Raw genomic sequence first — 72,089 nt, 5'->3', positions numbered from 1 at the left:
TTTATATCGTAAACGATTTCTGGGTCGAGTTTAATTGAAACCGAACTTTGAGCCAAGGATCGAATTGGGTAGAATCTAATCCAAACCTTTTAACCCAACCCATTTACCCTCTTTTACGGTGATAACATAATTTACCCTAGTAAAACCCTAAACAAAACAACCGCTCCTTTCTCTCCCTCACGTTTTACACCAAAGGTTTCGCATCATCAGTCGATCAATAACGACGGCGAATTAGAGTGAGGGGCGAGTGAGGTCGAGGAGGAGGCAGTGCGTACGGCATATCTAGGTGGCTGTAGAGGGTGTTCGTTGGCGGCGCAAGGCGTTTCAGGCGAACTTTAGGGTGGTTGTCAGAAGAGGTAACCGATTTTTCCCCTTTTGTTTTCGTTTAATCGAACCCGGGTTCAGTGCCTTATACGGGTCGAGTCAGCGTCTTTTGGTAAGGGTTATGGGAAGTCGGGTAAGAGACGAGTCTTGTGGTGGTGGTGGCTTGTGTGTCGGGTTTGTGTGTGGTGGCAGAACGCGGCAAAACAGGGGTCTGCTCAGGGAAGGAAGGCGGTGAAGGTCTGCGTCAGGCCGGTTTGGGGGCTGTGGTTCGACTCACCGTGAGTCGACCACGGTGGTGGTGGATCGGTGGTGACCAGGCCAGACCTGGTGTCATGGCCTGGTGGCTGCCGGCGCTAGGTGGCGGTGGTGCGCGTTGTTCAAAGGCGGCGTAGGGTTGTTTGTTGCGTGTTTTGTACGGTTTTAATTAGTTTATCGTTTTGGGTTCGATCGGGTTTCGTTAGTCGGGTTTAGTTTATATTTTTATTATTTTCGTCTTCAAAAACGTTGTTTAACAAGTTGAGTAGCAAGACGTTGTGTCGGGTTTTGTTTCGAGAAACTTTCTAATTTGGGTAGGTTTCCATTTTGGGAAACTTTCTATTTCGGGGAAGTTTCCATATTTAGTAATTTTCGTCTGGAAGCGGGTTTTGGGTACGAATAATTGATTGGCTGTACTTACATGTTTAGGTAACAAGTTTCGAGTAAAGTGCTGTGAGTTGCTGTTTTTGCTGCTGCTACGAGGTAGGGAAATACACTTGACTTATTATCGTTGTTGTTGAATGGTGTTGACTTGTTGTGTTTCATATGACCAAGTTGTGAACGTTGACTTATTTCGTGGTTGTTGCTTTATGCTATGACTCATATACTGGATTGTGATTGACCGAATTGATCGTATTGAGTATGCTATCACAATATTTTGTAGCTGGCATGATTTTATAATTGATCAGTTCAATGATATACATATTGCATTGCATTGTTACTGTTAAGCATTTCATATGCATTGGAGTTGGAGGATAGTGTGGTGGTGACGAGGTTGTGATACGTTGTGATGTTGTGATAAGGCCCAGGCGAGTTCTACAGGACCTGCCCTGGATAACCTCAGCTGCGAGCTGGTATATCGAGGACGGTCGATTGATAGTCTGCCGGGGATCAGTATGGCTGGGCGTTCCGGGTTATGAAATATGAGTTGAGATGGAGATGAAGGTGACGGAGGAGCATGCATATCATATTTTGTTGTTTCATTGTATTCCCTACTCAACCTCGTGGTTGACCCTGTGTATTCGTGAACACCTGTGATGATCCAAATATTGGTGAGCAGTCTTGACAGGTTTATGAGATAGGATGGGAGCTTGATGGGAGTGAGACACTGGATCAGAAGACTTAGTAGCTAGATCATTATTTAGAAGACTTTCACTTTTATTTATGTTAGTTCTTTGTAATTTGATGTAAAAGAGGTTTTGTAATAATTAAGTTAAAGTAATTATATAATTTGCCTTGGAGTTTAATTTGTTATTCACTACCTCGGGAAACCGAGGTAGTCTTGCTAAAGGCTCCTTCATAAATCGGGGTGTTATAAAGTGGTATCAGAGCGTAAAACGATCCTCAGGCCTAAACCAATGAACCCAATGAACATAGGATGTGTCTAAATAAAATGAACCGTGGGTAGGAATTGTTAGGAGCTCACAGTGCGGTTAAGAAGGCGCCCTTAATACGTGCTCTTTTGCCCTCTCAGTTTTGAACCAGGTAACCCGAGAGAAATTGAGTGAATGGGGTAGTTAGGAGGAAAACCTTGGATATAATCGAGTGGATGTACACCTTGAGACCTATATATTCTAATCATGCTGCAGGACAACGTTACGGTAAATATTTTGTATGAATGACGGCATGATCATATGATGTTGTGGAGATGAGAAATAAAATTTTCGTGTTCAGGTTGATAATCAATGAAGTGTTGGATTGTGATAATCGCGAGCGTGAAAATAATTGCGAATTGATGATATTTATCTGGATGGATGTTGAATGATGTGTTGATAGTACTATTATGTCTAGTGATATGCGGTTATGTGATCCCGAAGCCATGCTAGTATAGTATTGTGATAGTAATGAGAAACACTATTGAATTGCATGTTTCTAGTCATAGCAATCGTGATTTAGATGTGAGGAGTAGATCGAGATGCGAAGGGATTCTATGGGGTAGATGTTACGAAGGTACACAGTGTGAGATTTAAGTTAGGACGGGTTAGTATCGATAGTGTGGTTGTAAGAGCTTGGAACATAGTAAATGAATGACCTAGTGCTGAAACACGTTTGTTTGATTTTACTCTCTAATTGATCTTACTGCCATTCGTTTTCTGTTTATCGCCTATGGATGAAAATTTTATGGGAGGTAGCCTGGTGAGTTAGCTTTCATTTGGCATTGGTTTCATGTTCATAGGATATACTGTTAGGAGTAATAAACATTTTAGTGGTCTATGGTCAGAAAGTTCTTGTACAATTATGTTTCGACCAACAATTTTGTAAAATTTCTCATTTAATTTGTACTCATGATTATTTCATAATTCCAATTGGAGTGATTAGAATACTCGCACGTGTTTTCATATTGTTAAACCACGAAAATTCTTGATACTTCAATATTAAAAGGTAAGTTTTGCAAACTGACCCAAGTTTCGGACCAATTGTTGTTACATGCTGTTTGGACCAACGGAGTTTTAAAATGCTTTAAAAATTGAATTCTTGAGCTTTGTACCTCATTCTTTTTCTCACGTATTATTAACTCTCTGTATGTTATAAAAAGTAATATAACTCAAGTTTTCGTTGAACGGTTATTTTTTCTTGATTTTTGGAAGTTACAACGTGAATCATAACTTTTAGAATGTGAATTCTATGTTGAGTTTTCATACAGTTGTTGGATTATTTCATGAGCCTTATTAATGTGAATTTATAATGTTCTTATATGATGATAGTAGCACGCATATTCATTGGTTATGTATCTTAACAAGTGATAAAAAAAAAATAAAAATTTATTAAAGTCTTGTTTATAACATTGTTGGCATGATAGTATGTGTGAAATTGAATAGCTGAATATGATTCTTAATCAAAGGTGACATGTTTTATACGAGTTCAGTTGTTTGCGTACCTTAGATGTTGTCATGTCGTAATGTCTCTTGTTGTTCCTAATCTCTGTAATGGCCGGAATATAAACATAAATACCTATGTTGTCTTATCTTATTAAAGTTAGTGGCAGGTAAGCATTAAATCCAGATATTCTAATATATGTTCTTGATTGTTACCATCGTTATTTTCTCTTGCATAGATAATATATGCTACGGATGTTGGTGGAAAGCTGGAATCGCACCTGATAGTTGGATGTTGCCAATTTATTGTTGTTTCCGCATGAATGTTTTATGATAATATTAATCATGTTTAAATGTTTACACGCGTATGGTAGTAATGATTTATGTTAAACTGTCCACACATGTAGTATGCCATCTGAGTTCTAATGTCTTTCATGTGAGTTTGTGTGCCAATAGTTATATTTATTACCTTCATCGCATTAAATTATTTCAGTTGAACCTAAACCTATGACATGATAATAAACAGTGTTGTTATTCCTTATTGGATATGCTCGTTATTATATTGTCATAAAATGCTAAAGTGATTCTTGCAATTGTATGGGCGTGATATAAAGGAAACTGTTTGATGTAGCACGACATTTGACATATCTATATTCTCGAGTCGTTGCTATCAATTATATTCTAATGAAGATTGCTTATGATAACTATGTTGGCAATTATAATGGGATAACCTTTTGATGATTCACATGATATGCGTTGGTTTAAATGATAGTCGTTATAGTTACATTTAATTGAGCCTACGAGTTGCCTAATTATTCAAATCGTGCAAATCAGAGAAGTTGTTCAAGTTGCTAATCTTTTATCATAGATAATGTTCTACAAAGTATATGATGGCAAATGTATATGTTTAAGCTATTTATGCGATATCTTTTGTTTTTTCTTTGAAAATGAGTTATACTAAGTTCTTTGGACACAATTGAACGATATGGTTGCTAAAATGTTAAACACATGTGTGATATGGAAGTAATGTTGTTGTTGTCATGGATCATATGTTGTTACTTTTATTGGGAAATATGTTTTCCGAATTTATATCATGCAAACTGACTAATTCATGTTGCATATCTGATGAGTCAAATGGTTTTGATTACATGTTATGTTTTTTGTGGTTTCAAAGTGTTTAAGTAGTGCATATGCACAACATGTTTTAATACTCCTGGTGATTGTTAGTAGTAGGGCGGAATGAATGCGCATATGGATCAATTGTTCGGAATTAGTAATAATTTTGGCTTGGGAGAGGAATTTGGTGGGGTCAATGTTAAATTATATGCTGGTATAAGTATATTCTTATGGTTGATCTTTCTAAGGTTGTTGTTCTCTAGTAGATAATGCGGGTGTTCTGTGTTGTGTGAAGGATCATAACTCCTTGTTAATATATCTTGTTGATCAAGTCGTCCGGCAGGGTATGGTTAATATCTTTTGCTCACATGTCCACACGTATGATGTTCCTCTTGTGTGTTAAACAACTGGTGGCATAAGATGTTATGTGTTATTTATGTCCTTGATGGGTGATTTCTTGCCTTAGTTAAGTGAAGTGCGTTTATCAGTTACAAACCAAGTATATATATATTGCATGGTTAAGTGTTTCCATATATGTGCACAAGATAGTTAATGAACCCCTATATGTACCTGAAACCGAATACCTTGGCTGATGGTTCCTTTAGATGTAACGTGGGGGTAGGATGAGGTGAGAGTACGAAATGAAGGGATGGATGAACTAATTCAAGAGAGACAATAGTAGGCGAACTGTGATAATCTCGAGTTGACCAAAACCTTGGTACTACAACAGCTACTCTGAAAACTTGTTATATGACTTTCGCACACTTAAACCTCGTGAATGAATCCTTTATCTTAACACCCTTCTACGGTATCACCCCTGTGTCCTAATTTGTTTAGCTTTCAACTCTGTAGGACGGATCCCTACAATGTACCACCCGCGGGACTGCTACATGTCACTTGATGCTGACTTCAATAAACATTGTGAGAAACTTTGTGCTGCCATGGACAAGTATGGCCATAATTGACACCCTGAGTACTTAACTAATACTCAGTTGAAAGCGTATACCCTTATTGATACTATCCCTGACTCTGGCATACTAAAGGACAGCAAACACTTCTATATGAGAGCGTTGTCCATCCATTGCATGAGGTTATGCCGTGACCCCAATTACTGCGACGGGGCCAGTTACCCGCCCGAGCATACCTTTGACTTTATATCAGGCGACCTGAGGTACGAATTTTATGCTAATGTACCTGATGCCGAAAGTACGACTGAACCACCCAAACCAGACATTGGGGAGGAGGTGAACCAAGAAGGGAATGACATAGAAGTCACAGGGGATGGAATGCGGACTGGCGAGCTTGACGATGATAACGAGCGCATCTATAGTAAATACTTTCCTAGAAAGGGTCCAAGAGTTATAGCCGGGATAGATGGGAGAAGAAAGGAACGCCTGAAACTAAGTCACCAGAGTCAGATTAAGCGCGACCTAAGGACTGTTATGTTAGAGCTAGTAACACCATGATCGGTCTGTTATGAAACCGTGTAAAGCTTTGGCTCTTTTCTTGTTGTTTTTTTTTAGTTAGATGTTGTGTTTTTAAGTTAAGAATGAGCTAAGTAATAAGTGTTATTTGCTGACAATCAGTTAATTCCATAATAAAACCTTGTTTTCGACTTTAATGTTAATGCGCAATTTCTTACCATGTGTTCTTTTCTGTTACATGTTGTTGACAGTGATGTTGTTGTATATGTATATGAAAGTTGAAAAGAAGTTACGAGGACGTAACCATGTTTTTAGTTGGGTAGGATTGTGAAATCTTAATGTTTATGTTGCACTTGGTTGTAGATTGTGGTTTTGATTAAGTTGATGTTTCGTTGTGTGGTACCTATGCAAATGAGTTCTCTATGTTTTGTTTTTACTTCTGTTAGTTGGTTGAGGTGAATGGCGGTAGTAGAATGATGGAATGATTTTCGTGGTGATATGTTGACAGAGTATTCTCATGGTTTCAAGTTATGCTGCGTTGAGTATGCTGTCGTAGAGGCTCTTGGTGGTATTTTGGAGCGAACTTCGGGACGAAGTTCATTTTAAGGGGGAAGACTGTAATACCCGTATTTTATTAGCGATTACGTGTAATGTTTTATGTTAATTCGAGTCGTAAATTATCGAGTTTATATCGTAAACGATTTCTGGGTCGAGTTTAATTGAAACCGAACTTTGAGCCAAGGATCGAATTGGGTAGAATCTAATCCAAACCTTTTAACCCAACCCATTTACCCTCTTTTACGGTGATAACATAATTTACCCTAGTAAAACCCTAAACAAAACAACCGCTCCTTTCTCTCCCTCACGTTTTACACAAAAGGTTTCGCATCATCAGTCGAACAATAACGACGGCGAATTAGAGTGAGGGCGAGTGAGGTCGAGGGAGGAGGCAGCGTGCGTCGCGATCTAGGTGGCTGTAGAGGGTGTTCGTTGGCGGCGCAAGGCGTTTCAGGCGAACTTTAGGGTGGTTGTCAGAAGAGGTAACCGGTTTTTCCCCTTTTGTTTTCATTTAATCGAACCCGGGTTCAGTGTCTTATACGGGTCGATTCAGCGTCTTTTGGTAAGGGTAATGGGAAGTCGGGTAAGAGACGAGTCTTGTGGTAGTGGTGGCTTGTGTGTCGGGTGTGTGTGTGGTGGCAGAACGCCGCAAAACAGGGGTCTGCTCAGGGAAGGAAGGCGGTGAAGGTCTGCGTCAGGCCGGTTTGGGGGCTGTGGTTCGACTCACCGGCGTGAGTCGACCACGGTGGTGGTGACCGGTTGTGACCAGGCCAGACCTGATGTCATGGCCTGGTGGCTGCCGGCGCTAGGTGGCGGTGGTGCGCGTTGTTCAAAGGTGGCGTAGGGTTGTTTGTTGCGTGTTTTGTACGGTTTTAATTAGTTTATCGTTTTGGGTTCGATCGGATTTCGTTAGTCGGGTTTCGTTTATATTTTTATTATTTTTGTCTTCAAAAACGTTGTTTAACAAGTTGAGTAGCAAGACGTTGTGTCGGGTTTTGTTTCGAGAAACTTTCTAATTTGGGTAGGTTTCCATTTTGGGAAACTTTCTATTTCGGGGAAGTTTCCATATTTAGTAATTTTCGTCTGGAAGCGGGTTTTGGATACGAATAATTGATTGGCTGTACTTACATGTTTAGGTAACAAGTTTCGAGTAAAGTGCTGTGAGTTGCGGTTTTTGCTGCTGCTATGAGGTAGGGAAATACACTTGACTTATTATCGTTGTTGTTGAATGGTGTTGACTTGTTGTGTTTCATATGACCAAGTTGTGAACGTTGACTTATTTCGTGGTTGTTGCTTTATGCAATGACTCATATACTGGATTGTGATTGACCGAATTGATCGTATTGAGTATGCTATCACAACATTTTGTAGCTAGCATGATTTTATAATTGATCAGCTCAATGATATACATATTGCATTGCATTGTTACTGTTAAGCATTTCATATGCATTGGAGTTGGAGGATAGTGTGGTGGTGACGAGGTTGTGATACGTTGTGATAAGGCCCAGGCGGGTTCTCGGGACACCGCCGGATAACCTCACCGCAGCCGGTATATCGACGACGGTCGATTGATAGTCTGCCGGGGATCGGTATGGCTTGGCGTTCCGGGTTATGAAATATGAGTTAAGATGGAGATGGAGGTGACGGAGGAGCATGCATATCATATTTTGTTGTTTCATTGTATTCCCTACTCAACCTCGTGGTTAACCCTGTGTATTCGTGAACACATGTGATGATCCAAATATTGGTGAGCAGTCTTGACAGATTTATGAGATAGGATGGGAGCTTGATGGGAGTGAGACACTGGATCAGAAGACTTAGTAGCTAGATCATTATTTAGAAGACTTTCACTTTTATTTATGTTAGTTCTTTGTAATTTGATGTAAAAGAGGTTTTGTAATAATTAAGTTAAAGTAATTATATAATTTGCCTTGGAGTTTAATTTGTTATTCACTACCTCGGGAAACCGAGATGGTAACGGTCCGGTTTATTAGGGAATGTCTTGCTAAAGGCTCCTTCATAAATCGGGGTGTTATACTAGGTGGTGGAACCCTAATCCTCTCAATGGGGAGGAGGTAGCTCGGCATAGGTGCAAGGTAACTCGACCTAGGTGTGATAGGAGGAAGGTCCCAATAAGGAAGGGTGAATGTAGTGCTTCCCTTGGTGTACCAATCAATACCTCCCAAATCATTATATTTGCACCATTTGTGATGCCTAAAGATGACCCTCTCATTAAGTAAAGTATCTCCAGGTAGAGCCTCATACCTCCCATCATCATTAAACCCCAGACGTAAAGCATCGGCCATCCTAGTCACAAGACCACCCATCACAATTCCCTTTGATTTTGTCGCACTCCTTGATAGGTTTCGAAATCAAACAAGTAATTCAAGAGCGGGATTAAAGTTGTACTTTGGCAAACCTTGGACATTCAAATATGACTCAAGAAAAGTCATGTCAAGTTGACCCACACATCCCATGTCACTTCTACCATGAATAGTCCCCGCTATAAATTGATGCCACATCCTAATAACCGGGTGATGAATGCAAAAGGCATGACACCTCTTAAAACCCTCTAATTCCAACCCGGTGATTGCTCTCCACAAATGTGTCTCCGTGAACCCCACGGGCTTTTCAAGGTCGGTCTCGGGTATCGCAAGCCCAAAGATTTCACCAAAGGTACCCAAATGCATTTGATGGGTCTCATTACACAACCTAAATTCCAAAGACACCCCATATGTCTCTCCTTCAAATACCTTGAGACTAGACAAGAATTCCAAGGTGAGGCTAAGATATGTTTCCTCATGCATATTAAATAAAGTCTCAAGACCCATTTCTCTAAATAAGGACTCGGTTCGTCCTTCAATACCAAGTTTATCCAAAGTTTGACGACAAATGAAACGAGTGGGTTCGAACTCCTTACCAAGTAGATTCAAAAATCACCTCCTATGCTCATTTTTGATGAATACTACCTCTGGGAAATTATCAAGTTGCTCAATCTCCGGTACTAGCTCCTCTTCTTGCATTTGGAACTCCGGTGGAGCATTAGAATTGCTTCCTTTCCTTCTTTTTGATCCCTTAGAAGTAGTAGCCTTACACTTGCCCCAAAAATTCATTGTTGTAGTCTTGAAATCCACCAAGTATCACTACCCAAGAATGCTTCAAATTTCCACAAATAAGAGCAAAACAACCTTTTTTGAAATGATGAAAATGGGTGATTTTGAGCAAATAGAAGGTTGGAAAGTTGGTTTTTATTGTGTAGAAATGGATTAGAATGATTTTTAGAGTAATTAGATGGTGATTTGGTTGGATTTTATGGTTATTTGGGTGAGTTTTGTGAGTTGAGGTTGAGTTTGAAGGTTGAAGATGAAGATGGTAGGTGAGCTTTGAGTGTAGAGTGAATTTTATAGCTGAAAAACAAGGCATTCACGGGTTAAAGGCTGAACACGGGTGGGGTAGTATTATTCTACCCGTGATTCTGGGAAAATTCAGCATTCAGAGGGTGGACCCGCTCGGGACAGATCTGGCCCGCTCGGGTTAGCTGAGAACCCGCTCCAGATAATTTCAACCCGCTCGGGTTGGCAGCAAAGACGAGCGTCTTTCATAAAATCCGCTCGGATTCTTGGTCAGAGAACTTTTGCTTCTTTTCTTGTTCTTCAACCCGCTCGGATTTATCTCGGGATGTGCATCTTTTTTGAAATTTTGGCCCAACACCTTTCTCTTGATAACACACTTACTCATAAGCCCAAATTTTCCATTTTCTTCAGTTCTTTACATTTTTCATCTTCTCATTTTCATTAATTTCCTTCAAAAACTCAATTAAAATATGAGATCCCTCCCTTTCATCTCTCATGCAATTAAATAAATGCAAAACTACACTAAATGCATATATACAAATTAATGGTTATAAGGAACTCCATCAAACCAAAGATTATCAATAAACAATTTCATGGAAGATCATCACTAGCACTCAAAGCACGTAGAAGTCGGTCAAATTCTTGGGAGTGTGATATAAATAGGCATGCATAGCAACACAAGATTATGCAATTGAAAAATGCCCAAGTAAAAGACCGAACAAGCATATCAAGAGCATCATGAAAAAAATCATAAGATAAATGATGTATGGTAGGAACATGAAATGGGTAGTTGGTTGGCAATTCACTCAACTCATCCTCCAAATAGTCAAAATCACCACATTCAATGCAAGTACTCTCATTATCATCTAAGGTGATTTCAAGAGTGTCTATTTGAGGTTCCCAAATGTCCTCATCATATTCCTCATCCCAACAAGGTCCATTATCAAAGGAGTTGTCATAGCAAGGCTCACCAAGCTCAACACAATTGTCTCCCACAAATATGTCATCCTCAAAGGGTGAGTTTTCACTCAAGCTCACATCCATATCATTCTCACTTTGCCCATTAACATCAAATTCTATGGAGGTTGATTTCATTGAAACACAAGAAGAGTAGGATGACGGCATCCAAGCATTAGTTTCACAATCAAAAATGTACTCCTCCTCATCATCACTCTCCTCATGTAGCACTCCATCTTCTCATTTTCATCATAGTTTTCCTCAATAAATTTTTGAAATGTGGCTTTTATTGCTTCCATACCTTCCTTGGCACTCTCAAATATATCATGTATAGTTTGCTTAAGACAATGGATGGTCATGAACTCAACAAATTCCGAAAATTCCTCACAACTCATCTCACATATCCTACCACCACTCAAGTGAAATGCCAAGTTGCGGGTTTCAAGGTTCATGCCATTATTAACAACACAACATGCTTCATAATTTGAAAGAGTAAAACCATGATGCCAAGTATGAGTCATATAATCTTCAAATCTTGCAACATATTTATCAAATGATTCATTTTCATATTGCCAAAAAGTGAATGTAGACATGTTGAGCATGTGAAATAGAACAAGTACAATAAAACTCAAGAAAAAGAAGCACAACTAAAACTAGACAAAAGAACAATTCAAATAAACAACACCGTCCCCGGCAACGGCGCCATTTTGATGGGTGGTGTCGTCGGGTCACATCCAATCAAATGTCACATTTATAATACTCAACAAACAACTAGTTAGCGGTAAGTCGAGGTCGATCCATGGGACGGTGGTTACTCAAACTATTCAATCTAATTATGGTTGTGCTAGGGGTTGTCACAATTATAATGGGTTGATGATTCTAATCTAATAAAAGCAATAAACAAGCAACAAAAGGAAAGATGTAAACAATTGATTAAAAATGATAGGATATCATGGGTTCATAAGGGATTCATGGAAGTTGATAATACAAACATGTTTCCTACTAGATGCAAGCAATTATTGTTGTGATGGATCGAGTTGGTTTATATCTTACAATCCTAGGAAGGTTTGGGTCCCGGAGCCGAATCGATTAGATTGTACAACACCTCCTCCCTATCCAACTATATGCATGGTCTAATGAGACTCGAGTTGGTTTATGTCTTACAAGTTTCATTGAAAAGATAAGTGATGGTTGTAAATGCAAGGATTCATAGGCTTAGCATTTCATCAAACATAACATGTGCATTAGTTGAAATCACAACAAGCAAGCAAATTAATTATGGAAGCATATTAGATTAAGCATGAATCATTCCCCATGTTTATTTCTCCTAATTACCCGTTAATCCTAGCTAAGTAACTACTCACTCGTGATCAAGTTTAACATGTTAATAAGGTTGTCAATCATACTAACAAAGCCAAACATGATGAACAAGTAAGAAAGATTAACAATAATTAAAACAAGGATTAAGAGAATTATACCTATGGAGATTCCAAAATAATAATGCAAAGAATAATAGAAGAACTTGATGATTGATGGAAGGTTGTCAATCTCCCAATAAACCCAATAATCTCCTAATTACCCAATAATAAACTTGAATTACTCAATAATAAACTTGAACAATAATTAAGGAAAGATTAATGTGTAATTTGTGGAAAGATTAAATGATAATCTATTCTAATCTACTCCTAATCTAATCTAAGGAAGGATTGATTTAACCTAATGAAAACTTGATGGTTTGATTATTACAAATGGGGTATATATAGTAGAGCATCATTAGGTTAAACAAGGGTAAAATAGTAATTTAACAATGCTAATTGTTGGTAGGGAATCGCCGGTCACAAAAGAGAGACTCCGGTCTCTTTTTGCTAGTCTCTCAAGAAATATGCGCGGATTATGGTTCACGTAGCAAGGGAAGACTTTCTGTCCAGGAATACGCTCGTCCCGAGCTAAAAACGAGCGTCCAGAGCTTCAACCCGAGCGGGTTAAAATTGACCCGAGCGGGTTCATCAGTATCCTGCTCCAGATAGGCTTGACCCGCGCGGGTAGAGCTGATATTCCCTTTCTTTTTGCTTTTAAGCCTAAGATGCCTCCATATACTCTTTATTTCTTCTTAATTGGTCATCATTCTTGCCTCCTCTTCATACTTAGTCCATCAAATATCGTCAATAAGCTTCCAAATATGCGTGAAAGACGGGAATTTCCGCCTTATTATCTCCTTCCTACAAAACATGTAAAATGCACTAGGAAAGCAAAATAGAAAGCATTTGACGGATAAAATGGTCACGAAATGTTATAAAAGTATGCAAAATAGGTTCAATTACGGGAATAATAATAATAATAATAATAATAATAATAATAATAACAATAATAATAATAATAATAATAATAATAATAATAATAAAAGAATTATAATATTATATAATATATATATATATATATATATATATATATATATATATATATATATATATATATATATATATATATATATATATATATATATATATATATATGAGATATTTAAAGGTAGGGTGTAAGAGGGTAGATGAGTGTGCGTATGTGTTGTAGGCATAGGATAGGTCGAGAATAGATTAGTCTCACATGTGAAAATGTGACGGTCTACGTTAGACGGAAATTAAGACGATAATTATTATTATTTGTCGTTATTAAAGTTATCTGACTAAAATACGTATTTTCATACAAATTAAGCCATAAAATATTATTTTTATAGAAATCTTGTTTAAAAATAAATGTAATTAAATTATATAATTCAAAAATATAAAATAAAGTAATCAGACGGTTTAATAAATTTTAAATGTCAAAATGGGAAATTGACGGGTATTACAATCACCCCATCTTTTAAAAAGTTTCGTCCTCGAAACTTGAAAGTAGAAATGAAAGGTTATAAAAATAAAATTGGACCTTTTGAAATCGGCAACCAAAACGTTAAAAGGTTACTTCTCGTAAGTATTAAAATTCTTTCAAAAGTTTCAAATAAAATTTTCCGACAGAACCAGGTCGAAAGGCAAATCATTTGTATAAATCAAAATCAAACACTTTCAAAAACATTAACGGAGAGTTTTCAAAAGTGTAAGTCTCATTCATGGAACGAAATTGCTCTTGTCGTGCACAGAAGAACGCTAACCTTCCAAGTCAAAGACAAATTTAAAACAAAAATCACTCGCCGACAAGAGTAGAAAAAGTTATTAAACGTCTCTAATAACGAGTTCTAACATCCGATCAACGTTAAAATTAAGGAAAAAGGTTATCCACTGAAAATTTCTTTTGTAAAAGCCAAAATAGAAAGAAAAGTTTCACTTTTAAACTCAAAAAGGAGTCAAGTTCTTGAAAATGTTACATCAAACTTTTACAAATAAAACATAAATAGATCAAAGTTAGTTAGAATTTGAGCAAAAATTAAAAAGCAACTCGGGTATAGCAATCAAAATCATGATAAAGAAGTCTATACTCAAGGAACAAATAGGAAACTAAATCAAAATTTTATTTTCAAACCCTTAAATTAGGCAAAGTTTTGTAGAAGTAACATAAATGTTTACCAACGAACCAAAAATGGTTGTTTGAATTGTTTAGAAATTGCACAAAAGAAAAGTAACTTAGACAATATGATTACAAAGCACGCTAAGAGAATTCTTGATTAACCAATAAAAGAACTATGATGAACTTCTTAGAGGTAAGAGTCGAAGCCAGGTCAACAAGGATGTCAAAGATAGAGTTTCACAGGTTACGAGTAACAAACTTAAAGGAGGAGCAAGATGAAGCGATGAAGAGAGGTATGAACGATAACGCTTATGGCCAAAGAAGAAGGGGAGTTAGACAACAAGTAAATGCCAGGTACTCAAACCTCAAACAACAACATCATTCTAAGCGGTTCCGAAAACTTCCTAACAACAAAACTTATAATCGCAACACTCCCAAAGATTTCCACAAAACACTCATGTTACTTCATCCTAATCTATTCCATGAAACAGGGTACTCCACTATAAGTGTAATCTCATCACTCTAAATCCTCAAATATCCACAAACAACTTCCACAAGATCAAGGTCAAGGTTTCCAATTAAGGTTGTACTCATATCAAACCAGTGTCAACCATGGGCTTCTCAAAATGGTAAAATCCTCAATCAAGGGTCCTAATTCCAATCTCTAAATTCCTATAAAGGGTTCATCAATTATTCCACAAAGTTCTCATTTTAAAACAAGGTAGTAACATGCCAACCCAAAGTCTGAAAAATCAATAGGATCTCGAGTCCATCTATCGTTTTACTTATTACGGATTCCCAAAAGCAGAACTACACTCATCTACAACATCATCCCATCATCTCAAGTACTTAATACAACCTCAAGGTTTATAAAACTATAGGGTTAACAAATTCTTCTCAATATTAATTCTCTCTCAACTGAAGAACTCTCACGAGCCAACTAATACCAATCGCATCACCAATCCCTTACGGTCATCAACATCCCAAGGTATACTCTTTCCAATCCAATGTCCTAGAGCTTTACTCACTATCGAGTTCCCCAAGAAACAAGATCTCAGTTGTAACAACACTTTACCACCCCATATATTCTCATCCTAACACCATAAATTGAAACTATGTCCTTTAACTTAACATTTTGCGTCAACCATACCATTATCCTTTCTAGTTACTAAAACAAGCGCTAAGACTTCCAATAATGTAAGTCTCACACTCATACCATACCTCAAATCCACCATTCAAATTCATCCATTTTAAGTCAAGAACTATGCACTAGCATCCCAAGACACGTCTCACTACACTTCCCAAGGCTTTCAAATCCCAAACATAAACAACAAGGCCAAGCTCTATAACCTTAGTAACAAATGCAGCTCACACTTGACAACACAATTAATTCTATTGTACAACCATACTCACTTATCAAGGGACTAGGTATAAGAACCATCAAGTATGTCTTATCACACTACCTAAGACTTTTCAACATCACAACCTCTCAAAACCAGGGTTATGGGTTAACCACAGACAAACTCCACAAAAGTCAAATTTTCCAATCAAGATCAACATTCCCCAAAAGAAAGAGTACTAACAAAAAGGCGTTAAGGGAGGATAAGCACCAAGAGATAAAGAATAAGGCAAGGTACACAAAGAATGAGAAATATCTTCGAGGAAGTAGAAGCACTATTCAAAGGTTGAACAAATCTTCAATCCTCAGCAATAGGCACCAAATCTTGATCACCACATTGGTAAGTTTACGGTTGTTGATCCACGGGCACAACAATTATTAAATGATAGTCAACAAACATGTTAGAACCTAACAAGGAGCAAACACACTATAGACTACCACCTTAGGTCCTTAAGTATACCCATCTCTCATTCATTATTCAAGGTCAAGTTCAGGTTAAATTTGGGGTACACGTGTGTGCGTCGGGAGCAACATAGGCTTTGATACCAACTGTGACACCCCGCAATAACGCGGAAAATATAACTAATAGATTAAAGCGGGAATTTAGGAAATTTTTGAAACTTTTAAAATTTAAAGCGCGGTTTCATTAAAATCCAAAAACATAAGTAAAGAATGCGGAAATAAAGATTAAATTATAAAAACGTGATAGTCAAAGGTGAGGGAAAATATATCCCTCGAATGACACTACAATAAAACGTAAGTCTAAACAATCCTAATAAACCGACTCCTAGGCCAAAGTGCTCGCTAGCTCACACATGTCTTCACCCCATAGATGCACCAACTAATACTTGTCATTCATATAAACATGAATGCCACAGTCAGTGGGGAGTAACTCAAGGTTCTCCCAGCCACAAATTGTCGAAAAGAACATAACAAAGAACTAAAACAGGTAAACCACGTAAGATACTTACAAAAGATGTGAATATCAAGTTTACATGTAAACAAGGCAATCAGATGAGATGGAACAAGATAGATCAAACATTAGCATGATCACGATTAAACTATTCATGTCAGACAATTAAATAATATGAAAGACAAGAATACGGTAATCTATACCAAAGCACGCATTTCTAGGGAATACAACATAGATATGAGATTAGAATCTGAATCATGTGAAACATTTAAGTAAGGGATCAACCAATGCAAATTACTAAAATAGAAACCGTAGCTATTATTTAAAAAACCACTTAGCAAACATTGCACGGGACGTGGCTACTAATGTCACATTCATACTTATGGCTTGCATCTCACCATAAGAACGGATGGGAACATCAATCCCGACGATCATATCGCAACTAGAGGGCTTATAGCTCACCCCAAATATCCGATAGGACCAAGACAAACAACACAAGGCAAAACTCTTACCTTGAGAGACAAATACCAATATCTATAACCAAGCAAGACCTTTACTACTCATATAAAAATATATAATTCCCCTGGTAGGACGACAATGGTACCCCCAAGACTCAGTCCTAGTCTAAATCTGGCCAGACTCTCGGGGCAGAACGGTCCCCGATTCGACATGCGGCAGAACAGTCCGCATCCAAGACTCGATCGACAGAAGGAAGTCGAGAACCCACAATCGGCAGAACAGTCCGAAAGAGGCGGAAAATATGAGCTAAACCCACAATCGGCAGGACATTCCGAAAGGGGCGTAAAGACAAGTCAAGAAAAATGTAAAGCATAAAGGCATTATCACCAGAATACGATATGAGCTAACCCACAATCGACAGAACAGTCCGAAAGGGGCGGGAAAAACATGAATCAACCAACCCCCGACAGAACGGCACGAGAGCGGCGTAAACAAATACTTGGCAGAACGGCACAAGTAAGGCGTAAAGATATGTCGAGTAATACGTTATAGCATATATGACAGTATAATGGCATTTCTACAAGAATACGACTCTTACAAGTAATTATTTATAATAATCTTTTCGTACTTGTAACCCAAAAATAAATATTTCATTTCATATTTAAACATGTCGGTTAAATAAAATATAACAAGCGGTAATGAGTAATTTACGTCATGAGAAGATTTACGAAAGGCACACAAAATTTCAATACAAGAGGTAAGATGGGTCCAACCATTAAATTGTGGTAAGCCAACCAATTTAATGGTGGTGAGCCCAAACACACCAACCAAATGAGTCTAAAAGAAGTAAGTAAGTGAATCCAATAAGAATTAGAAATTGAGCCCAACAATTTAATCACTAAAATGAACCACTAAAGCATAAAATGAGAAAAGAGGGAAGCACGTAGGAAAGCATGCGACATCACTCAAGCAAAAACAGTCCAAACCCGAGTTTTCCAGGAGGCGAAAATTGCATATACCGGTGACGGTTTTTACACGATAACACAAGCAAGAAAACAAACTCGAGGGACTATTTAATCCGTCCCGAAACAGTCCATCCCAAAACTGTCCCGAAGTACCTGCAAAGACTACCTCAAAACAGTCCCGAGAACTATATGAAAACCGTCTCAAAAAACAGGGTGCAACACGTCCTAAATTACTACATACTTGCGCACAAAGCGGTCCAAAATTGAGCCAATTATTATATTACTTCATTCTAATTTTCTATACTTTCAGTTGTGACCCAAGTTTAAATCCCGAAAGCTATATGCAATAATATACCTAGAAACAACTACTAAAATGTACATTAAAAATATAATACAAGTTAAAAGGATAAACAAAACTGCGATGTGCAAGTGATTAAAATGACACTGCATATTTATTTACATGGTGATTATGACGTGCCGAGCCTAAGAGCTTCAAAAAGAGTAAAACCAAACCATCAGTAGATGGGATTTTGCAGTACAATTAGCCTTTTGTTTTATCTATATGTTTTATTTTTCATTTTAACATACTAAAACTGTAATACTCCGTATTTATATGTCTTGGGGTACTCTATCGAGTAGCCCTTACTCTGTCGAGTATGGGCTAGTTGCGAAGTAAAATAGTTTCTGACCTGTTGGGTACTCGATCGAGTAGCTGGGGCACTCGATCGAGTAAGGGGGTACTCGATCGAGTGCCTTGGGTACTCGATCGAGTGTCCGGTTTTACGGGGGAGTTTTCTCGGGTTTTGTTAATTACGCGATTAAGGTATTTAAACATATTCGTCATTGTTTTAAATCACTTTTTACAAAACCTAAAACCTGTTTAAGAGAGAAAGCAACTAGTTCTTCTTCCTAATCGCGTTCTTGACAATTCCGGAGTTCGACGGTCGGTTCGTATCGTAGTTCGTGTCGTTGGATTCCTTGCGTCGAGGGTAAGCTTTTAATATAATTTCTATAATGTTTTGTTAAGATTGGTGAAACCCTAATTTAGGAATTGGGGTTTTGGTGTGTAGTTTGTGATGTGTAGTCTTTATGTGTTTGTATGATAGGAGGAGAATTCGTAGAGGAGCCGTTTTGATACACAAATTGTAGATACCGTCTGCGTGTTGTGCTTTCCAGGTAGGATTTCCTACTCGGTATTAGTCCCATAATGGGATATTGGTGATGTCTTTGTAGTTAGTTGTTTGATATGATGATTGTGATTGTGATTGTGATTGTGATTGGTTGTCTATGGCTCTCGAGATGCGTTCTCGGTGAGTGGGGTCACTTGCGGGAGTGACTTCACGCCCTAGTTTCGCCCTTCGTGGAACCCGCCACGGAAGGGGATGTGCACATTAATGGGACGGGGTTATCGCTCGTACGATGAGCGGGGCTTAGGTGGGAACGGCTGCGGTCCCCCATCGCGGTGGTCCAAAGGACGATCGATATTGAGATGATGGGAGTTGGTGGTGTGTGTGTGACATTCAAATTGTCTGTTTGCATTATTATTGTTATCTATATTGATTGTGTGATTAGTACGACCCGGTGTTGTTTTGTAAACTGCGGTGATCCATTCGGGGATGGTGAGCAGATATTGAACAGGTATAGAGATGAGTACTGGGATAGCCGGGATGGCCACGACATGACGATAGAGTCTTCCGCCGTAGTTTAGCATTTATTTACATTTCAATTGAGAAACATTAGTTTGGAATAATGTATCGTACTTTGGTTTGGTTTTGAGGATTGTATTTATTCATTAAACTATTTATAATAAACGTTGTTTCTGTTTTGTCTATTTGATTATCATACCTCGGGCGGCCGAGATGGTGATGTCTTCATACCCGAGTGGTCCTGGTAAGGCACTTGGAGTATGGGGGTGTTACAAATGGTATCGGAGCGACGATCCTGAAACCTGTAACCAATGAACTTAATGAACATAGGGAGTCAATTAAAATGAACCCGGGTAAAAGTTGTAGGAGCTAGTGCAAAGGCTTGGGAGACGTCCTAAAGTCGCGGGGTCGCCCTACAACTTTGAACCGGTCACATGGGGAAAGTGTTTGTCGAGTCATCTGTGTGTTTGATTAACTTGTGCAACAAAGTGATGAAGTGTGTTGATTGGTTGGTGTTGAAGTAGGAAGTTGAGAATGTGAAAGAAAAGTAATAAATGTGTGGACTTGATGTTGGAATAGCATGTTGGATGTTTACAATGTGGCTTTAATAGCATGATGAATTGATCTTGTTGATAGTAGAATAGATGCGTAGCATATTTATTATGATATCATGTGATTTTATAAGGTTAGCATGTTAGCATATGACGTAATATGCGGGTAACTCTTACGTACTGGTGATACTCGATCGAGTGGGACTGACTCGATCGGGTGGGTTTTTGGCGATTTTGATTCCAGAATCGCGTTTTGGGGCACTCGATCGAGTAACTAGGGATACTCGATCGAGTAGAAATCACTCGATCGAGTAGCCTAGATACTCGATCGAGTGGGTTAGAGATCGAAAAGTCTGTTTGGTTCTGGAGTTTGGGTACTCGATCGAGTACATGGGGGCACTCGATCGAGTAGCCCGTCACTCGATCGAGTGGGTTTGGATACTCGATCGAGTAGGTTCTGGGCAGCGTGTTTTCGTGTTTTGAAGTTTAGTACGTATGTTCATATCTACCCTTTCTTATATATGTATAGTTTCAAGATGCCGCCAAAGAGAAATGCTTTGTACGCGAGAGCAGAGCTTATGACCATGGATGACATCGTAAAGATGTTAGAACACCAAGATGCTCTTACTGAGACCTTAAAGAAAGTGAATGAGGACAAGAATAAGGATAAGGAGAAGGAGGTTGACCATGCTAAAGGCAGCCTCTATATTGCGAGGTTTAACCCGAAGGAGTACAAGGGAGTTGAGGAGCCTAACCTTCTTGATAGTTGGTGAGGAGATGGAGAACATACTAGATTTAGTTCACCGTCCCGATGAGATGAGAGTGGATCAGGCTGCATTCTATCGAGGGAGGCAGGTGGCAAGTGGTGGGATTCGGTGAAAGTGAGTGCCAAGGAGATATATACCAACCAAGGGTTACCTGCTATACCTTGGGAGGAGTTTCGTAGGGGTGTGAGGAAGGAGTTCGTACCAAAACATGTGAGGAGTAAGTTGAGAGAGGAGTTCGACAAGTTTAAGATGACTCGAGATGTCGTGGCTGAGTACTACAGAGCGATTCAATGAGAAATCTAGATATCTTTGAGGATATGGGTTTGAGTGAGGAGAATCTGGCTTTGAGGTTTGAGAGAGGGCTAACCACGAAAATTATGGATAAGTTACCCGTGGGAGTCCTTACTGATGTAAAGGAAGCGTATGAGAGGGCTGGGAGAGCTGAGAGACTAGTGGAGATGGCTCAGGAGAGGTCAGGTGGAGAGAAGAGGAAGTCTGAGAGCGAGGGTGGTGGCCAATCTAATTTCAAGAAAGGCAACCACAATCAATCTAAGGGATTTCCTTCTGGGTCTGGGTTTAGTGCTGGGACTTCCTTTGGGCGAGGCCGGGGGAGTGTGAGTAATAGTTGGGGAGTGACCTGCTTTGGTTGTGGTGGTGTAGGCCACAAGAGACATGAGTGCACGAGTGCACCGGGATCTGTTCAGAGACCTGCACAGAGCTTTGCGAGCAACAGACCAGCTGGATCATGGCCAAACCGGGGAGGTCAGAGCTACCAGAGTGGAGGCAACCGCAACGGCGGTAATTCTTATCAGAAGACACCGATAAAAAACAACAACAACAATCAAGGGTCGGGTGCTAAGCCGACCGCATCAGCCAGTACTGTCCAGGGAGGTGGGCAGAAGACCAGTGGCAAGTTTTTCATGATGGACAAGAAGGCAGCTGAGGAAGATGCGCATGTTATCACCGGTACATTCCTTGTTAATGGTATTCCTACGTTTGTTTTGTTTGATTCGGGGGCTTCTCAGTCTTTTGTGTCTTCGAGTCATGTAAAGCAGTTGGGTTTGAGAGTATATGAGTCTGTTAGTGAGCGAGTTTTCATACCTTCTGGTGAGTCTGTATCGTGTGGGAGGTTGTTTAGAGAGGTATCTTTGATAGTTGGGCAAGTCGATTTCCCTGTAGACTTGCTAGAGTTCCCTTTTAATGGTTTTGAGATGATAGTTGGGATGGATTGGTTAGGAAAGTATAAAGCTAAGATAGACTGTCATCAAAAGAAGGTGTCCTTAAGTGGTCCAAAAGGTGTAAGTGTGTCTTATCGTGGGTTTCTAGTCAAACCCAAAGTTAAGTTGATTGTAGCTGTTACTTTGAAGTCGTATCTGAGGAAGGGATGTCCTTTGATCTTATGCCATGTGAGAGATGACCGGATAGAAAGTCCAGCAGTTGATGAGATACCAGTGGTGGGAGAGTTTGCAGATGTTTTCCCGGAGGAGATTCCGGGGTTGCCACCGAAGAGGGAGATAGATTTCACCGTTGAGTTGAAGCCAGGGACGGGGCCAATCTCTAAGGCACCGTACCGTATGGGTCCTAAGGAGATGGAGGAGCTTAGGAAGCAGTTGGATGATTTGATAGAGAAGGGATACATTAGACCAAGTGTATCGCCTTGGGGAGCACCAGTTCTGTTCGTGAAGAAGAAAGATCGGAGCTTGAGGCTATGCATAGATTACAGGGAGCTGAACCGTGTGACGATAAAGAACAAGTATCCTTTGCCAAGGATAGATGACCTGTTTGATCAGTTGAGCGGTGCAATAGTCTTTTCTAAGATTGATTTGAGGTCGGGGTATCATCAGGTGAAGATTAGAGAGGTGGACATACCAAAGACAGCTTTCACGTCAAGGTATGGCCATTATGAGTATGTGGTGATGCCGTTTGGGTTGTCTAATGCGGCGGCAGTGTTTATGGATTTGATGAATAGGATCTTCAGGCAGTTCTTGGACCAGTTTGTAGTGGTGTTTATCGATGATATCTTGGTCTACTCTAAGACTAAGGAGGAGCATGAGGAGCATCTGAGGATCGTGTTGCAGACTTTGAGGGATCACGAGTTGTATGCTAAGCTGTCCAAGTGTGAGTTCTGGTTAGAGAAAGTTGCTTTTCTGGGGCATGTAATCTCTAAAGATGGGGTGGCTGTGGATCCGGCAAAGATTGAGGCTGTGACAAAGTGGGAAGCACCGAAGAATGTTGGTGAGGTTAGGAGTTTCTTGGGTTTAGCTGGATACTACAGACGGTTCGTGAAAGATTTCTCCAAGATAGCTAGACCGATGACGGCGTTGATGAGGAAAGAGAACAGGTTTCGTTGGGATGAGAGTTGTGAGACGGCGTTCCAAACCTTAAAAGAGCGTTTGACCACAGCTCCTGTCCTAGCATTGCCTGAAGGGAGCGAGAATTTCGAGGTTTATACAGATGCCTCGAAGAATGGGTTGGGATGTGTGTTGATGCAGAATGGTAAAGTGATCGCCTATGCTTCTAGACAGTGAAGCCTTATGAGGAGAACTACCCTACACATGATCCGGAGTTGGGTGCAGTGGTGTTTGCTCTCAAGATTTGGAGACATTACCTTTATGGAGCAATCTTTAAGGTATTTTCTGATCACAAGAGTCTCAAGTACATCTTCACGCAGAAGGAGTTGAACATGAGACAGAGGAGGTGGATGGAGCTGATTGGTGATTACGACATGGAAATCATCTACCATGAAGGGAAGGCCAATGTTGTTGCTGATGCTTTGAGTAGAAAGAGTGTACATTCCTTGTGTACAGCTCTATCTTTGATGAGGCTGAGGGATGAGGTAGCGAGCTTTGGGATTCATATGATGCAGAAAGGAGATGCTATGGGTGATATGACAGTACATATGGAGTTTTATGATGATATTCGAGATAAGCAGGCTTTGGATCCTAAGATAGTGGAGTGGAGAGCTGGAGTAGAGAAAGGGACAGTGTCCCGGTTTTCCATTCATACAGATGGTAGCTTGAGGTTTGATGGTAGGTGGTGTGTTCCTAACGATGAGGAGTTGAAAAAGACGATCATGACAGAAGCGCATTGCACACCATATTCGATTCATCCAGTGGAGACAAGATATACAAAGATTTGAAGAAAACGTTAAGTGGCCTGGGATGAAGAAGGAGACAATTTGAGTTTGTGTCCCGTTGTTTGACATGCCAGAGAGTTAAAGGGGAACAACGACGACCACAAGGTAAGATTCAGTCATTAGAGGTGCCTGAGTGGAAGTGGGAATCCATTTCCATGGATTTCATTGTGGGTCTGCCTAAGAGTCAACAAGGTAACAACATGATTTGGGTGATAGTGGATCGTCTGACCAAGTCAGCTCACTTTGTTCCAATGAAAGATACATGGACTAAGGCACAACTGGCTATGACCTATCGAAAGAACGTCTTTGAAGTTGCATGGAGTCCCTAAGGACATAGTGTCTGACAGAGATGCGAGATTTATATCGAGGTTTTGGAAGGAGTTGCGGAATCGTTGGGAACAGACTTTGAAGATGAGTACGACATTTCATCCCGCATGCAACAGATGGGCAGACTGAGAGAACAATCAAGACTCTTGAGGATATGTTGCGAGCTTGTGTGATGGATTTTGGTGGTAGCTGGGAGCAGAGGTTGGACTTGATAGAGTTTTCTTACAACAACAGCTATCACACCAGTATTGGTATGGCACCGTTTGAGGCTTTGTATGGGAGGAGATGCAGGAGTCCAATCTGTTGGGACGATAGTGCCGAGGCAGTGGTTTTAGGACCAGAGATGGTGCATGAGATGGTGGAACAGATTAAGATGATCAGGGAACGGATGAGAGCGGCCCGGATCGACGAGAAGAGTTATGCAGATCTACATCGTCGGGACATAGAGTTTCGGGTTGGGGACAAGGTTCTTCCAAAGTGTCTCCGAATGCGTGGAGTTATGAGATTTGGGAAGAAAGGCAAGCTAAGTCAGAAGTTTATAGGGCCTTATGAGATCTTAGAGCGAGTTGGGGAAGTTGCTTATCGTTTGGCTTTACCAGCTGCGTTGGAGAGAGTGCATAATGTGTTTCATGTATCGCAGCTGCGGAAGTATGTGAGTGACCCGTCACATGTGTTGGAGGCAGAGAACTTAGAGCTTGATGAGTCTTTATCATACCTTGAGGTGCCTAAGCAGATCCTAGACCGAAAGGTTAGAAAGACTAGGAGTGGTGAGACAGTTTTGCTTAAGATCCTTTGGTCTAACCACGAGACTGAGGAAGCTACATGGGAGGCAGAGGATATCATGAAAGAGCGTTACCCTTTCCTTTTTGATCGGGTATGTATGGTTACGGGGACGTAACCTTGTTTCTTTTAGGGGGGTAGGAGATGATCGCGAGAGTTTTTAAGAGTTTTATACACCTTTTATATGTTGTGTCGGTATGTTTGTCGGGATAAGTTGGGTTAGTATCATGCTTTACGTTGTGTTTTGTTTGACCTTTGAGTCGGGAGGCTTATGGGAGTACCTTTGTTTAGTAGTGGTTTGAACTTCGGGGGCGAAGTTCCTTTTAAGGAGGGAAGACTGTAATACTCCGTATTTATATGTCGTGGGGTACTCTATCGAGTAGCCCTTACTCTGTCAGTATGGGCTAGTTGCGAAGTAAAATAGTTTCGACTGTTGGGTACTCGATCGAGTAGGTGGGGTACTCGATCGAGTAACTGGGGTACTCGATCGAGTGCCTTGGGTACTCGATCGAGTGTCCGGTTTTACGGGGAGTTTTCTCGGGTTTTGTTAATTACGCGATTAAGGTATTTAAACATATTCGTCATTGTTTTAAATCACTTTTTACAAAACCTAAAACCTGTTTAAGAGAGAAAGCAACTAGTTCTTCTTCCTAATCGCGTTCTTGACAATTCCGGAGTTCGGACGGTCGGTTCGTATCGTAGTTCGTGTCGTTGGATTCCTTGCGTCGAGGGTAAGCTTTTAATATAATTTCTATAATGTTTTGTTAAGATTGGTGAAACCCTAATTTAGGAATTCGGGGTTTTGGTGTGTAGTTTGTGATGTGTAGTCTTTATGTGTTTGTATGATAGGAGGAGAATTCGTAGAGGAGCCGTTTTGATACAACTGTAGATACCGTCTGCGTGTTGTGCTTTCCAGGTAGGATTTCCTACTCGGTATTAGTCCCATAATGGGATATTGGTGATGTCTGTAGTTAGTTGTTTGATATGATGCTTGTGATTGTGATTGTGATTGTGATTGGTTGTCTATGGCTCTCGAGATGCGTTCTCGGCTGAGTGGGGTCACTTGCGGGAGTGACTTCACGCCCTAGTTTCGCCCTTCGTGGAACCCGCCACGGAAGGGGATGTGCACATTAATGGGACAGGGTTATCGCTCGTACGATGAGCGGGGCTTAGGTGGGAACGGCTGCGGTCCCCCACTGGCAGGGCTGGTCTAGTGGACAGTCAGTATTGAGATGATGGGAGTTGGTGGTGTGTGTGTGTGACAGTTCAGCTGTCTGTTTGCCTTATTATTGTTATCTATATTAATTGTGTGATTAGTACTGACCCCGGTGTTGTTTTGTAAACCTGCGGTGATCCATTCGGGGATGGTGAGCGGATATTGAACAGTATAGAGATGAGTCTTTGGATAGCTGGGATGGCCACGACATGACGATAGAGTCTTCCGCTTTGTAGTTTAGCATTTATTTACATTTCGATTGAGAACGATTAGTTTGGAATAATGTATCGTACTTTGGTTTGGTTTTGAGGATTGTATTTATTCATTAAACTATTTATAATAAACGTTGTTTCTGTTTTGTCTATTTGATTATCATACCTCGGGCGACCGAGATGGTGATGTCTTCATACCTGAGTGGTCCTGGTAAGGCACTTGGAGTATGGGGGTGTTACAAAAACAACTTCCGTAGTTCAATGTCTCCTGATCACAGTCAATGTTCATACAAACTCAAGACAAAGTGATAGAGAAGCGGGAGCATACAAATGAGGAAAAGTATAAAAAGCTGAACTTTAACAAACAAGGGCATGAAAACGACATAAAAGACGAAAATTTCGACGTTTTTGTCGAGTAACCTATCATTGTTACCTTAAACGCACTTTATTCTTCGAATAAACGGTCCTCAAAGCTTGCGTCTTCCACCGGGTCTTCGAAACCTTCATCAAGGAGCAAGAAAACGAAAGGATTGATGCAGAAACCGGAACTATTATGAGGCGGGTCAAACTGAAATCACCACAAAATCATAGCTTTCTTACCTAGAAAGATGGATGAAGTAAGGAGGAGAATGGTGGAAGAATTAAGGAAAAAGTTGAGAAATGGGGTCGAGATCTGAGGTTGGAGCTCGTCAGAAATGGAGTCTTGGCTCTATTTGTTTATATTGTTATTGTTGCAGCAGGTTTTATCAAAAAAAAAAAAAAAAGAAGAAAAGGATGGGGTAAGGTGGAGTGAGTACGGGAGGGGTGGTATATAATAATAACAATAATATTAATAATAATAATAATAATAATAATAATAATAATAATAATAATAAAAGAATTATAATATTATATAATAATAATATATATATATATATATATATATATATATATATATATATATATATATATAAGAGATATTTAAAGGTAGGGTGTAAGAGGGTAGGTGAGTGTGCGTATGTGTTGTCGGCATAGGATAGGTCGAGAATAGATTAGTCTCACATGTGAAAATGTGACGGTCTACGTTAGACGGAAATTAAGACGGTAATTATTATTATTTGTCGTTATTAAAGTTATGTGACTAAAATACGTATTTTCATAGAAATTAAGCCTTAAAATATTATTTTTATATAAATCTTGTTTAAAAATAAATTTATTTAAATTATATAATTCAAAAATATAAAATAAAATAATCAGACGGTTTAATAAATTTTAAATGTCAAAATGGGAAATTGACGGGTGTTACATTAGATGCTATACATTTGAATATAATTGTCTTGCCTTGCGTTTGACCCTTCTACAATATGATGGTATTACATTGGGGGGAACTTTATTTAGACACAAATCGTAGTAGACCTGTCATCATGAAAAAAGGGGAATTTGTTGGACCATATAGTTGAATGTCCGGCCTATTAAGTTTTGATAATGACAAAGTATGTTGTGTCTATATATATTTGGTACTTATAATGGTTTGCTACATGTTACAAGAACGTTGAACAAAGCTTGTCGATTATATCAAGACAAAGACTAATACAAGTTATGCTGATTGATTCATGTTTTGAAGCTCAAAATGAAGAGCTTATATTCAAGATACAAGATGATCGACTACTGAAGATCTCGAGGAAGATTAGATAGTATAGGTCGTCGTTTAGTAATGGTATCTTTAGATGTGATTTTCGTGAAGTAAAGTTGTTGTTTTATCTATAGCTTTACTAAGCATGATCTAAAGTTATAGCTCTTTACACTATAACTTTGGATGACTTATGAAAAACTTTGTTTTTAAAGCTTAATGTATTTCAAAATAGTTCTATAATTTTAAAAGTATTTGTTTTGACTATATCTTATTACTTATGGGTGAATAATTAGTTATTGTTCTATTGATAATAATACAGCTTATGAGTTATAATGCTATCTAGGATTTATACTATTATTCATGATAAACCTTAAAAAGAGTCCACCTAGGGTTTCGTGCCGCCTAGGATTGGGTGGAAAGGGATGGCTATCTTAGCCATGACTCACTTCTCGTTTTCCTTATTGTGCAAGTTAGGGTTTACCTTATCTTATTTGATGATAATATATTAAAGATTCCATATTTCTTTAATCATCTAATGAGATATGTTTTCCATAAAAATGTAGAATATATCTTGATATAATTACTAAAGAAAGTTTTCATATCTTCGTTATTATTTACGAAGATATTATTCAATAAAAGATAAGATAAAATCTTAAGAAGAATTGTTTTCTTCTTTTACACAAGACACACGGCTCTAAGGTTTCGAAATTCTAAACCCTAGTTTTCGTCTTCTATAAATACTACTTGCATTCTTTTAATCAAGCTAAGACTTTTTACGCAAAATTACATTTGAGCTTATCACGAAAATAAAGTAAAATTCTTTTAATTGCAAACGGCTTTAAAACTCCTTACTTTATTTATTATTTTGAAAAGTCATGTTCTTCATTTGTCAATTACGTCTATTGATATCGTTATTGGATAATAGTGCTTAGAATTGTTTGTTATTCGTTCAATTGTGTGAACATCGAAAGAACATTCAAACACTTTCTTATTAACGTAAGATAGATAGATCGAGTATCTAATGGTACTCATTTGAGTTACAACTACAGTTAGTTATACGAGTGGGTTAGTAATTTTGTAATCCGTAGAAAGTTACTAAAATTATTAATCGAGAATAGTGGACGTACGTTTCGACTTGTGAAACTGAACCACTTCAAAAATCCGTGTGTCCTTGCATCTCTTACATATTTCGTTTTACTCTTCATTCCGCATACAATCAAGTTAGTTAAATTTAATGAATAATTCATACTAATTGATATTTACACGCTTCATACGGACAAGATCGAAAAAGTGGGCTTATTTATTTATACTCAATTCACCCCCCCCCCCCCCCGCCTCCTCCTCTTGAGTATTTCGGATCGATAGACTCTTCACACATGCTAGGAATAATCCATGGATGTTGCATTGCATGTATACAATTGAAAACATATCGATTATAAATAACTTCCCCAATCATTAGTAGAGGCCGCTATCGAGGCGGGCGGCATTAGATGTTCAAATAAATGAGCTACCTAATACGTACCCTCACCCCTTACTTAAGATCACCATGAACATCCGTGATCATTGGCATCACGAGAGTCATTCTAGACATAGAATGCTAAGGTTAACAAATTTCTAAGGTGTTCATGTCACTACTTTGGTGTCTTGACAAGACGCGAAGTATTCAAATGGTTCCAATTTTCCATAAAAATTGGTGGCGACTCCACAAATGCAGGCTTGTCAAACCTTTCACCGGTTTCAATGCCTTTCAAATCTGTAACGGCCCATGACGTGCTTTGGCTCGCGCCGGAGTTCTGTGGGAGAAGTGTCGCCGCCTCGAAACCAACACGCGGGTGGCTGTGTCCACAGTTTGACGACTCCAATGGGGATAATACACTTAGAATAAGTCTACTATTACCTAGGGTGATACTTGAACAAGGTTAGGGAATAGTTTATATGAGACAGTGGTCAATTTTCATTACTTGACCTTCTTAGGTCGTTTTAGCAAGCCTTCCTAGGCTTAACCCAACCAATTCTACCAATTGTCCCGTCTGGACGGTGCAAGTTCCTATATGTGCCCAAAGATGGATAACGATTAATGTCAACCATACCACGTTACTTACTCATATTTGTATAAAGAGCTTTTACTACTCGAGCGAATGGACTAGGAGCTGACACGACTCATGTTAGGCACGGACCGCTCCAAGACCATGGTTTGATAGCTTCGTGTGGCAACCCACCCTTTTAAGCTAAAACCTTGTAAATGCACTCAGCATACCATTACACTACCCCAAATAATAGATGCAAAAACGGTTAGATAAGGTGATATACCGTTGTAATACAAAACACATAACCGTTATTACATCGACCGTTTGTTATTTTGTGACCACGGTTGTTAAAAAGGCGGAGCCGTTATGAAATCTAAATAATGGGTTCAAATAACTGTAATACAATATTAAGAATAGTTCAAAAACCATTGTCTATAATATTGAAACCGTGGTAGTATTAGTTGGAATGCTCTACGGAAACCTATGACAACGGTTTTAATGAAACACAACCGTTGTAAAATAGTAAATATGACAACGGTTTATGGTTATTAAACCGTTTCAAATGTCATGAATTCGACAACGGTTTATGCTTATTAAACAGTTATATTATGGATGAATATGTCAACGGGTTTCTATTTAAATGCGATCGTTTTCAATAGATTTATTGACCACGGTTTTAGTTTTAACCGTAATCGAATTTATAAATATTTTTTTTTAAAAATAGATTTAGTAGGTTCCAGCAGCTGCTGAAATGCTAATTTTTGCAGTAGCAGGTTCCGCTGAAATGGTACTGCAAAATAGCATTTCAGCAGCTGCTCATTGCAAAATTTCAATCCTTCAACATCAGAATATTACACAGATTTATCTATTCAAGCCAGCATCAAAATATTATAAACAAGGTGACCAAAACAAATTACACATGGCTCTATATACACACATACATAATGAGCAGACTATTGACCATCCGCTAATGAAATAAAATAAGTGGCCCACTTATTTCTCATGTCGGCGATGTCTTCCATCGAATAGGTTGGGTCTTTGTTGTTGATTAAAGGTGGTAACTGCAAATCAAAATATACTTAATCAAAATAGACAGAATAAGTGGAATATTACACAGAATTAAACACAAGTTACGTTTGAAATAATTATTAAAACACAATAACCGGTGACTCTATGTTGATATACTTTCGGGTGATAATCTCTCACATCGACCGACAACAGAAAAAGGCGCATTCTTTGCTGTCTGGTTGTTGTAGAGGAGACTATTATATAAATCACATACAAATAAGCTAAATTAGATCAACCTCTTGCATAAACATAAATTAAATGATAGGAGTAATTATTAAGAATATACTTACTTTTATTGTGACAAAAGTTGGACTTGATGCTCCAATTGCTTGAAAAACACTAATTCATAAATATATACACGAAATTATAATTAGCATTTGGCTCAGTAATACTGATGGGACATTAAAAGGACCCTAGTCTTCAAAGGTCATACAATAACAATTGACATTCTAATGTAAGGTTGAAAACTTACTCAATTATCATCTTTATATATTTCTCACTGAGACTATGTCCGCAAGAGTCAATCCAGTACACTATGCTTTTTGTCACATTGATTGCCGTTAGCAACCAATGCTTGCTATGAAATATTGAAAATTGAACTGTTAGTTCATATACATGCATGTAAGCGTGTTAATAAATGAATTGAATCGTGATTCATTATAATAAAGTAGTATATATACTGATTCTCATTGTATGAGGCAAACCATAGGCTTTTGGCCATCCTCAATCGTTTAGCAATTTTATCGATGTGGTCTCTGTATTTGTATCCAATCACCTTTTGAGAGAACAATTCAGGTGACATGAATCCGTAGTTATGAGAAACATAGTTCTCCTTAGCGATGTGTGTACACTGGTACCTATTACGTCAAATGGAACGAAGAATGTTATTTTCATTGATGATTTAAATAAACATCACTATTCGTAAAACCAAATGCCAAGTTTTATTAAAAAACATACTTCATCCAAATTACAATGTGCATAGCATCTAACTCGTCAAGGTCGAGAAACTGATACAGTGATTCCCCATCCATAACAACAGTTGTACCTTCGCCTAGAACATCCTCTCCGATCTCAATAATGAGTACATCCCCGGTAGCTACCTTCCTTTCAGCCAGCTGGTAAAAAGCTACGAACGTTGGAGTATTCAATTTTTGCTTATAATCATCGGTGTGATATCTAGGTTTAAGAGGAACAACAGCGTTGTGTGCAGCAAAAGTAGATGGCTTTTATTATAAGTCGTCTGATTTAACCTCGGTCTACAATTTAGAAAAAAAATATATACATTACACGAGACGTCATATATAATTTAAATAACAAAAAAAAAGGAAAAACTCACAATCTATTTTTCAAATTATTACCACCTCTTGAATTTTGGATGGAGAGGCAGTCGAATCAGTGACTTTGGGTGTTAACGTAGTAGTCCTAATTTCAGCCATAATGGCTTCGTGTAACTCCTGCAAATGTAAAAATTGAAATACTTACTATATGTTAGATAAGGTTACTCTAATAAATTTAAAAGGCGGTCATTATATAAAATGTAACACCCCCATACTCCAAGTGCCTTACCAGGACCACTCAGGTATGAGGACATTACCATCTCGGTTACCCGAGGCAATGATAATCAAATAAACAATGAAGAAATAACGTTTAAATATAAATACTTAGTGAAGAGTACAATTCTCAAAACCAAACCAAAATGCAATACATGTTCTCAAACTGACTGTTCTAACTGAAATGTAAATAACTAATAAGCTACAGCGGAAGACTCCTATCATCATGTCGTGGCCATCCCAAATATCCCAAGATACTCATCTCAATACCTGCTCAATATCTGCTCACCATCCCCGAATGGATCACCGCAGTTTACAAAACAACACCGGGTCAGTACTAATCACACAATTCAATATATATTAACAATAAGATAAACAGACAGCTTAACTGTCACACACACACAATCACGCCAAATCCAATCATCTCAATCACTAACTGTCCACTGGACCAGCCCTGCCAGTGGGGGACCGCAGCCGTACCCACCAAATCCCCGCTCCACATAGTGAGCGATGACCCTGTCCATTAATGTGCACATCCCTTCTGTGGCGGGTTCCACAGAAGGCGAAACTAGGGCGTGAAGCCACTCCCGCAAGTGACCCCACTCAGCCGAGGCCACGCCTCGAGAACCACAGACAACAACCACAAACACAATCGCAATTACATCCGTCACAATACAATTACTATATCAACAAGCAATCTCAACACATCAACCAATATCCCATTATGGGACTAATACTGAGTAGGAAATCCTACCTGGTAAGCACACAATTAGACGGTCTCTACTGCTGAATCAAAAAGCTTCTTCTATGAACCCTCCTCCTATCATACAACACATAAAGGCTACCAAATCACATACTACACATAAAACCCCCAAATCTCTAAATTTGGGTTTAACCAAATCAAAGGAAAAACAATAAAAAGGGTACACAGATCTTACCCTCGACGCAAGGAACTCAACGGTATAATCAACGCTAAGAACTGACCTTCCAAACTTCGGGTATTGCTAATAATGCGATTAGGATGAAGAACTTGCTTGCTTTCTCTCTTAAACAGTAATTTAGGTTTTGTAAAAGTGATTTAGAATAATGACGACAAAGCTTATATACCTTAATCGCATAATTAACAAAACCCAAGAAAACTCCCCGTAAAACCGTATACTCGATCGAGTACCCGAGGTACTCGATCGAGTACCCCCTTACTCGATCGAGTGCCCCAGCTACTCGATCGAGTACCCAACAGGTCAGAAACTTTTCTAAAATGCAACTTACCCTTACTCGACAGAGTAAGGCCTACTCGATAGAGTACCCCAAGACTTATAAATACGGAGTATTACAGTCTTCCCTCCTTAAAAGGAACTTCGTCCCCGAAGTTCAAACCACTACTAAAAAAAAAAGGTACTCCCATAACATTCCCGATTCAACACTCAAACAAAATTCAACATAAAACATGTTACTAACCCAACTCATCCCGACAAACATCCCGACACAACATATAAAAGGGGTATAAAACTCTTAAAAACTGTTCGCGATCATCTCCTACCCCCCTAAAAGACACAAGGTTACGTTCCCGTAACCATACATACCTGATCAAAAAGGAAAGGGTAACGCTCTTTCATAGCCTCTTCTGGCTCCCATGTAGCTTCCTCGGTCTCGTGGTTAGACCAAAGGATCTTGAGCAGAACTGTCTCACCACTCCTAGTCTTTCTAACCTTTCGGTCTAGAATCTGTTTAGGCACCTCAAGATATGATAAGGACTCATCTATCTCTAAGGTCTCGGCCTCTAACACATGTGACGGGTCACTCACATACTTCCGCAGCTGCGATACATGAAACACATTATGCACTCTCTCTAATGCAGCTGGTAAAGCCAGACGATATGCAACTTCCCCAACCCGCTCTAAGATCTCATACGGCCCTATAAACTTCTGACTTAGCTTGCCTTTCTTCCCAAATCTCATAACCCCACGCATAGGAGACACTTTCAGAAGAACCTTATACCCAACCTGAAACTCTATATCCCGGCGATGTAGATCTGCATAACTCTTTTGTCGATCCTGAGCTGCTCTCATCCGTTCCCTGATCATCTTAATCTGTTCCACCATCTCATGCACCATTTCTGGTCCTAAAACCACTGCCTCAGCACTATCGTCCCAACAGATTGGACTCCTACATCTTCTCCCATACAAAGCCTAAAATGGTGCCATACCAATACTAGTGTGATAGCTGTTATTGTAAGAGAATTCTATCAAGTCCAACCTCTTCTCCCAGCTACCACCAAAATCCATCACACAAGCTCGCAACATATCCTCAAGAGTCTTGATTGTTCTCTCAGTCTGCCCGTCTGTCGCAGGATGAAATGCTGTACTCATCTTCAAAGTTGATCCCAACGATTCCTGCAACTCCTTCCAAAACCTCGATATAAACCTCGCATCTCTGTCAGACACTATGTCCTTAGGGACTCCATGTAACTTAAGCACGTTCTTTCGATAGGCCATAGCCAGTTGTGCCTTAGCCCATGTATCTTTCATTGGAACAAAGTGAGCTGACTTGGTCAGTCGATCCACTATTACCCAAATCATGTTGTTACCTTGTTGACTCTTTGGCAAACCCACAATGAAATCCATGGAAATGGATTCCCACTTCCACTCAGCTACCTCTAAAGACTGAATCTTACCTTGTGGTCGTCGCTGTTCCCCTTTAACTCTCTGGCATGTCAAACAACGGGACACAAACTCAGCTGTCTCTTTCTTCATCCCAGGCCACCAAAACGTTTCCTTCAAATCCTTGTATAGCTTGTCACCACCCGGATGTACTGAATATGGTGTGCAATGTGCCTCTGTCATGATAGTCTTTTTCAACTCCTCATCATTAGGAACACACCACCTACCATCAAACCTCAAACTACCATCTGTATGAATAGAAAACCGGACACTTTGTCCCTTTCTCTACTCCAGCTCTCCACTCCACTATCTTAGGGTCCAACGCCCGCTACCTCGAATATCATCATAAAACTCAAGTCATCTTTGTCATATCACCCATGGCATCTCATTTCTGCATCATATGTATCCCAAAGCTCGCTACCTCATCTCTCAGCCTCATCAAAGATAGAGCTGTACACAGAGAATGTACACTCTTCCTACTCAAAGCATCAGCTACAACATTGGCCTTCCCTTCATGGTAGATGATTTTCATGTCATAATCACCAATCAGCTCCATCCACCTCCTCTGTCTCATGTTCAACTCCTACTGAGTGAAGATGTACTTGAGACTCTTGTGATCAGAAAATACCTTAAAGATTGCTCCATAAAGGTAATGTCTCCAAATCTTGAGAGCAAACACCACAGCCCCCAACTCCAGATCATGAGTAGGGTAGTTCTCCTCATAAGGCTTCAATTGCCTAGAAGCATAGGCAATCACTTTACCATTCTGCATCAACACACATCCTAACCCATTCTTCGAGGCATCTGTATAAACCTCAAAGTTCTCGGTCCCTTCAAGCAATGCTAAGACAGGAGCTGTGGTCAAACGCTCCTTTATTGTTTGGAACGCCGTCTCACAACTCTCATCCCAACGAAACCTGTTCTCTTTCCTCATCAACGCTGTCATAGGTCTAGCTATCTTGGAGAAATCCTTCACGAACCGTCTGTAGTATCCCGCTAAACCCAAGAAACTCCTAACCTCGGCAACATTCTTTGGTGCTTCCCACTTTGTCACTGCTTCTATCTTCGCCGGATCCACAGCTACCCCATCTTTAGAGATTGCATGTCCCAGAAAAGCAACTTTCTCTAACCAGAACTCACACTTGGATAGCTTAGCATACAACTCATGATCCCTCAAAGTTTGCAACACGATCCTCAGATGCTCCTCATGCTCCTCCTTAGTCTTAGAGTAGACTAAGATGTCATCGATAAATACCACTACAAACTGGTCCAAGAACTGTCTGAAGATTCTATTCATCAAATCCATAAACACTGCCGGTGCATTAGACAACCCAAACGGCATCACCACATACTCATAATGGCCATACCTCGACGTGAAAGTCGTCTTTGGTATGTCCACCTCTCTAATCTTCACCCGATGGTACCCCGACCTCAAATCAATCTTAGAAAAGACTGATGCACCACTCAACCGATCAAACAGGTCATCTATCCTTGGCAAAGGATACTTGTTCTTTATCGTCACTCGGTTCAGCTCCCTGTAATCTATGCATAACCTCAAACTCCCATCTTTCTTCTTCACGAAAAGAACTGGTGCTCCCCACGGCGATACACTAGGTCTAATGTATCCCTTCTCTATCAGATCATCCAACTGCTTCCTAAGCTCCTCCATCTCCTTAGGACCCATCCGGTACGGTGCCTTAGAGATCGGCCCCGTCCCCGGTTTCAACTCAACGGTGAAATCTATCTCCCTCTTTGGTGGCAACCCCGGATCTCCTCCGAAAAACATCTGCAAACTCTCCCACCACTCGTATCTCATCAACTGTCGGACTCTCTATCCGGTCATCTCTCACATGGCACAAGATCAAAGGACATCCCTTCCTCGATAAGACTTCAAGGTGACAAAATGCAATCAACTTAACTTTTGGTTTGACTAGAAACCCACGATAAGACACACTAACACCCTTAGGACCTCTTAAAGACACTTTCTTTTGATGACAGTCTATCTTAGCTTTATACTTTCCTAACCAATCCATCCCGACTATCATCTCAAAACCGTCAAAAGGAAACTCTAGCAAGTCTACGGGTAGATCAACTTGCCCAACTATCATAGATACATCTCTAAACAATCTCCCACATGATACAGACTCACCCGAAGGTATAAAAACTCGCTCACTAACAGACTCATATACCCTCAAACCCAACTGTTTAACATGACTCGAAGACACAAACGACTGAGAAGCCCCCGAATCAAACAAAACAAAGGTAGGAATACCATTTACAAGAAAAGTACCGGTGATAACGTGCGCATCTTCCTCAGCTGCTTTCTTCTCCATCATGAATAACTTGCCACTGGTCTTCTGCCCACCTCCCTGGACAGTACTGGCTGATGTGGTCGGCTTAGCACCCAACCCTTGATTGTTGTTGTTGTTCGTTGGTGGTTTCTGATAAGAATTACCGCCGTTGCGGTTGCCTCCACTCTGGTAACTCTGACTTCCCCGGTTTGGCCATGATCTAGCCAGTCTGTTGTTCGCGAAGCTCGGCGCAGGTCTCTGGAAAGATCCTGGTGCACTTGTGCACTCATGTCTCTTGTGGCCTACACCACCACAGCTATAGCAGGTCTGATCGGAGCCATTTGGTGTTCACAATTAAGCATATGTGGTCGTTGGTCAATGGTCGATACAAAACACAATTTATACTTCACAAACAACTCTACAATTAGTAAAGAGGCAAGTAAAGGTCGGATCCCAAGGGACGGGTATTGAAATGAAGATTCTATTGTAACTAGTGGTGTCTAGGGGTGTCACAAATTGGGTTGATGTAGAAGGTTACTAAACTAAGATAGCAATGAAAATAAACTAACAAGATAAATAAAATGAGGGTGTAAACAATTGATTAAAAGCACTAGGGTGTCATGGGTTCATAGGGGAATCATGGGATATGATCATACAAACATGTTCTCAAATTATAAGCAAGCAATTATTGTTGTGATGGATCGAGTTGGGTTATATCTTACAATCCTAGGAAAGTTTGGGTCCCGGAGCCGAATCTCTTGGATTGTACAACACCTACAAGTCGACTTAATCTTCCCTACTTAACACATGCATGGTCTAACAAGACTCGAGTTGGGTTATGTCTTACAAGTCAAGTTGAAAGGATAGAAGATGATAGTAAATGCAAGGATTCATAGGCTTAGCATTTCATCAAATATAACATGTGCATGTATTAAGATCAAAACAAGCAAGCAAATAAGATATGAAAGCATATTAATTTAAGCATGAATCATTCCCCATGTTGGTTTCCCCTAATCACCCATTAAACCCTAGCTAAGAGACTACTCACTCATTATCATATTGATCATGCTAGAAAGGTTGTCAATCATACTAACATAATAAAACATGATGAATAAATGAAAGTAATTAGCAATAATTAAAAAGGGATTAAGAGATTATACCTACTAATGATTCCAATAATAAAGCAAGAATAATAGAAGTACTTGAATCCTAGATTGAGAGGTTGTCAATCTCCCAATAATAACCCAAATAATCTTCAATTACCCAAAATAAAGTAAGAACAAGAGAGAGATTTAAGAACTAAAACTTGGATTAAAACTTGATTAATACTTGATTACAATATTGAAGAGAGATTTGATTGATATTAACTACCCTAAATATTGATAAGAAGAACATTCTCCTCTAATTAGACTAATGGGGTATTTATAGTGAAAATTAGGGAGGATGCATTAGGGTTAACTAAGGGCTAAACTAGTAATTACACTTTTTAAGTTGAGCAAGGAGCCTCCGGGATTATCCGAGAGAAGGGCTTCTCCATTTCGTAGCTTGAAGAACGAAACTGTGCTGTGCTGTGATCCGTGCGGCTGGGAGTCGGGACGGCCGGATCTGGGGTGGACGATCCGAGCGGATCAAGGAACAAGACGCTCGGACTGGGCATGGGGAATCCGAGCGGATTCCTGGTGAGGACGCTCGGATTGGCGAGGACGGACGGATTCTCTACAATCCGTTCGGATTGTAGTTCAAAGACTTTCCTTCTTCTTTTTCTTCCCTTTTCTTCATGAATTCCTTGGGGATTTCCTTGGGGACTCAAGGATCCTTTTCTCAACAATGCTCTTCTACTATGCTATGTACAAAGGCCTTCTAGTCTTGTCTCTCCTTGATGCTTGGTCATTGAATATGATCAATTTAGCCTTGTTTTGCCATGAAAATGCAAGATTCTTACTCCTTTCCTACCAAGGGATCAAAATCTCAAAGAATATGCAAAACAAAGAACTAAAGATAAGAAATGACCCAAATAGGCACTAAAAAGCATGGAAACAATGGTAATTCGGGGCTAAATATGCGCCAATTATGGTCGCATCAAATATCCCCAAACCGAACCTTTGCTCGTCCCGAGTAAAGAGGTGACAAAGACTAGGACCAATACTAACCTAACCTAATAATAATAGCCGATATGAGACAATTAGCGGGTCTCACTCCGCCCCTTCAACTCACAACAAGACAACCATGAGGTAGGATGCCTTCTTGCAAGGCAAGGTGGGTCTTGCCAAAATGGCGACACATCCAAACATTAAGCACACAAAAACACATAATGGATGCATCTACAAAAAGAATAGCCACTTTCCTCATCTAAGTGGCGGAAATTATCTACAAGGGAAGCAATTCAAGGGTACACAATCCTTCATAGATGCAATTTGTTCAAACTACTAGGCCTAGAAGGATACCAATAAATCACCTCCAAAAGGTGTCAAGCTAGGGTACCTTTGTCCTCAATCGTTAAATGCTTTTGTCAAGAGTAGACTCCCTATGGTGTTAGAAACACTGGAGGATCGCGGAATTCCCCCTCTTGCCTAGACAAGAAGAAGGGTCGTCCCCTCTCTACCATGCATAAAAATGGATACGATGGATAAAGGGATCGATAGATATTTGAGTTTCATTTTGGGAGTTTGCTTTCATTTTTGTTTTTCCCCCCAATTTCTTGTGGCATTTTGACTTTTTGAGAATACTTTCTTTGCCATTCTTTTTTATTTTTGGCATTTCAATGCTTGACAATTTTTTGCATTTTCTTTTTGAACATTTTCAAAGTCACCCCAATTAGTAACGAGGGTGCCTTGTATTTGAAGCTTTAGGAGTCTATTTTTGCTCCTCTTTTCATTTGATGCATTTTTGCAAACTTTCTTTCACTTTTCATTTCATTGAACTCAAATTGATTTCTTTTTGTGCCCATTCCCTTTGATGACAAAAATGTATGGTAGAATATGGATGAATGATGGAAGTATGCATGGTTTCAAGGGTCACCTTGGAATAAACGGTAGCCAAGGAGTTATCACACCACAAGGTACTCTTGACTAGGCCTTAAACCATGGGTCAACGGATACTAGCATGACACATCCTAGGGTGTTTTACAAGTATTCTAACAAGCAAAGTCTTAAGAAGAAAAAGCATCTACTAGGGCCTATATACACTTGTCAAGCTTCCAAAGTAGACGGTTTCGCAAAATTTTTCTAACATGCAACTACATGCCATGATGCAACTAACATATAAACATCCTAATGCATATGATTCTACCAACTAATATGCCAAATAATCTAAATGCAAGTCCTAAGTTCACATTGTTTTACCGCATCAATCAAAATAAAGCCACATAGTCATTAACATAAAGAGGAAAAAGGAGATTGGAAAGATCATACCATGCGGTCTTCAATATCCTCATGTCTCGGATGTGGCGTAGTCAATCAATGTGAAGAAGGATGAAACAAACACAATATATACAAAACAATATATACAAAGGAAATGAACTTGTTTTTGGTTTTTCAAATTTTCAAATTTTTATGATTTTTGAAATTTTTCAATTTTTATGGTTTTTGAATAAAAGTTAAGTGTTAGAATTCCCATCCCCACACTAATATGGGCATTGTCCTCAATGGCCAAAATGATGGAAATTATGCAAGAATGATGCATGATTTCTATACTAAATGCAATTCTACACTAAGCTATACTACATGATGCATGGTTTTTGTTATGACGGAGAGGATAATTTAAATTACCTCCCGTTGCGTATGCATTAACTTCCCCAAACCAAATAAGACACTATTGCTAATGTCAAAGCATGGGGGAGTTTATGCACATGCTATGCTATGCATGAAATTAGATTGTCATTTTGGATTTTACAAAAGTGGGAACAATAAAGAACACCTCAAAGGAACCGAGGTGTGAGTCCTTTGATGTTGCTAGGACTAAACCAACAATGATCAAAATGAAATAAAATACAAAGAGATATAGACAAACCGTGGGAGAGTAGGAGTCTCCAAGGCTAGTCTTCCATCATGCTACTATCATCACCACTTCCCTCATGAGAAGTGGTCACATTGCCACTTTCCTTGGCACTTTCTTCTTTGCTTTCTTCACCATCATCTTCCTCATCATTATCTTCACCATCTTCACCATCTCTTTCTTCATCTCCACTTGCTTCTTCCTCAATATTATCATCAATCTCCTCATCATTTCCAACAACCTCATTGTCTTCCACCACGTCCCTAGATGCACCCGGAAACAAAGCTTCTCTATCCGCCCAACTAGGCAAAGGACAAGATGGATCAAGGAGTCCTTGCCTAGCTAGATGTAGGAGGGGAGGATATTGAGCCAAATAAGCATTCTTCCGATCTTCATAAGCTTGCTTGTGCATGGTTTGCATAAGAAGAGTTACATAGTCTTTTCCAATTTCAACTCCTTGTGGTTTGAACTCTTCATAAACATAGGGGTAAGGTGGTATAACAATGGAAGAGGAGGGGGTTTCATGATCACCCTTTTGTTGTTGAATGATGTACTCGGCTTCTTCGGATAGGGGAAGTAAATAGTTGGTCCGGTGGACACTAAGACGGCAAATCTTTGCGGGTAAAGTGAATGATCGAGCCTCACTTGTAAGACACCCATACTTGGTATCAAGGGAATTGTGAACAACCCACTTAAACTTGTTAATCAAGGTGGACATATCAATAAGGTGGCCACCATCCTTAGCCTTGTACTTGCTATCCTTATTGAAATTAGGATCAAAGTGCTTGGCTAGGACCGTGACAAGGCCGCCATTAACAATTACGGTTTGACCCTTCTTCCCACTATCTATATGGAGCCATCTATCAACCAATAGCCTCAAAGAATTGTAAGGCTTGGTGTGAATTCTTCCAATATTCAAAGTTGATTCAAGGAGAATAAAATCGAGTCCGGTGAAATGATTGGTGTCTTTCCTAGCAATTATGGTATTTCCTACAACTTTGTGCCATATTCTTATGCCCGGATGATGGACCAAAAGAGCACGACAAGCTTTAAAATCTTCAAATTTCTTCCCGGAGATTGCCTCCCAAAGAGGCTCGGGATCATACTTCCCATATTGCTTATAAAATTTATGTTCATCGCTAAGACCCAAAATTTTGCCCAATTCCGGAGGAAGGTAATGCGTCTACTAGTGTTAGCTAGACGAAACTCAATATTTTCCCTATTCTCAACTTTTGTCACCTTTAAAGAACTTAAGAATTCCAAGACAAGGGAGGGGTATGTTACTTCCTTCATTTCAAACAATTTCTTTAAACCCATGGCATTGAAAAAGACTCTTGTTTGTTCAAGAACACCCAACTTCTCTAAAGCATCTTGGCATATGAATTTGGTGGATTGAATTTGTTTCATAGCAAACTTGACAAATGTATTTCTATGGGAGTCGGAAATGAATGTTACCTCCGGATAATGCAAGAGTTGATTAATTACCGGAGTAGAGGGTGATGCTTCCATAGGAATTTGTTGAGGTGGTTGCACTTCCAAGCTTGGTGTTGATACCACCATTGCCAAAGCCTTCTTCATTTGTAGAGCTTTTTGCCTTTGAGAGAGAGATGTAGTCTTTGGTGCCTTTGTTGCCTTTGCCTTTGCTTTTGTTGCTCCCTTTGTTCTTGCCATTTGATGAGCTAACCAAGAAAAAGATCAAAAATCTTCAATTTGTAGAATGCACAAATCGATTTTGAAAGTGAAAGGCTTTGCCTTTATGAGAACAAAAATCAATTCAAAGGTGAAGATTTTGTGCTTGGTTTTGATTGTTAATGAAGATGGAGTGATTGATTTGTTATTTGAAAGATGGTTTGATTTGATTTTGGTGAGTTTTGTTGAGGGTTTTTGTTTTTGAGATGGAGAGGATGAGGGTTTTGATGTTATGGGTAGTGTTTATGAGTGAATGAATGAATGAATGAAGATGGGGTGGGTATTTAAAGAACTCGACAATATTAGGACGCAGGGGCAATCCGTGCGGATTAGGCGCAATCCGCTCGGATTCTTCAGCTTCAAATTTTCAAAAATCCCGCCTAGAGATGGGCGGATTCTGGGCAATCCGCTCGGATTCTACTGAGGTAAGACGGGCGGATTTCTTGCAGGACGGACGGATTCTTGTCCAGAGATTTTTCTTTGTTTTTCTTCAGCTGCAAGACGGGCGGATTGTCTATAAGACGGACGGATTCTGTAAGACGGGCGTCTTCTCAGCAGGACGCTCGGATCCTCTGCAGACGGGCGGATTCTCAGGAACCCGCTCGGATTGGTCCTTGTGTACACGGATTCAGGTCCATCCGTGCACCAACGCATTCCCTTATCATTCTTTCTTTCTGTCTTTCAAATCTTGTGTTCTTCATTGTGGGGGCACTACTAAGGCATGAATAGCCTAGGCAATTGCCATCCCCACACTAAGGTAAAGCACTACACATCAATTAAAATCATTAGTCCCTCCCTCACTTCTCTCTTTTCATGACAATTATTTTGATCAAAGTAAATAAAATAAATCCAAGAATGACAAAAATGCAATACGAAAATTGAAATGTAAGTTAGGGAGTTAGAAATATTTACAAGTGGTGGTTTAGGGAGGACTCCACCAAACTCTCATTCTTGATGAGATGTCAAGGAGGCATGTTCAAGGTGTTGTTGATGTTGCTCAACACCTCGAAGAAGTAATTAAAAGCTTGTTCATTGTTATGGTAGAGGTCCTCAATAGACCGTGGCCCTTGTTGTTGATCATGATCGATGGCATGCCCAATGTAGGGATTAAAGATCCCTTCAAATTCGTCGTCCCAAAGACCACAAACTTCATTGAGTTGATCATTGAAAATCTCTTGCTTGGATGGAGACAACTCTCCCAATTTCTTCTTTTGGCCAATGAGGCCATCATCTTCTTCCTTGGTTGATTTTGATGAGCTTTGCAAGCTCTCCTTGTCACAATTCACTTGCTCTTTGAATGGAGCATCTTCAACTTTCTTCCTCCATTGGAGTTCCGATTTCTTCTTCTCATCTTTCCTAGCTATAATGATCAATCATGAAACATGGCTCATGCAAACGAGGAGCTCTCATGGTCTTGTCAAGATTAAAAGTTATGCTTTCATCTCCCACTTCTAGAGTGAGCTCTCCATGTTTCACATCAATCACCGCACCCGTGGTGTGTAGGAAAGGTCTTCCTAAGATGATTGGAATGTTGGAATCTTCCTCCATATCAACAATGACAAAGTCTACCGGGATGAAAAACTTCCCAATTCGCACGGGGACATCTTCCCATATCCCTAATGGTGTCTTCGTCGATCTATCGGCCATTTGAAGAGTGATATTGGTACATTTAAGCTCTCCCATTCCCAACCTTTTACTTACCGAGTACGGCATGACACTCACACTAGCCCCTAGATCACATAAGGCTTTGTTGATCGTTGTGTCGCCAATGGTACACGGTATTGAGAAGCTTCCCGGATCCTTTAACTTTGGAGGTGAACTCCCTTGAAGTATTGCACTACTCACCTTAGTGAAGGCGATAGTCTCAAGTTTCTGGATCGACTTCTTCTTTGTGAGGATATCTTTCATGTACTTTGCATAGGCCGGAACGTGATTGATTAATTCCGTGAAAGGAATTGAGACTTCTAAGTTCTTCACAATTTCCATGAACTTTCCAAGTTGATCATCAAATTTAGGCTTGGCTTGTCGACTTGGAAAAGGAAGTCTAATCACAATGGGCTCCTTTTCTTTGGCTTTGTCTTCATTTTTCTTTGAGCTTTCTTCTTTTGATGATTCCCCTTCTTTGGGACCTTGCACCACAACTTCATTCTCACTAGCTCTCACAACTTCATCCTCAACTTGCTCCTTCGGTGCTTCATATCTTGTACCACTTCTCAAGTGAATGGCACTAACCGTTTCATGTCTAGGGGATTACCTTGAGGTGGTAATTGCCCCTTTTGTCTTTGTGAGCTCGAAGATGCTAGTTGGGTCAATTGTGTTTCCAACATCTTGGTGTGAGCTAGAATGTTGTTGATGGTGGTGTCTTTTGCTTGGCTATCTTTTTGCATTTGGGTGAAAAATTCTTGTTGATTCTTTTGCATTTGAAGGACCGCTTTTTGGACATCAAAACTTTGGTCATTGTGGTGATTGTATGGGTTTTGATTTTGGTAACCTTGGTTTTGATTGAAAAAGGGTCTTTGATTTTGATTTCTCATGGGTGGTGGAGTGTATGTTGTTTGAGGGTTTTGGACATTTTGGCTTTTGTATGAGAGATTTGGATGGAACTTGGTGTTTTCATTGTAAAAATTTGAATAAGGGGTACCACTTTTGTAAGCTTGGAAAGCATTGACTTGCTCGGTTGTTCCCCTACATTCACTTGAGTCATGACCCAAGGTTCCACAATTCTCACATATCCCGCTTGGGATTGATGAGGATGCCGTCATGGCATTGACATGATGCTTTGATGATTTTGAGCTTTCCTCAAGTCTAGCCATAGCTTGTTCAAACTTCAAGTTGATTGTGTCAATGTGAGCACTAAGTTGAGCACCCAATTGAGTAACGGTGTCCACTTCATACTTTCCTCCTCTAGTAGCCTTGCGAGGCCTACTATATTGCGAATTATGGACCGCCATTTCCTCAATCTTGTTCCATGTTTGATTGTCATCAACTTCGGTGAACATTCCATTTGATCCCATATTGAGAATGTTCCTTGAATCTTCATATAAACCATTCCAAAATTGTTGCACTAAAAACCATTCGCTAAGTCCATGGTGAGGACATGAGCGACAAATACCTTTGAACCGCTCCCAAGCTTCATACAAAGATTCTTCATCCCTTTGATTAAAACCCGTAATTTGAGCTCTTAGCATATTAGTCTTTTCCGGTGGGTAGAAATTTTTGTAGAAAGCTAGAGCTAGCTTCTTCCAAGAATCTATTCCAAGGGTGGCCTTATCAAGGCCCTTCAACCATTGCTTTGCGGTGCCGATTAACGAAAAAGGAAATAAGACCCATCTTATTTGGTCTTGAGTCACGCCCGTTTGAGAGATAGCTTCACAATAATCACAAAATGTTTCCATATGAGAATGAGGGTCCTCACTAGGCATTTCCCCGAATTGGCTCCTCTCAACTAGTTGAATGAAGGCGGACTTGGCAATAAAGTTTCCGGTAAGATGTTGTGGGGTAGGAGTACCATTTGGTAGATCCTCCTCGGTGGGTATAGAGTGTGACGAGAATTTAGGCATTGTAGGTGGATTTTGTGTGGTATTGTTTAATGGGTTTTCTTCTCCTTCTATTGCGAAAGGATTGACAAACTCACTAGTGGGTTGAACAACTTCACCAACACCTCCCAAATTCCTCCTAACAAGTCTCCTATTATTCGTCAAGGTTCTTTCGATTTCACGGTCAAAAGGTAACAAATCTCTTTGTATCCTTCTAGACATGCAAAATATCAAACAACTCAAAAACAATTAGAACAAACCTTGAGGAGTTTTACTTCCCAAGGTGAAAAAGACACAACTAAAAACAATAAAAGAAATCTTAAATCAATTAAACACCGTCCCCGCAACGAACGCGCCATTTTTGGTCGGAGCCATTTGGTGTTCACAATTAAGCATATGTGGTCGTTGGTCAATGGTCGATACAAAACACAATTTATACTTCACAAACAACTCTACAATTAGTAAAGAGGCAAGTAAAGGTCGGATCCCAAGGGACGGGTATTGAAATGAAGATTCTATTGTAACTAGTGGTGTCTAGGGGTGTCACAAATTGGGTTGATGTAGAAGGTTACTAAACTAAGATAGCAATGAAAATAAACTAACAAGATAAATAAAATGAGGGTGTAAACAATTGATTAAAAGCACTAGGGTGTCATGGGTTCATAGGGGAATCATGGGATATGATCATACAAACATGTTCTCAAATTATAAGCAAGCAATTATTGTTGTGATGGATCGAGTTGGGTTATATCTTACAATCCTAGGAAAGTTTGGGTCCCGGGGCCGAATCTCTTGGATTGTACAACACCTACAAGTCGACTTAATCTTCCCTACTTAACACATGCATGGTCTAACAAGACTCGAGTTGGGTTATGTCTTACAAGTCAAGTTGAAAGGATAGAAGATGATAGTAAATGCAAGGATTCATAGGCTTAGCATTTCATCAAATATAACATGTGCATGTATTAAGATCAAAACAAGCAAGCAAATAAGATATGAAAGCATATTAATTTAAGCATGAATCATTCCCCATGTTGGTTTCCCCTAATCACCCATTAAACCCTAGCTAAGAGACTACTCACTCATTATCATATTGATCATGCTAGAAAGGTTGTCAATCATACTAACATAATAAAACATGATGAATAAATGAAAGTAATTAGCAATAATTAAAAAGGGATTAAGAGATTATACCTACTAATGATTCCAATAATAAAGCAAGAATAATAGAAGTACTTGAATCCTAGATTGAGAGGTTGTCAATCTCCCAATAATAACCCAAATAATCTTCAATTACCCAAAATAAAGTAAGAACAAGAGAGAGATTTAAGAACTAAAACTTGGATTAAAACTTGATTAATACTTGATTACAATATTGAAGAGAGATTTGATTGATATTAACTACCCTAAATATTGATAAGAAGAACATTCTCCTCTAATTAGACTAATGGGGTATTTATAGTGAAAATTAGGGAGGATGCATTAGGGTTAACTAAGGGCTAAACTAGTAATTACACTTTTAAGTTGAGCAAGGAGCCTCCGGGATTATCCGAGAGAAGGGCTTCTCCATTTCGTAGCTTGAAGAACGAAACTGTGCTGTGCTGTGATCCGTGCGGCTGGGAGTCGGGACGGCCGGATCTGAGGTGGACGATCCGAGCGGATCAAGGAACAAGACGCTCGGACTGGGCATGGGGAATCCGAGCGGATTCTGGTGAAGACGCTCGGATCGGGCGAGGACGGACGAATTCTCTACAATCCGTTCGGATTGTAGTTCAAAGAACTTTCCTTCTTCTTTTTCTTCCCTTTTCTTCATGAATTCCTTGGGGATTTCCTTGGGGACTCAAGGATCCTTTTCTCAACAATGCTCTTCTACTATGCTATGTACAAAGGCCTTCTAGTCTTGTCTCTCCTTGATGCTTGGTCATTGAATATGATCAATTTAGCCTTGTTTTGCCATGAAAATGCAAGATTCTTACTCCTTTCCTACCAAGGGATCAAAATCTCAAAGAATATGCAAAACAAAGAACTAAAGATAAGAAATGACCCAAATAGGCACTAAAAAGCATGGAAACAATGGTAATTCGGGGCTAAATATGCGCCAATTATGGTCGCATCAAATATCCCCAAACCGAACCTTTGCTCGTCCCGAGTAAAGAGGTGACAAAGACTAGGACCAATACTAACCTAACCTAATAATAATAGCCGATATGAGACAATTAGCGGGTCTCACTCCGCCCCTTCAACTCACAACAAGACAACCATGAGGTAGGATGCCTTCTTGCAAGGCAAGGTGGGTCTTGCCAAAATGGCGACACATCCAAACATTAAGCACACAAAAACACATAATGGATGCATCTACAAAAAGAATAGCCACTTTCCTCATCTAAGTGGCGGAAATTATCTACAAGGGAAGCAATTCAAGGGTACACAATCCTTCATAGATGCAATTTGTTCAAACTACTAGGCCTAGAAGGATACCAATAAATCACCTCCAAAAGGTGTCAAGCTAGGGTACCTTTGTCCTCAATCGTTAAATGCTTTTGTCAAGAGTAGACTCCCTATGGTGTTAGAAACACTGGAGGATCGCGGAATTCCCCCTCTTGCCTAGACAAGAAGAAGGGTCGTCCCCTCTCTACCATGCATAAAAATGGATACGATGGATAAAGGGATCGATAGATATTTGAGTTTCATTTTGGGAGTTTGCTTTCATTTTTGTTTTTCCCCCCAATTTCTTGTGGCATTTTGACTTTTTGAGAATACTTTCTTTGCCATTCTTTTTGATTTTTGGCATTTCAATGCTTGACAATTTTTTGCATTTTCTTTTTGAACATTTTCAAAGTCACCCCAATTAGTAACGAGGGTGCCTTGTATTTGAAGCTTTAGGAGTCTATTTTTGCTCCTCTTTTCATTTGATGCATTTTTGCAAACTTTCTTTCACTTTTCATTTCATTGAACTCAAATTGATTTCTTTTTGTGCCCATTCCCTTTGATGACAAAAATGTATGGTAGAATATGGATGAATGATGGAAGTATGCATGGTTTCAAGGGTCACCTTGGAATAAACGGTAGCCAAGGAGTTATCACACCACAAGGTACTCTTGACTAGGCCTTAAACCATGGGTCAAAGGATACTAGCATGACACATCCTAGGGTGTTTTACAAGTATTCTAACAAGCAAAGTCTTAAGAAGAAAAAGCATCTACTAGGGCCTATATACACTTGTCAAGCTTCCAAAGTAGACGGTTTCGCAAAATTTTTCTAACATGCAACTACATGCCATGATGCAACTAACATATAAACATCCTAATGCATATGATTCTACCAACTAATATGCCAAATAATCTAAATGCAAGTCCTAAGTTCACATTGTTTTACCGCATCAATCAAAATAAAGCCACATAGTCATTAACATAAAGAGGAAAAAGGAGATTGGAAAGATCATACCATGCGGTCTTCAATATCCTCATGTCTCGGATGTGGCGTAGTCAATCAATGTGAAGAAGGATGAAACAAACACAATATATACAAAACAATATATACAAAGGAAATGAACTTGTTTTTGGTTTTTCAATTTTTCAAATTTTTATGATTTTTGAAATTTTTCAATTTTTATGGTTTTTGAATAAAAGTTAAGTGTTAGAATTCCCATCCCCACACTAATATGGGCATTGTCCTCAATGGCCAAAATGATGGAAATTATGCAAGAATGATGCATGATTTCTATATTAAATGCAATTCTACACTAAGCTATACTACATGATGCATGGTTTTTGTTATGACGGAGAGGATAATTTAAATTACCTCCCGTTGCGTATGCATTAACTTCCCCAAACCAAATAAGACACTATTGCTAATGTCAAAGCATGGGGGAGTTTATGCACATGCTATGCTATGCATGAAATTAGATTGTCATTTTGGATTTTACAAAAGCGGGAACAATAAAGAACACCTCAAAGGAACCGAGGTGTGAGTCCTTTGATGTTGCTAGGACTAAACCAACAATGATCAAAATGAAATAAAATACAAAGAGATATAGACAAACCATGGGAGAGTAGGAGTCTCCAAGGCTAGTCTTCCATCATGCTACTATCATCACCACTTCCCTCATGAGAAGTGGTCACATTGCCACTTTCCTTGGCACTTTCTTCTTTGCTTTCTTCACCATCATCTTCCTCATCATTATCTTCACCATCTTCACCATCTCTTTCTTCATCTCCACTTGCTTCTTCCTCAATATTATCATCAATCTCCTCATCATTTCCAACAACCTCATTGTCTTCCACCACGTCCCTAGATGCACCCGGAAACAAAGCTTCTCTATCCGCCCAACTAGGCAAAGGACAAGATGGATCAAGGAGTCCTTGCCTAGCTAGATGTAGGAGGGGAGGATATTGAGCCAAATAAGCATTCTTCCGATCTTCATAAGCTTGCTTGTGCATGGTTTGCATAAGAAGAGTTACATAGTCTTTTCCAATTTCAACTCCTTGTGGTTTGAACTCTTCATAAACATAGGGGTAAGGTGGTATAACAATGGAAGAGGAGGGGTTTCATGATCACCCTTTTGTTGTTGAATGATGTACTCGGCTTCTTCGGATAGGGGAAGTAAATAGTTGGTCCGGTGGACACTAAGACGGCAAATCTTTGCGGGTAAAGTGAATGATCGAGCCTCACTTGTAAGCCACCCATACTTGGTATCAAGGGAATTGTGAACAACCCACTTAAACTTGTTAATCAAGGTGGACATATCAATAAGGTGGCCACCATCCTTAGCCTTGTACTTGCTATCCTTATTGAAATTAGGATCAAAGTGCTTGGCTAGGACCGTGACAAGGCCGCCATTAACAATTACGGTTTGACCCTTCTTCCCACTATCTATATGGAGCCATCTATCAACCAATAGCCTCAAAGAATTGTAAGGCTTGGTGTGAATTCTTCCAATATTCAAAGTTGATTCAAGGAGAATAAAATCGAGTCCTGTGAAATGATTGGTGTCTTTCCTAGCAATTATGGTATTTCCTACAACTTTGTGCCATATTCTTATGCCCGGATGATGGACCAAAAGAGCACGACAAGCTTTAAAATCTTCAAATTTCTTCCCGGAGATTGCCTCCCAAAGAGGCTCGGGATCATACTTCCCATATTGCTTATAAAATTTATGTTCATCGCTAAGACCCAAAATTTTGCCCAATTCCGGAAAGGTAATGCGTCTACTAGTGTTAGCTAGACGAAACTCAATATTTTCCCTATTCTCAACTTTTGTCACCTTTAAAGAACTTAAGAATTCCAAGACAAGGGAGGGGTATGTTACTTCCTTCATTTCAAACAATTTCTTTAAACCCATGGCATTGAAAAAGACTCTTGTTTTTTCAAGAACACCCAACTTCTCTAAAGCATCTTGGCATATGAATTTGGTGGATTGAATTTGTTTCATAGCAAACTTGACAAATGTATTTCTATGGGAGTCGTAAATGAATGTTACCTCCGGATAATGCAAGAGTTGATTAATTACCGGAGTAGAGGGTGATGCTTCCATAGGAATTTGTTGAGGTGGTTGCACTTCCAAGCTTGGTGTTGATACCACCATTGCCAAAGCCTTCTTCATTTGTAGAGCTTTTTGCCTTTGAGAGAGAGATGTAGTCTTTGGTGCCTTTGTTGCCTTTGCCTTTGCTTTTGTTGCTCCCTTTGTTCTTGCCATTTGATGAGCTAACCAAGAAAAAGATCAAAAATCTTCAATTTGTAGAATGCACAAATCGATTTTGAAAGTGAAAGGCTTTGCCTTTATGAGAACAAAAATCAATTCAAAGGTGAAGATTTTGTGCTTGGTTTTGATTGTTAATGAAGATGGAGTGATTGATTTGTTATTTGAAAGATGGTTTGATTTGATTTTGGTGAGTTTTGTTGAGGGTTTTTGTTTTTGAGATGGAGAGGATGAGGGTTTTGATGTTATGGGTAGTGTTTATGAGTGAATGAATGAATGAATGAAGATGGGGTGGGTATTTAAAGAACTCGACAATATTAGGACGCAGGGGCAATCCGTGCGGATTAGGCGCAATCCGCTCGGATTCTTCAGCTTCAAATTTTCAAAAATCCCGCCTAGAGACGGGCGGATTCTGGGCAATCCGCTCGGATTCTACTGAGGTAAGACGGGCGGATTTCTTGCAGGACGGACGGATTCTTGTCCGAGATTTTTCTTTGTTTTTCTTCACCGCAAGACGGGCGGATTGTCTATAAGACGGACGGATTACGTAAGACGGGCGTCTTCTCGGCAGGGGCGCTCGGATCCTCTCGACGGGCGGATTCTCAGGAACCCGCTCGGATTGGTCCTTGTGTACACGGATTCAGGTCTATCCGTGCACCAACGCATTCCCTTATCATTCTTTCTTTCTGTCTTTCAAATCTTGTGTTCTTCATTGTGGGGGCACTACTAAGGCATGAATAGCCTAGGCAATTGCCATCCCCACACTAAGGTAAAGCACTACACATCAATTAAAATCATTAGTCCCTCCCTCACTTCTCTCTTTTCATGACAATTATTTTGATCAAAGTAAATAAAATAAATCCAAGAATGACAAAAATGCAATACGAAAATTGAAATGTAAGTTAGGGAGTTAGAAATATTTACAAGTGGTGGTTTAGGGAGGACTCCACCAAACTCTCATTCTTGATGAGATGTCAAGGAGGCATGTTCAAGGTGTTGTTGATGTTGCTCAACACCTCGAAGAAGTAATTAAAAGCTTGTTCATTGTTATGGTAGAGGTCCTCAATAGACCGTGGCCCTTGTTGTTGATCATGATCGATGGCATGCCCAATGTAGGGATTAAAGATCCCTTCAAATTCGTCGTCCCAAAGACCACAAACTTCATTGAGTTGATCATTGAAAATCTCTTGCTTGGATGGAGACAACTCTCCCAATTTCTTCTTTTGGCCAATGAGGCCATCATCTTCTTCCTTGGTTGATTTTGATGAGCTTTGCAAGCTCTCCTTGTCACAATTCACTTGCTCTTTGAATGGAGCATCTTCAACTTTCTTCCTCCATTGGAGTTCCGATTTCTTCTTCTCATCTTTCCTAATATAATGATCAATCATGAAACATGGCTCATGCAAACGAGGAGCTCTCATGGTCTTGTCAAGATTAAAAGTTATGCTTTCATCTCCCACTTCTAGAGTGAGCTCTCCATGTTTCACATCAATCACCGCACCCGTGGTGTGTAGGAAAGGTCTTCCTAAGATGATTGGAATGTTGGAATCTTCCTCCATATCAACAATGACAAAGTCTACCGGGATGAAAAACTTCCCAATTCGCACGGGGACATCTTCCCATATCCCTAATGGTGTCTTCGTCGATCTATCGGCCATTTGAAGAGTGATATTGGTACATTTAAGCTCTCCCATTCCCAACCTTTTACTTACCGAGTACGGCATGACACTCACACTAGCCCCTAGATCACATAAGGCTTTGTTGATCGTTGTGTCGCCAATGGTACACGGTATTCGAAGCTTCCTGGATCCTTTAACTTTGGAGGTGAACTTCCTTGAAGTATTGCACTACTCACCTTAGTGAAGGCGATAGTCTCAAGTTTCCGGATCGACTTCTTCTTTGTGAGGATATCTTTCATGTACTTTGCATAGGCCGGAACGTGATTGATTAATTCCGTGAAAGGAATTGAGACTTCTAAGTTCTTCACAATTTCCATGAACTTTCCAAGTTGATCATCAAATTTAGGCTTGGCTTGTCGACTTGGAAAAGGAAGTCTAATCACAATGGGCTCCTTTTATTTGGCTTTGTCTTCATTTTTCTTTGAGCTTTCTTCTTTTGATGATTCCCCTTCTTTGGGACCTTGCACCACAACTTCATTCTCACTAGCTCTCACAACTTCATCCTCAACTTGCTCCTTCGGTGCTTCATATCTTGTACCACTTCTCAAGTGAATGGCACTAACCGTTTCATGTCTAGGGGATTACCTTGAGGTGGTAATTGCCCCTTTTGTCTTTGTGAGCTCGAAGATGCTAGTTGGGTCAATTGTGTTTCCAACATCTTGGTGTGAGCTAGAATGTTGTTGATGGTGGTGTCTTTTGCTTGGCTATCTTTTTGCATTTGGGTGAAAAATTCTTGTTGATTCTTTTGCATTTGAAGGACCGCTTTTTGGACATCAAAACTTTGGTCATTGTGGTGATTGTATGGGTTTTGATTTTGGTAACCTTGGTTTTGATTGAAAAAGGGTCTTTGATTTTGATTTCTCATGGGTGGTGGAGTGTATGTTGTTTGAGGGTTTTGGACATTTTGGCTTTTGTATGAGAGATTTGGATGGAACTTGGTGTTTTCATTGTAAAAATTTGAATAAGGGGTACCACTTTTGTAAGCTTGGAAAGCATTGACTTGCTCGGTTGTTCCCTACATTCACTTGAGTCATGACCCAAGGTTCCACAATTCTCACATATCCCGCTTGGGATTGATGAGGATGCCGTCATGGCATTGACATGATGCTTTGATGATTTTGAGCTTTCCTCAAGTCTAGCCATAGCTTGTTCAAACTTCAAGTTGATTGTGTCAATGTGAGCACTAAGTTGAGCACCCAATTGAGTAACGGTGTCCACTTCATACTTTCCTCCTCTAGTAGCCTTGCGAGGCCTACTATATTGCGAATTATGGACCGCCATTTCCTCAATCTTGTTCCATGTTTGATTGTCATCAACTTCGGTGAACATTCCATTTGATCCCATATTGAGAATGTTCCTTGAATCTTCATATAAACCATTCCAAAATTGTTGCACTAAAAACCATTCGCTAAGTCCATGGTGAGGACATGAGCGACAAATACCTTTGAACCGCTCCCAAGCTTCATACAAAGATTCTTCATCCCTTTGCTTAAAACCCGTAATTTGAGCTCTTAGCATATTAGTCTTTTCCGGTGGGTAGAAATTTTTGTAGAAAGCTAGAGCTAGCTTCTTCCAAGAATCTATTCCAAGGGTGGCCTTATCAAGGCCCTTCAACCATTGCTTTGCGGTGCCGATTAACGAAAAAGGAAATAAGACCCATCTTATTTGGTCTTGAGTCACGCCCGTTTGAGAGATAGCTTCACAATAATCACAAAATGTTTCCATATGAGAATGAGGGTCCTCACTAGGCATTCCCCCGAATTGGCTCCTCTCAACTAGTTGAATGAAGGCGGACTTGGCAATAAAGTTTCCGGTAAGATGTTGTGGGGTAGGAGTACCATTTGGTAGATCCTCCTCGGTGGGTATAGAGTGTGACGAGAATTTAGGCATTGTAGGTGGATTTTGTGTGGTATTGTTTAATGGGTTTTCTTCTCCTTCTATTGCGAAAGGATTGACAAACTCACTAGTGGGTTGAACAACTTCACCAACACCTCCCAAATTCCTCCTAACAAGTCTCCTATTATTCGTCAAGGTTCTTTCGATTTCACGGTCAAAAGGTAACAAATCTCTTTGTATCCTTCTAGACATGCAAAATATCAAACAACTCAAAAACAATTAGAACAAACCTTGAGGAGTTTTACTTCCCCAAGGTGAAAAAGACACAACTAAAAACAATAAAAGAAATCTTAAATCAATTAAACACCGTCCCCGGCAACGGCGCCATTTTTGGTCGGAGCCATTTGGTGTTCACAATTAAGCATATGTGGTCGTTGGTCAATGGTCGATACAAAACACAATTTATACTTCACAAACAACTCTACAATTAGTAAAGAGGCAAGTAAAGGTCGGATCCCAAGGGACGGGTATTGAAATGAAGATTCTATTGTAACTAGTGGTGTCTAGGGGTGTCACAAATTGGGTTGATGTAGAAGGTTACTAAACTAAGATAGCAATGAAAATAAACTAACAAGATAAATAAAATGAGGGTGTAAACAATTGATTAAAAGCACTAGGGTGTCATGGGTTCATAGGGGAATCATGGGATATGATCATACAAACATGTTCTCAAATTATAAGCAAGCAATTATTGTTGTGATGGATCGAGTTGGGTTATATCTTACAATCCTAGGAAAGTTTGGGTCCCGGAGCCGAATCTCTTGGATTGTACAACACCTACAAGTCGACTTAATCTTCCCTACTTAACACATGCATGGTCTAACAAGACTCGAGTTGGGTTATGTCTTACAAGTCAAGTTGAAAGGATAGAAGATGATAGTAAATGCAAGGATTCATAGGCTTAGCATTTCATCAAATATAACATGTGCATGTATTAAGATCAAAACAAGCAAGCAAATAAGATATGAAAGCATATTAATTTAAGCATGAATCATTCCCCATGTTGGTTTCCCCTAATCACCCATTAAACCCTAGCTAAGAGACTACTCACTCATTATCATATTGATCATGCTAGAAAGGTTGTCAATCATACTAACATAATAAAACATGATGAATAAATGAAAGTAATTAGCAATAATTAAAAAGGGATTAAGAGATTATACCTACTAATGATTCCAATAATAAAGCAAGAATAATAGAAGTACTTGAATCCTAGATTGAGAGGTTGTCAATCTCCCAATAATAACCCAAATAATCTTCAATTACCCAAAATAAAGTAAGAACAAGAGAGAGATTTAAGAACTAAAACTTGGATTAAAACTTGATTAATACTTGATTACAATATTGAAGAGAGATTTGATTGATATTAACTACCCTAAATATTGATAAGAAGAACATTCTCCTCTAATTAGACTAATGGGGTATTTATAGTGAAAATTAGGGAGGATGCATTAGGGTTAACTAAGGGCTAAACTAGTAATTACACTTTTTAAGTTGAGCAAGGAGCCTCCGGGATTATCCGAGAGAAGGGCTTCTCCATTTCGTAGCTTGAAGAACGAAACTGTGCTGTGCTGTGATCCGTGCGGCTGGGAGTCGGGACGGCCGGATCTGGGGTGGACGATCCGAGCGGATCAAGGAACAAGACGCTCGGACTGGGCATGGGGAATCCGAGCGGATTCCTGGTGAAGACGCTCGGACTGGCGAGGACGGACGAATTCTCTACAATCCGTTCGGATTGTAGTTCAGCAGCTTTCCTTCTTCTTTTTCTTCCCTTTTCTTCATGAATTCCTTGGGGATTTCCTTGGGGACTCAAGGATCCTTTTCTCAACAATGCTCTTCTACTATGCTATGTACAAAGGCCTTCTAGTCTTGTCTCTCCTTGATGCTTGGTCATTGAATATGATCAATTTAGCCTTGTTTTGCCATGAAAATGCAAGATTCTTACTCCTTTCCTACCAAGGGATCAAAATCTCAAAGAATATGCAAAACAAAGAACTAAAGATAAGAAATGACCCAAATAGGCACTAAAAAGCATGAAAACAAGGGTAATTCGGGGGCTAAATATGCGCCAATTATGGTCGCATCAAGGTCACTCCCCAACTATTACTCACACTTCCACGGCCACGCCCAAAGGAAGCCCCAGCACTGAACCCTGACCCAGAAGAAAACCCCTTAGACTGATTGTGGTTGCCTTTCTTGTGATTAGATTGGCCACCACCCTCGCTCTCAGACTTCCTCTTCTCAACACCTAACCTCTCCTGAGCCATCTCCACCAATCTCTCAGCTCTCCCAGCCCTCTCATAAGCTTCCTTAACATAAGTAAGGATCCCCACGGGTAACTTATCCATAATCTTAGGGGTCAACCCCCTCTCAAACCTCAACGCCAGGTTCTCCTCACTCAAACCCATATCCTCAGCATACCTAGACTTCTCATTGAATTGCCTGTAGTACTCGGCCACAAACATCTCAGCGGTCATCTTAAAGCTGTCAAACTCTTCCCTCAACTTACTCCTCACATGTTCCGGTACAAACTTCTTCCTCACAGCCCTACGGAACTCCTCCCAAGGTATAGCAGGTAACCCTTCGTTTGTATATATCTCCTTAGCACTCACTTTCACTGTATCCCACCACTTGCCAGCTGCCTCCCTCAGATAGAACGCAGCCTGTTCCACTCTCATCTCATCAGGACAGTGAACCAAATCTAATATGTTCTCCATCTCTCTCAGCCAACTATCAAGAAGGTTAGGCTCCCCAACTCCCTTGTACATTTTCGGGTTAAACCTCGCGATATAGAGGCTGATTTTAGAATGATCAACCTCCTTCTCCTTATCCTTATCCTTATCTTTCCCCACAGTCTTTAAAGCCTCAGTGAGAGCATCCTAATGCTCCAACATCTTAACGATGTCATCTATATTCATAAGCTCAGCTCTCGCATACAAAGCAATCTTCTTGGGCGGCATCTTGAAACTATATATAAGAAAGGGTAGACATAAACACACGTACTAAACCTCAAAACATGAAAACACGCTGCCCAGAACCTACTCGATCGAGTTCCCAAACACACTCGATCGAGTAACGGGCTACTCGATCGAGTGCCCAACATACTCGATCGAGTACCCAAACATCAGACCCCAAACAGACCTTCTGATCTCTAACATACTCGACCGAGTAGCTAGATCGAGTGACCCCCTACTCGATCGAGTACCCCTAGTTACTCGATCGAGTACCCAAAAACACGATTCTGGACTCAAAATCGTCAAACACCCACCCGATCGAGTCAGTCCCACTCGATCGAGTCATGCCAATTCATAAAAGCTACCCGCATGCTACGTCATGTGCTAACATGCTAAACTTTATAAAACCACATTATATCATAACTAAACATGCTACGCATCTTTTCATACGATCTACGAGATCACTTCATCATGTTATTAAATGCCACATTGTAAAACATTCAACATGCTATCATACCATCAACAGTTTCCACACATCTTCAATTTTCTTTCACATTCTTAACTTTCTACTTCAACATCCAACAATCACACATTTCATCATATTCTTACACAAGTTAACCAAACACACATACGACTCGACAAACACTCCCCCCATGTGACCGGTTCAAAATTGTAGGCGACCTCGCGACTTTAGGACGTCTCCCAAGCCTTTGCATTAGCTCCTACAACTTTTACCCCGGGTTCATTTTAATTGACTCCCTACGTTCATTAGGTTCATTGGTTACAGGTTTCAGGATCCTGAAACCACTGTAATACTCCGTATTTATAAGTCTTGGGGTACTCTATCGAGTAGGCCTTACTCTGTCGAGTAAGGGTAAGTTGCGTTTTAGAAAAGTTTCTGACCTGTTGGGTAGTCGATCGAGTAGCTGGGGCACTCGATCGAGTAAGGGGGTACTCGATCGAGTACCTCGGGTACTCGATCGAGTATCCGGTTTTACGGGGAGTTTTCTCGGGTTTTGTTAATTATGCGATTAAGGTATATAAGCTTTGTCGTCATTATTCTAAATCACTTTTACAAAACCTAAATTACTGTTTAAGAGAGAAAGCAAGCAAGTTCTTCATCCTAATCGCATTATTAGCAATACCCGGAGTTTGGAAGGTTAGTTCTTAGCGTTGATTATACCGTTGAGTTCCTTGCGTCGAGGGTAAGATCTGTGTACCCTTTTTATTGTCTTTCCTTTGATTTGGTTAAACCCTAATTTAGAGATTTGGGGGTTTTATGTGTAGTATGTGATTTGGTAGCCTTTATGTGTTGTATGATAGGAGGAGGGTTCATAGAAGAAGCTTTTGATTCAAAGAAGAGAGAGACCGTCTGATTGTGTGCTTACCAGGTAGGATTTCCTACTCAGTATTAGTCCCATAATGGGATATTGGTTGATGTGTTGAGATTGTTTGTTGATATAGTAATTGTATTGTGACGGTTGTAATTGCTATTGTGTTTGTGGTTGTTGTCTGTGGTTCTCGAGGCGTGGCCTCGGCTGAGTGGGGTCACTTGCGGGAGTGGCTTCACGCCCTAGTTTCGCCTTCTGTGGAACCCACCACAGAAGGGATGTGCACATTAATGGACAGGGTCATCGCTCACTATGTGGAGCGGGGATTTGGTGGGTACGGCTGCGGTCCCCCATCGGGCGTGGTCTGGTCCAAAGGACGATCGATTGAGATGATTGGATTTGGCGTGATTGTGCGTGTGTGACGCTTAAGTCATCTTTTATCTTATTGTTAATATATATTAAGTTGTGTGATTAGTACTGACCCCGGTGTTGTTTTGTAAACCTGCGGTGATCCATTCGGGGATGGTGAGCAGATATTGAGCAGGTATTGAGATGAGTACTGTGATAGCTGGGATGGCCACGACATGATGATAGGAGTCTTCCGCTGGAGCTTATTAGTTATTTACATTTCAGTTAGAACAGTCAGTTTGAGAACATGTATTGCATTTTGGTTTGGTTTTGAGAATTGTACTCTTCACTAAGTATTTATATTTAAACGTTGTTTCTTCATTGTTTATTTGATTATCATTGCCTCGGGTAACTGAGATGGTAATGTCCTCATACCTGAGTGGTCCTGGTAAGCCACTTGGAGTATGGGGGTGTTACATAAAATGCGTTCGCTTTAGCATAACTACCCTGGAGATGTCAACACTAATGAATGCTTCAGGCCATTGCACAATAGCACCCACGAAATCTTGCAAACGCCTATTATCACTAAGTGGTACTATTAAAGTACCATACTCCTCCATATATAAGTCGGTCACTTCTGTAATACTACGGTTTTATGTGTCTCTGGGTACTCTATCTGGTGGGCCTTACTCTGTCGAGTAAGGGTGTTTTGATTTACGAAACAGTAGTCTGTCTGTAGGGTACTCGATTGAGTAGCCTTGGTACTCGATCGAGTAAGTGGCACTCGATCGAGTACGTTAGTTACTCGATCGAGGAGGTCGGTTAACGGGCATTATTTTGACGAGTTTTGTTAATAACACGGATTAGTATATAATTCATTCCGTCATCTTTGTTAAACGCTTTTACAAACCTAATAATCTTAAAAAGGAGATTAAGACTACGGTATTCGCATCATCCGTGTTATTGGCAATTCCCGGAGCTTGAGAGGTCGGATTTCATCATTCTTTGTGTCCTTGTGATCCTTGCGTCGAGGGTAAGATCTACATACCAATTTTATAGCTTTTAATGAACTTTGTTTAAACCCTAATTTGGGGGATTGGGGGTTTTGATGGTTATTGTGATTGTTAGTAATTATATGATTATGTGAATAGGAGGAGAATTCGTAGAAGAGTGTTTTTGAGTCAGCTATTAGATCGTCTGCTGCTTGTGATTGCATTTCAGGTAAGGTTTTCCCTACTCAGTATTAGTTACATGATATGTGTGGTGAATTGTGCTGCATTTAGTAATGTTGATTGTTTCAGACGGTTATTGAGTTGTATTGTGATTGCTGATTATCTGTCTGTATTCTTCGGGGAGTTTCCTTGGCTGAGTGGAGTCACTTGTGGGAGTGGCTTCACGCCCATGATTTGCCTTCTGTGGAACCCGCCACAAAAGGGATGTGCACATTAATGGACGTGTGTTTATCGCTCGACGGAGGTGAGAGGGGATTTGGTGGGTACGGTTGCGCTCCCCCACTGGCGGTGTGGAGTATCTGTTGCGATGGGTACTCTGGCAGGGCTACACACTTTAGTGTGTAGTCTGTTACGTGGAGATCGTTCATGGAGACCGGGGTTTGATGTGACGATTGTACTGTTTTGTAATTGTTGTATTGTATCTTATTTTGTGTAATTAGTACTAACCTTGTTTAATTGTTTTAAAAACTGTGGTGATCCATTCGAGGATGGTGAGCAGTTATTGAGCAGGTTTGACTAGAGCCATTTGGGCTAGCTGGGATGTGTCACCACGAGCTGATTAGAGTCTTCCGCTATCACACTTTAGTTGTTTAGACCTTTGGTTTTTGAGAACATGTATTGTACCTTTTATCAGTTTGGTTTTTGACTTGTAATCATTTTAAACAGTTTGGCTATTTAAATTATGTTTCTTTATTGTCATTTGATTATCATTGCCTCGGGAAACCGAGATGGTGATGTTCTTATACCTGAGTGGTCCTGGTAAGGTACTTGGAGTATGGGGGTGTCACAACTTCTACTTCCCTCCATCCCTTACGGAGGGCAATGCCTTGATTGCCTTAAACCTCACCTTCTTGATTCTGGTCGTAATAGAACGGTACTCCCCTAACAACAATAATTTTCCCCGATGCTACTGCATGGGCTTTGTAGTAAAGAACACAAGGCTTCTTGCAAACGACCTTCACATTTTTAATTAATTAGTATATATACATGCACTATTTTAATTAATAAATTTAATTAATTAGTATATATACAGCAATTATAAACTAGTCGTAGTAGCTAATACCTCGTCAAAAGACGGATTTGGTGACGATAAGAACGTGTCTTCGGCTCCCACCTCTACCTCCTTCTCCCCTGCCTTCATGGCTTCCTCTTCAACTACCCTATCTTGATCCTTTTTCATGTCTTCCTCACTTCGCATGCCCGCTTTTTCCTTCTTCTCCCCTGCTTCCTTTATGATTTGCCGAACCATAACCAACTCTTTTTCAGATGGCTTATCCCCTGTTTCCACCATTCTGAGTATCAACTTGGCCATTGTTTGTAGCTGTGTAGTAGAAATGAATATGATTAAAATAAGTAGTATAATTTCACCATATATATATATATATATATATATATATATATATATATATATATATATATATATATATATATATATATATATATATATATATATATATATATATATATATATATATATATATATATATATATATATATATATATATATTTATGTTGAATAAAGTACAGTATTTATATACCCTATCATCACCACTCATTGTCCTTCGAGTAGTTTTCCCAAAATACTTAGTAATACCAACATGCGTCGATACCCCTCTCACACGACCTGGATGATCTGTTTTGCCGATTGCCCTAGCAACAATGTCATCACATCCTTCAGGCTTCCATTTTCCTTCCTCTACCTCCTTCTCATGGATCCTCTACATACACAGAAAACCATTATGCAACTAAATTTTATTTAAACTCATTTATATAATCGACCACCAGTGGTAGGAGTGACATATTTATTCAAACTTACAGTTTTCTCTTTGATTGCCTTATCATATGGAGATTCTAACTTTCCATTTTTAGGAGTGTGACCGGCCACCCAAGCGTCGTGATGATTGACGACAGTTCCAAGCTTTGACTTCTATTCATTCATCACATTGATATCCTCTCAATATATATATATATATATATATATATATATATATATATATATATATAACATCGGTATAAAACACCTAATAATATAGGAATTAAGTACTTACAAGCTTCTTCTAAATCAATCTATAACCACCTCTGGAGCCATGAAAGACGCTCTCTTTCTTTGAAATGTTCTCTAGGTTCTGCTTACTCATAGTCTTCATAAAATGAATTGTATCGAGTAATGTAAGTATATTTCATTACTTATTAAGTGATTACTAATAAAGTGATCCCAATGAGTCGTAGATAAATTACCATAAACTTATCAGACTGCCTATAAGCAATAAAGTTATACCAATCATGCTGGCTGACATACCAATACTTCTTCGTTGGTGGTTTCTTGTTTATCTCCCCGGTCTTCTTGTTGAACAAGTGGTTCCGAGCAACCTTTAACTTCCATGCTCTGAAGGATTCCCCTATTTTTTTAGGTAATCATTATGTTCGTGGGGGACAGTGTAAGCTGTCTGCATATATGGTGAGCATATTTGGTTAGTTTCGGCTAATAGCACATATCGAATACTAAGATAATTTCATCTTACTGCATTTATTATTGTATATACATACCTTTATTCTCCCCCATAGCTTTTCCTTCTGGTCTTTGCTCAACTGATCTATACGCGGAAAACCGAGAGGCACATACTCTCTTACACAACAATCAATCCTACTCGCGAATTTTGCAGCAAAGATACAATCTGGCAGCCCCGTTAGTTTATCCCATTCAAGTTTATTAGCTATCCCTCTCTCTATTGCTTCTAGGGAAACCCTATGGCTCCTTCACCCAGTATCCGATTCCAAATTATTCTCATCACCTGAATCTTCTTCGTTTAACTTTTTCCCATCTTTTCTTTTCCGCTTTTCACCCATATCTAAACCGGAAATTAATAAACTACTAACTTTAGGCATTAAGTCGACATAGCAGGAGCACCATCTCAAATAAATGACCACACAGTATACCTAAAAATATAGGTGTTGTTTAACACACAATATACTTAAAATAATAAGTGTTGTTTAACACAAAATACACCTAAGATAATTAGGGGATAACATCACAACGAAAAAAGAAAATAAATACATTAAGTGTAATACCAGCCCTTTTAGAGACCCTTTGACCATCGTTGACTGACCTTAGACGCCTATTTATACCGCCAGAAACCTTACGAGTCAACCTTGTGCCGTTATAACCCTTTGAGTGCGGGTAACTCGATCTAGCGGAGGCTACTCGATCGAGTATCTTAGTCACTCGATCAAGTAGAGGCCACTCGATCGAGTAAGTTGCTTACTCGATCGAGTAATGGGAGTTCAGCGGGGAATTCTAAATCGTGACATGGTGAAACCCTAATCATTTCTTTTCCTTTTCTCCTCAACCTAGATGTCGTCATATCATTTCTCCTTCACTTTAAGTCACCCTTTTGGAGCCTTTGAGGGTGGAGACACCATGGGGATAGGATGTTTGAGTCTGGTAGCGGTCTTGTCGCCGGAATGCTATGTATAGGTATATTGTCATCATCATCATCCTCTTCCTTGGTTTCAGTTGTGATTATGGTAGTAGTAATAGATGGTTATATTGTTCGTTATAGGTGGTTATGGTGATCGCTTGTTGTCTTATGGTCGTGCGCGGAATCGCTGCGGTTTGCTAAAGATAGGTTTTCCTACTCAGTACTGTTGGTTGTTTAGTGTGTCGATTGTATTGTCTAATTGGTTTTGGTATCATTGTTGGTAGTACGGATTGGTTATGATTGGTCACTATTGTTTGTTGTCTCTGGTTCGCGAGGTGCGCCCTCGGCTGAGTGGAGTCACTTGCGGGAGTAGCTTCACGCCCTTGATTTGCCCTTTGTGGAACCCGCCACAGAAGGTCATGTTCACATTAAGGAACATGGGTTATCGCTCGGATTAGATGAGCGGGGCTTAGGTGGGAACGGCTGCGGTCCCCCACTGGCGGTGTGGATTACTGGTTGTGATTGGTGATCCGGCAGGACTGGACCTTCGAGCAGTCAGAGGTGCGTGGGTGATTGGAGGAGGTGGTGTTTGTGTGTTGCTGCGTCTTGTTGTGTCTACTTTTGTATGTTTCTTCAGTTACTGACATGGTTAGGTGTTGTTATGTCTTCTCCTTGTTTTATGTCTACCGTGATCCAATATGGTGAGCAGTCGGTCTTAGCAGGTTGATGTCAGGATCATAGCTGGGTGCTTGGAGGGACGAGTCTACCACGAGTCATGGCAGAGATAGGTTCACATAGTTGATAGTAGTCACGAGTTGTATCATTTATTTGTTTATATCACTTGTAATTCAATATAATTGTTCTTTTATCGACATTTGATTATTATTGTTCCTCGGGAAACCGAGATGGTAACGTCCTTCTCTGGTAGGGAAGGTCTTGTTAAGGCTCCTTGGTAGATGAGGGTGTTACACAGTGGTATCAGAGCGACGATTTTGGAACCTGTAACTAATGAGCCTAATGAACGTAGTGAGTCCAATAAAATGAACCTAGTGTATGTATGTTGGGAGCCCCGGTTGATGCTTGATTTTGGGTGAGAAGACGCCCTCGTTTCAAAATCATGGCCCCAATATCCTTAAGCCAGCCACCGAGTATGGGGATTTTTAGTCGGGAATTATGTGCATAGTTTTGTATGGTATATGGGTTAGATATAGCTGTGATGGAGTCTATGGTAATGTTTAGTGCGTGCAAATAGTAATGATGAATCGTGAAGGGTTGAGAATCGTTGGAACTGTGTGTGTGTGGGGGGGGGGGGGGTGTAATAGAGATGGTGAATGTGCTAACAGTTCCATACGAGAACTTGTTAATATAATGGTGGTAATGAGTTGTGAGTCTTTATATGCGTTCTAGTTAGTATAGATTGACATGTAATATTGTGGAATGCAATGGATGAGTGTTGTTGTGTACTCTTGCGAATCGGCATAGTATGTGAGATATCTTGTTGTAGAATTGTGATGATATGTTTGAAACTCTGAGCAAACGTGAGTAGTAAATAATAGCTAATCGCTTAATGGATGCTTAATGTAGTGTAATCATATGTCGAATGTTGAATTTAAATAAGCGTAGGCGGAAGTAGAATAATGTGTTATTATATATATATATATATATATATATATATATATATATATATATACATATATATATATATACATATATATATATGTATATATACATATATGTATATATACATATATGTATATATATATATGTATATATATGTATATATATATATATATATATGTATATTCATGTGAATTGAAACAAATCATAGTTGCAAAGTTTTATATAATGTTTGGTATAGGATGGAATGGCATGTGTAATGTTCGGATGAGATAGTTGTGTGACATTTGAGTTAGTGTTAATGTATCGTAATTGGATGAAATAATCAGTGACGAGATCCAAATATACTTTAGAATCGACACGAGTTGTTGTTTTGCAGGAACCGTTAACCGAACTCGTAACTTTTGACCTCGTTCCTAACCTTACTCGACCGAGTATGAGTGCCTACACAACCGAGTAGACCTTACTCGATCTAGTTGTGGGGTTATTAGATCGACAATGTTAGAACTGCCAGCAAAAACGTGATCGAGTAACTCAAACTCGATCGAGTAGAGGCCACTCGATCGAGTACCCAACTTACTCGATCGAGTAAGTGCTGGTATACCCGTGTTTTATCGGGATTCTTATACTTTCCCAATTTCATTCTTCTTCTTATTTCGTTTCACTCTAACCCTAATTCTCTAAAATCCTGTTTTCTCTCAACAACCTTGGTGAATTGTGTGCTTAATCTCCTTGTTTTCGTCTTGTTAATTCGTTGCACTCTTTTGCAAATCATTCAAGGTAAGAATGCTACTCTTTTTCTTTGATTTTAATCAATTAGAAACATATAAAAGTGTTAGTTTTTCTGAAAATTTCGATTTATACTCATGGATTTTTGTTTATAGTTGTTATATTTTGGTATACTGCTCTAGGTTTTTTATTATTGATGCTAGGAGTAGAAAAATCGAACCGATATGGGAGTATATATGGACCGAAATTTCTAGGGTTTGGGTTACAAATTGAATTTTTGTTTGTCTTTTGAGTATGAAAAAGGGAAAATTGAGTAATGTATGTTGTGGGTGTCATATTTGGCGTTGATTTTGACAAGTTTTACCCAAACATTTGTCTTAAAAGTGCCTCAAATTGAAATTCGCCTCAAATCTTTATGATAATTACCTTTTTGCGATGCTATTTTGAGGGGATTAATACCCCAAGTTGCTAATTGTTGTTGCAATTTTCGAACTTTGAAAGCCATAAGACCATCTTTTATGAGATGTGAGAGTAATATGTTTTGGAAATTGTGAGTTATTTTGTGAAAAACTATTTTGAATTGGTCTCTCTTTATCCATGAGTATACTTTGAAAACCTCTTTTGTTCAAGTAAGTGTCTGTTTGTGTGCCTAAATATATGTTAAAACAGATGCCAAGACCTGCAGCTGCCACCCGTCAGAGTAAGAGGGGAAGGGCTTCTGAGCCCGAAGTTGGGGAGGGGAATTAGGGACCCACTGTTCAACCGGTTCCCGAGTATCCTACCTTTGTATTTGCTGACTTTAAGCAAAGAGAGGCTTTTGTTGATTTACAGAAACACCGTATGAAGCCTACTAGTTGTATCGACACCACCATCCTCGAGGACCTTAAGATAGAGACGGATGTGAGGCATATCTTTTAAACCTTGGGTTTGACGGGTTTGTATCGTCTTAGGAAGTATTCCTACGCTTTCTTGACTTTGGAGTTCATGCGCTCTTTTACCTATGATGCAGTAGCTAAGAATGTGGAGTTTCGTCTTATGAACACCACTTTCCTCCTGTTTACGGATCAGTTTTCTTCACACCTTGGCCTTGCTCGACCGGAGAAGGGATCCTTCATGGATATCCCGACTGAGTGTGGTGGGATTAGTAGCTATATGCCCTGTTTTACCGGCAAGTCCCCCCCCCCCCTCTTCGAGTAAGATGTTGATAAATGACGCTCAACATGTCACTTTGAAGATCTTTCTTCGTGCCTTGACTTGTCTGCTCTATGATAGGAAGGATGTGAGTAAGTTAAACTGACATGAGGTGATGTTACTAGTTGTCTATCTCAACCCTACCCGAGCCCCCAGAGTTTCTTTTAGTGCCCTGACCATAGTGTGTGCTAGCCCAGTTTTAATGACCACCTCTGCGACCCGGTACTTGAGTTGTGGTGCAATTGCCACACGGTTAGCTGAGCGGTTAACCACCTTTGAGGCCTCCTCGACCCTTACACCTATGGCCCCATTTGTGCCTACCTTAGACTGAGACTACTTCATCGACCAGAAATGGTTGAGGACTTTGGAGGGTGGTGGGTTGGCTTGGAGAGTATGGGGTATGAGTTGGATGAGGATACCTGATCTTGAGCATCTTCTGCTGACTAAGACTTTGACGGCGCCGGTTGCATCGGACTCCGATGACGATGAGGAGGCACATGCCCGACAGACCTACCTTACTGATGATGGTATTTTGGAAGTGATGCAAGAGCTGACTAAGGGGGATCAGGCTAGACCTAAGGATCAGCAACCTAGAGTGGGGAGGGGTCCGAGACGAGTAAGAGTGAGAGTTGCTGAGACCCAGCCAGAGCAGCCCGTACCTCCACAGTATCAGTATCCCAGTTACCCTTCGTCCTTTAGTCCTAAGATGCGGGTGAGTGGGCTCACAGAGAGGGTATCTGCCACTTTGACTCTCCGGAACATATACGAGATGGCATATGTGCAGGGAATTAGGAACGCCTCGGCCCAACAAGTGTGGTGGAGAGGAGTCGGAGATGATAGTGGAGTCTTCCACTCCTTTGGCGTAGATCCGACTACATGGGGGGAGCCTAGGAGTTACCCCTTCAGTTGTTTGGCACCATGGCGAGTAGGAGCAGACTCAGGTACAGGAGCTACCACAGGTGAAGGTTCATCTAGAGCTGGCACATCCGGAGGAGGAGGTGGAGATGAGGAGATGGAGGATCCGACCTTGGAGTGATGTGTTTCTTGTTGTTTTATATTCTTTCCTAAGGATTTGTAGTTATTTAATACTTGCTTGGTTGGACTTTTGAGATACCTTGGCTTGTATTTGGCCATAAGGCCGTATTTTGTTAGGTTTTGTACGTTTTATGGAGGTGGATGGTGTCGGAGATGAAACTCCAATGGAGTACCGTGTTCGTTGTGAGCCTCAACGCATAATATAATTTCGTAATGTCAATATTGAATAAAGTTATCGTCTCGTGTAATGGTTATGGGTCGTCTTGAAGGTGAACTTCGGGGACGAAGTTCCTTTTAAGAGTGGAAGAGTAATGTCGCATTGGGAAATGACAAATTATAACAACCTTATCACATTTTGAGTAGTTGTTTTGAGCATTTGTTAGTAATTTTTAAATAATTGTTGACAATTGTTGGTAAAATTCATCGTATTGTTGTATTTCATTTCCGAGTTGATTAACCTTTTGTTAAGAAAATTTGTTAAGTAATTGAGTTGTTCCATTGTTGAGTAATATAAATGATTTAAAGGAGTAATATAAACGTTGTGGAATTAATTTAAAATGAATGCTATTTTGTTTGTTGTGTAAGTGACTGATAATTCACTACATCTTGGTGATTGAGAACTAATTGTTGTTGATAAATAATTGATGGATGAGTAAACGGATAGTTGTGTTGGTTTGTGCTCATGTATAAGGCATGTTTGATGACTCGATAGGAAGTTATATTGGATGATGTGTGCTACGGTAGATGATGATGGGGGGGGGGGGGTGGGGGTGAGCGTTCATTAATGGGTGGTATATACGAACGAATGTGTTGTCTTTGTCGGAATGGATATTTGTCAGTTGCCTTAGTTCCTTTTCATCTTGTATCGTGGGGGAGGTCGAGTGAACTTCGGGAATGAAGTTCTTTTTAAAGGGGGAAGACTGTAATACCCGTCCTTTTAGAGACCCGCTGACCGTCGTTGACTGACCTTAGACGCCTATCTAGACCGTCATAAACCTTACGAGTCAACCTTGTGTCGCTATAACCCTTCGAGTGCGGGTAAATCGATCTAGCGGAGGCTACTCGATCGAGTATCTTAGTCACTCGATGAAGTAGAGGCCACTCGATCGAGTAAGTTGCTTACTCGATCGAGTAATGGGATTTCAGCGGGGAATTATAAATCGTGACATCGTGAAACCCAAATCATTTCTTTTCCTTTTCTCCTCAACCTAGATCCCGTCATATCATTTATCCTTCACCTTGAGTCACACTTTTGGAGCCTTTGAGGGTGGAGACACCATGGGGATGGGATGCTTGAGTAGGGTAGCGGTCTTGTCGCCGGTACGCTATGTATAGGTATGTTGTCATCATCATCATCATCGTCTGCCTTGGTTTCAGTTGTGATTATGGTACTAGCAATAGATGGTTATACTGTTTGTTATAGGTGGCTATGGTGATTGCTTGTCATCTTATGGTCGTGCGAGGAATCGCTACGGTTTTCAAAAGGTACGTTTCCCTACTCAGTACTATTGGTTGTTTAGTGTGTCGATTGTATTTTCTAATTGGTTTTGGTATCATTGTTGGTAGTATAGATTGGTTGTGATTGGTCACTGTTGTTTGTTGTCTCTGGTTCGCGAGGTGTGCCCTTGGCTGAGTGGAGTCACTTGCGGGAGTGGCTTCACGCCCTTGATTTGCCATTTGTGGAACCCGCCACAGAAGGGGATGTGCACATTACAGAACATGGGTTATCGCTCAGATTAGATGAGCGGGGCTTAGGTGGGAACGGTTGCGGTCCCTTGGCGTTGTGGATTACCGGTTACGATTCGTAATCCGGCAGGACTGGACCTTCGAGCAGTCAGAGGTGCGTGGGTGATTGGAGGAAG

At 39.9% G+C, this 72,089-nt stretch overlaps 2 non-coding genes across 2 annotated transcripts; both read left to right on the top strand.

Annotated features, from left to right (window-relative positions):
- Nucleotides 1-46,643: 46,643 nt before the first annotated feature.
- On the top strand, nt 46,644-46,750 carry LOC141650552 (small nucleolar RNA R71). Its single transcript, XR_012546577.1, has one exon. It is a non-coding gene; the product is annotated as a small nucleolar RNA R71 (small nucleolar RNA).
- A 9,136-nt stretch (nt 46,751-55,886) lies between these two features.
- On the top strand, nt 55,887-55,993 carry LOC141650574 (small nucleolar RNA R71). Its single transcript, XR_012546599.1, has one exon. It is a non-coding gene; the product is annotated as a small nucleolar RNA R71 (small nucleolar RNA).
- The last annotated feature ends 16,096 nt before the right edge of the window (nt 55,994-72,089 follow it).

This window comes from Silene latifolia, chromosome 3, assembly GCF_048544455.1.
Source record: "Silene latifolia isolate original U9 population chromosome 3, ASM4854445v1, whole genome shotgun sequence".
NCBI lineage: Eukaryota > Viridiplantae > Streptophyta > Magnoliopsida > Caryophyllales > Caryophyllaceae > Silene > Silene latifolia.
The sequence above is the reverse complement of the archived record's forward strand: the minus strand, read 5'-3'. Positions and strand labels throughout refer to the sequence as shown.